The 71,744-nt window shown below is 47.7% G+C and overlaps 1 protein-coding gene across 1 annotated transcript; it reads left to right on the top strand.

Annotated features, from left to right (window-relative positions):
* Positions 1–12,106: 12,106 nt before the first annotated feature.
* KCNK5 (potassium two pore domain channel subfamily K member 5) lies at positions 12,107–68,580 on the top strand. Its single transcript, XM_038761310.1, has 5 exons — positions 12,107–12,492; positions 58,720–58,831; positions 59,261–59,427; positions 61,429–61,597; positions 64,875–68,580. Exons 1-5 carry the CDS (start codon positions 12,307–12,309, stop codon positions 65,669–65,671), a joined length of 1,431 nt encoding a protein of 476 aa, XP_038617238.1. The 5' UTR covers positions 12,107–12,306; the 3' UTR covers positions 65,672–68,580.
* The last annotated feature ends 3,164 nt before the right edge of the window (positions 68,581–71,744 follow it).

Genomic DNA, 71,744 nt, shown 5'->3' with positions numbered 1-71,744 from the left:
AAGTGACTTGCCCAGGACCAAACTGGAAACACGTGCAGAGTCAGTAATAGAACCCAGAACCTTCTGACTCCCAGAGCCATGGTCTATCAACTTGACCACGCGACTCCTCTAAGTATTTTTTGCTTGCCATTTGTTTGTTTGCCATTTTCCCTGTCCATCCTGGTTCCAATGACCAATGCTACCAGGATCATCAAGTTCTACGGCCTCTATTATTCTGGTATTTGTTAAGCACTTACTATGTGTCAAGCCCTGCTCTAAACACTGGGATAGTTAGGTGTGAATCTGGTTGGACCCAGTCCCACTGTCTAAGTAGGAGGAAGAACAGGCATTGAATCCCCTTTTTACAGTTGCGGAAACTAAGGCCAAGAGAAGCTAAGTGACTTGCTCAGGGTCGCTCAGCAGGGAAGTGGTGGAGCCGGAATTGGAACCCAAGTTAATCGGTTTCATGGTGGAGATGCTAATTGGTTTCCCAGACCCTGAAACACAACAGGTTGGAGTCCTTGTTTCTAGATATAATACTGAGGGTGAATTAGGTTGCCCTATGTGAGTGTGGCCAAAAAGTCCAATGGTCAGCAGACATTCCCTTCCTCACAGTGCTTGTGTAAAGGCTGTCTTTTGTTGGGATGTTCCATTTCTCTTTGAAACCACTCTCCTGACTGTCACATGGCAGGCTGGTAGGCACATTCGTTCCTTCTTTCAATCCTATTTATTGAGTGCTTACTGTGTACAGAGCACATACTAAGCGCTGGGGAGAGTACAAAATCACAACAGACACATTCCCTGCCCACAGTGAGCTTACAGTCTGGAGGACCCCAACAGAGCCTAGCTGCGCTTCGTCATTTGAGATCAAGTTCAGTACTTGCAAACAGTTATGACGTCTCCTCCCAAACTTTTCTTTGTCAGCATAATCGATTCAACTTCTCTGTGGCACAACTCCCCTCCAAAATGCTGCCAAACCTCCACTGAAGCTGGGAGACAGATTATCAGGGAGAAACTGGATGTGGATGATGGCTTTTTGAGAACACTCCCAATAGCATGGCAAATATCCCAGCTTCAAACTAAAGGGAAAGTCAAAAGATGGATGTTTCTGTCCATCTTGTATCAGGGGAGTGAAGCCTACCTGCCTCATCCTGAGCCTACTCCTTTGCAGTCGCCTCTTCCACTCCCTTCCAGACTCCTTTCCATCTTCAAAGATCTAATGACTCCCTCCTCTTCCCTAGACTTTTGTGAATGATTAAAGGGAAGTTACCACCAAGGATGTTTCCCCCGCTGAGCACTGTGGATGGAAATTCAGGCTCCAGGCCCACTTTCATTTATGCATTCACTCAACCATATTTTGTTGAGCACTTACTTCATGCAGAGCACTGTACTAAGCGCTTGGGAGAGTACAGTACAACAATAAGCAGACACATTCCTGCCCACAACAAGCTTACAGTCTAGAGGGAGAGACAGACAATATAAATAAATCACAGATATGGACACAAGTGCAGTGGGGCTGGGAGGGGGATTCGGAGATGGTTAGGCAACCACTGAAGTTTCTTGAAGAGCAGGGAAACATGTCCTGAACATTTTTATAGACAAATGATCCGGGCAGCAGAATGAAGTATGGACTGGAGTGGGGAGAGACAAGAGGCTGGGAGGTCAGCGAGGAGGCTAGTACAGTAAATCGAGGTGAGATAGAATAAGTGATTAATATGATAGCAGTTAATACACTTCAATTAATCAATCCATCAATGGCATTTATTAAGCACTTACTGTGTGCAGAGCACTGTACAAAGTACTTTGAGAGAGTACAATAGAATAGAGTTGGTAGACACAATCTTTGCCCATAAAGAGCTTACACTCATTTCAAAATCCTCAGGTGCTGTAACTCTGCTCTCTCTGCTGTTCAGCAACAATACATCCACTCCCTTGATGATTTTCCCCAACAATTATTCCAGACCTTTAACCGCCCCCCGGCTAAAACCCCACTGCTTCCACTTTTCTCCCTCTCCTGCCCCTGTTGACTGATGCCAGCAGCTTTCATGACAAAATGAAACCATTGGGGATGAGATCAATCGACCAATCAATCAAATTGACTGAGTATCTACTGTTACCAAGCACTGTACTGGACACTTGGGAGAAATCAGAACAGTAGAGTCAGTTGACTTGCTCTCTGCCCACAAGGAGAACTCAGTCTAGAGGGTAAGAACCTCCAGATCTCCTCCTTGCTCCCCTAGATCCCTCCCACTCTCTCATCCTCTGTCATCTCTCAAGAGATCTCTCTCTCGATTTCCAAATCCGCTCCACGTGTGTCTCTGACTCCATCCCATCTCATCTTCTTTAAAGTACTTGTTCCCACTTTTCTTCCCTTTCTGTTCACCATCTTCAACTCTCATTTTCAGATGGCCCCTTCCCGCACATCTCCCTTATCCTAAAAAAATGAACCCCAGTGCACCATTAATTCATTCATTCAATTGTATTTATTGAGCATTTACTGTGTGCAAAGCACGGTACTAAGAGCTTGGGGGAGTACAATATAACAATAAACAGACACATTCCCTGCCCACAATGGGCTTACAGTCTAATGAGGGAGACAGACATTAATATAAATAAATAAATTACAGATATATAGCATGGCCTAGTGGATAGAACAAGGGCCTGAGAGTCAGAAGGCCATGGGTCATAATCCCGGTTCCACCACTAGTCTGTTGTGTGGCCTTGGGCAAGTCACTTCCCTTCTCTGTGCCTCAGTTACCCCATCTGTAAAATGGGGATTAAGACTGTGAGCCCCATGTTGGGCAGGGGCTGGATCCAAAACAATTAGCTTGCATCTACCCCAGCACTTAGAAGAGTACTTGACACATAGTAAGTGTTTAACAAATACCGTAATTATTTTTTTATTATTATTAAATGACACATATAAATAAATTACAGATTATCACCTTATCTCCCACTTCCCATTTCTGTCCAAATTCCACAGATTGTATACATCTGCCGCCTCCACTTTCTCTCTCTCAACTTATATCTTGATCCTTTACAATCTCTTTTTTCACCCTTCACTCTACTGAGTCTGTTAACTCCAAGTCAGCCAATGATTTCCATCTTACCAAATCTAATGGATTCTTCTCTGCCCTAGTTGTCTGCAATTTCTCAGCCGCCTTTTGACACTGTAGACTGTTCCCGTCTCTTGGAATCAATCAGTCAATCAATCAATTATTTTTACTGAGCCCTTACACTGTCCCGAGGAGTGTACCAAAAGTGTTTGGGAGAGTATAACAGATTTGGTAGATACATTCCCTGCCCACAAGGAGAAACAGCGTGAACTAACGGATAGAGCACAGGCCTGGGGATCAGAAGGACCTAGGTTCTGATTCTGACTCTGCCACTTGTCTGATGTGTGACTTTGGGAAAGTCCTTCACTTCTCTGTACCTCAGTTACCTCATCTGTAAAATGGGGTTTAAGACTGTGAGCCCCATGTGTCCAACCTGACTAGCTTGCATCTAACCCAGTGCTTAGAACAGTGTGTGACACATATCCAGTCTGACGTCAAAGCCAGTCAGTCCTTCCTCCACAATGCAGTGTGGCTCAGTGGAAAGAGCATGGGCTTGGGAACCAGGGGTCATGGGTTCTAATCCCAGTTCTGCCGCTTGTCAGCTGTGTGACTTTGGGCAAGTCACTTAACTTCTCTGTGCCTCTTACCTCATCTGTAAAATGGGGATTAAGACTGTGAGCCCCACATGGGATAACCTGATCATCTTGTATCCTCCCCAGTGTTTAGAACAGTGCTTTGCACATAGTAAGCATTTAAGAATGCCATCATTATAATTATTATTCCCAGAATCCGCCTCTTCTTCTCCATCCAAGTGGCCGCCGCTTTGATTCAGGCACTTTTCATATCTCCGCTTGACCAGGACACCAGCCTCGTTTCTCTTCATCCCATCTTTCACTCCGCTGTCCCGATCATTTTCCAAAACATCATTCTGCAAACATCTCCCCACTCTTCAAAAACCTCCAAAGGTGGCCCACTCCCACATCAAGCAGAAATTCCTCACCTGACATAATAATAATAACAGTGATTGCGGTATTTGTTAAGCGCTTACTATGTGCCAGGCACTGTACTGTGGTAGATGCAAAGTAATTGGGTTGGACACAGTCCCTGTCCCACGTGGGGCTCCTAGTCTCAATCCCCATTTTACAGAAGAGGGGACTGAGGCATGGAGAAGTTAAGTGGCTTGCCCAAGGTCACCCAGCAGACAAGTGGCAGAGCTGGTATTAGAACCCAAGTCCCTCTGACTCCCAAGCTAGTGCTCTATCCACTTCATTCATTCAATCATATTTATTTAGCGCTTACTGTGTGCAGAGCACTGTACTAAGCGCTTGGGAAGTACAAGTTGGCAACATGTAGAGATGGTCCCTACCCAACAGCGGGCTTACAGTCTAGAAGACTCACAGACTGTGAGCCACTTACAATCAGCTCTCTCCCTCCTACTTCAACTCTCTTCTTCCACGACAACCAGCTGTATTATTTCTTCTCGCAAGCTTACCTACTCAGTGTGCTAGGCTGTTGTCTATGAAGACTCAGTCCTTTTATACACACCCTCTCTCCTTCCTGAAACCTCCTCCCACTTCACTTCTGGCAGACCACTGTATTCCCGTTCATCAAAGGATGGACCACGGGCCTGGAAGCCAGGAGGATCTGGGTTCTAATCCTGATTCTACCCCTTCTCTGCTGTGTGACCTCAGGCAAGTCATTTCACTTCTCTCTGCCCCAGTTACCTCATGTGTAAAATGGGGATTAAGGCTGTGAGCCCCGGGCGGGATGTGGACTTTGTCCAACCTGATTAACTTGTATCTATCCTAGTGCTTGGCACATAGTAAATGCTTAACAAATGCCATAAAAACAACAACAACAACAAGAAACCTCAGTGAATAAGAGCTCTGACAAACCATGTGATGTACTGGAGGCGGACAATAAGGGCACTGTTTATTCACTAGGCGTGGGTAGAGACTTGAAGTGGGGCTGTGGCCAAAATAGAAAGGATAATTTGGCGGGGGGGGGGGGGGGGGGGGGGTCGAGAGGCACTTTAAATCTGGAGACAGAGTTAGAGAGAAAGAGACACTGAAACACACACATTCTTTCACATAACACACAGTCTCAGAGAGGCAGAGATACCAGCAGCAACTTAAAAGAAAAGCCAAATTGTCCAAATCGGTTGAGGGAAACATTCTCAACACCTTCCGTTCAACTGCAGCGTGAAAAATCATTTGTGTAGTTTATTCTGCCGGGGATGAAAGAGAAACAGAAAGAAGAATTGAGGAGGAATTCCCAAACAAAAAGGAACTTGTAGACTCGCCTACTCCTGCTGGGATGAAATGCTATTCCCACCACGGCGTGTTCAGAATCTCTCCCAAACGAATGCCAGCTTTGTCCGTGTCCGAGTCAAAGGAGCTGAGGGGTTGGGAAGAGAGGAATTGCGGATCTGCCCCACTTCAACGCATTTCCTTGCTGACCAGGTTGCTAACAGCAGAGGGACTCAAGTGCTGTCCGTGGGCTGAGTTGAATCGGGCAAGAGAAAAATAAGTTCTCAAAAGGCAGTTGTAAAGCTTGAGAGGTTCGGTTAAACGTGGAGAATGATGATGATGGCATTTCCCCTCCTTCCTCTCCCCCTCGACCCCCTCTGCATCCCCCCCGTCTTACCTCCTTCCCTTCCCCACAGCACCTGTATATATGTTTGTACATATTTATTACTCTATTTTACTTGTACATATCTATTCTATTTATTTCATTTTGTTAATATGTTTGGTTTCGTTCTCTGTCTCCCCCTTCTAGCCCACTGTTGGGTAGGGACTGTCTCTATATGTTGCCAACTTGAGCTTCCCAAGAGCTTTGCACACAGCAAGCGCTCAATAAATACGATTGATTGATTGATTTGTTAAGCGCTTACTATGTGCAAAGCACTGTGCTAAGCGCTGGGAAGGATACAAGGTGATCAGGTTGTCCCACGTGGGACTCACAGTCTTCATCCCCATTTTACAGATGAGGTAACTGAGGCACAGATAATCAATCAATCAATCGTATTTATTGAGTGCTTACTGTGTGCAGAGCACTGTACTAAGCGCTTGGGAAGTACAAGTTGGCACCATATAGAGACAGTCCCTACCCAACAGTGGGCTCACAGTCTAAAAGGGGGAGACAGAGAACAAAACCAAACATACTAACAAAATAAAATAAATAGAATAGATATGTACAAGTAAAATAAATACATAGAGTAATAAATATGTACAAACATATATACAGAGAAGTAAGTGATTTGCCCAAAGTCACACAGCTGACAAGTGGCAGAGCAGGGATTAGAACCCGTGACCTCTGACTCCCAAGCCCGGGCTCTTTCCACTGAGCCATGCTGCTTGCCCTAGTGGATAGAGCACAGGTCTGGGAATCAGAAGGATCTGGGTTCTAATCCTGACTCCTCCACGTGTCTCTGTTTGATTCACTTCACTTCTCTGGGCCTCAGTTACCTCATCTGTAAAATGGGGATTAAGACTGGGAGCTCTACGTGGAACATGGATTGTATCCAACCTGATTAGCTTGTATCTACCCCGTTGCTTGGGCCCATAATAAGTGTTTAACAAATACCATTAAATGAAAGGTCAAGTGATAAGCAAACTATGTTTCTAGAGGGAGCAGGGGAGGTAGAAAGATACAAACCCAGGTATAGTGCCTGGAGACTAGAGCCAAGGGCCAAAATAAAGCCCTAAATTAATAAATACCTCTGATGGATTGATAAAGTTAAGTCCTCCTCTCTTCTGGTAGGAGAGTCTGTTATCTGAGGTGAGGAGGGCAGCTCTTAGAAGGAAATATAGCTCACCCCTTCACAGGTGAAGTCTGCTTTTATAAATTAAATATATATTAATCCCACTGCACAAACGTGCTTAAGTCAGCCTGCTTGGTCTATTGACTGGTTAGAAAACCTTGAATTCCCCCTTCTCCTTTTGCTCAGTTGTGGGCAGGGAATGTGTCTGTTAAATTATTTTATTGTACTCTCCCAAGTGCTTAGTACAGTTTTCTGCACACAGTAAGCACTCAACAAATACGATTGATTGACTCAGCTGCAGCTTTTTCCACCAGACACCTCTGTGTTGGCTTTATCCTCATCTTAACTAGCAGGCATACAGTCTAAAATCAATCAATCAATTAATGGTATTTACTGAGCACCTACTCAAGACCGAGCACAGTACTGAGTACTTGGGGGAGTGCAATGGAGTAAGCGATAATGTTATAATTAATCAGGGGGATGGGTTAATCCTCTGAGCTCATTCTCACTTCTTTTGACCCTACTCTGTGCTGGCCTTGAGGGAATGGGTTTGTCTCCTTCCTCCTCTCCCTCTTTGTTATTAATAATAATAATAATTGTGGCATTTATTGAGCCAGTACCTGGCACATAATAAGTGCTTAACAAGTCCAGCTCTTGGAAGAGTGCTTGGGATATAGTAAGCGCTTAACAAATATCATCATCATCATTATTATTATTTATCCCGGCATTTAGAACAGCACCTGGCATTCATTTATTCATTCAATTGTATTTATTGAGCACTTACTGTGTGCAGAACACTGTACTAAGCGCTTGGAAAGTACAATTTGGCAACAGATAGAGACAATCCCTACCCAACAATGGGCTCACATACTAGAAGGGGGGAGACAGACAACAAAACAAAACAAGTAGACTGGCATCAATAATGCTTCATAAGTCCAGCTCTTGGCACAGTGCTTGGCACATAGTAAGCACTCAACAAATACCATCATTATTACTTATCCCCGTGCTTAGGACAACACCTGGCACATAGTTAGCGCTTAACAGGTCCAGCTCTTCGAACAGTGCTTGGCATATAGTAAGTGCTTAACAAATATCATCTTTATTATTATTATCATTATTATTTACCCCAGCTCTTAGGACAGAGCCTAGCACATAGTAAGCAAGTCCAGCACTTGGAACAGTGCTTGGCACATAGTAAGCACTTAACAAATACCATCTTTATTATTATGATTATTTACCCCAGTGCTTAGGACAGCGCCTGGCACATAGTAAGCTCTGAAGTCCAGCACTTAGAATGGTGCTCAGCTCATAGTAAGCACTTAACCAATACCATCATTATTATGATGATGATTTACCCCAGCGCTTAGGACAGCGCCGGGCACGTAGTAAGCAAGTTCAGCATTTAGAACAGTACTTGGCACATAGCACTTAACAAATACCATCTTTATTATTATTATTATGATTTACCTAGCGCTTAGGACAGCGACGGGCACGTAGTAAGCAAGTCCAGCACTTGGAATGGTGTTTGGCAAATAGCACTTAACAAATACCATCTTTATTATTATTATTGTTGTTATGATTTACCCCAGCGTTTAGGACAGCGCCTGGCACGTAGTAAGCAAGTCCAGTGCTGGACATAGTAAGCGCTTAACAAATACCATCATTATTATAATTATTTTGATTTACCCCAGCGCTTAGGACAGTGCCTGGCATGTAGTAAGCAAGTCCAGCTCTGCACATAGTAAGCGTTTAACAAATACCATTATTATTATTATTATGATTTACACCAGCGTTTAGGACAGCGCCTGGCACGTAGTAAGCAAGTCCAGCGCTGCACATAGTAAGCGCTTAACAAATACCATCTTTATTATTATTATTTTGATTTACCCCAGCGCTTAGGACAGAGCCTGGCATGTAGTAAGCAAGTCCAGCGCTGCACATAGTAAGCGCTTAACAAATACTATCTTTTATTATTATTATTATTATCATTTTGATTTACCCCAGCGCTTAGGCCAGCGTCTGGCGCAGAGTAAGCCAGCCCAGCGCCTGGAGAGGTTCTTGGCACCTAGTTAGTGCTTAACAAATACCATCTTGATTATTATAATAATAATGGCATTTGTTAAGCGCTCGCTATGTGCAAGGCACTGTTCTAAGCGCTGGGGTAGCTAGGAGGTCATCAGGTTGTCCCACGTGGGGCTCACAGTCTTCATCCCCATTTTACAGATGAGGTAACTGAGGCCCAGAGAAGTGAAGTGACTTCCCCAAAGTCACACAGCTGACAAATGGCAGAGCTGGGATTAGAACCCATGACCTCTGACTCCCAAGCGCAGGCTCTTTCCACCGAGCCACGCTGTTGATGATTTACCCGAGCGCTTAGGACAGCACCTGGCACGTAGTAAGCCAGTCCAACACTGCACATAGTAAGCCCTTAACAAATACCTTCTTTATTATTATTATTTTGATTTGCCGCAGCGCTTAGGACAGCGCCTGGCACAGTGCTTGGCCCCGAGTTAGCGCTTAACAAATACCACTCCGAGAAGCAGCGTGGCTAAGTGGAAAGAGCCCGAGCTTTGGAGTGTCAGAGGATCCCGGCTCCGCCACTTGTCAGCTGTGTGACTTTAGGCAAGTCACTTCACTTCTCTGTGCCTCAGTTCCCTCATCTGTACAATGGGGATTAATAATAATAATAATGATGATGGCATTTGTTAAGCGCTATGTGCCAAGCACTGTTTTAGGCGCGGGGTGGTGTGGGGGGATATAAGGTAATCAGATTGTCCCACGTGGGGCTCACTGTCTTAATTTCCACAGCACCTGTATATATGTATATATGTTTGTACATATTTATTACTCTATTTATTTATTTATTTATTTTACTTGTACATATCTATTCTATTTATTTTATTTTGTTAGTATGTTTGGTTTTTTTTTTCTCTGTCTCCCCCTTTTAGACTGTGAGCCCAATGTTGGGTAGGGACTGTCTCTATATGTTGCCAATTTGTACTTCCCAAGCGCTTAGTACAGTGCTCTGCACATAGTAAGCGCTCAATAAATATGATTGATGGATTGATTAATCCCCATTTCACAGAAGAGGAAACTGAGGCCCAAAGAAGTGAAGAGACTTGCCCGAGGTCACACAGCCGACAAGTGGCGGAGTCGGAATTTGAACCCATGACCTCTGACTCCAAAGCCCGTGCTCTTTGCACTGAGCCACGCTGCTTAAGACTGAGCACCCCCGTGGGACAACCTGATCATCTTGTAACCTCCCCAGGGCTTAGAACAGTGCTTGGCACATAGTAAGCGCTTAATAAATGCTATCATTATTATTATTATTATTCATTCATTCAATCGTATTTATTGAGCGCTTACTGTGTGCAGAGCACTATACTAAGCGCTTGGGAAGTACAAGCTGGCAACATATAGAGAGCTCACCTCCTCCAGGAGGCCTTCCCAGACTGAGCCCCCTCCTTCCTCTCCCTCTCCTCCCCCTCTCCATCCCTCCCGCCTTACCTCCTTCCCCTCCCCACAGCACCTGTATACATGTATATATGTTTGTACGTATTAATTACTCTATTTATTTTACTTGTACATATTTATTCCATTTATTTTATTTTGTGAATATGTTTTGTTTCGTTGTCTGTCTCCCCCTTCTAATAATAATAATAATAATAATGATGGTATTTATTAAGCGCTTACTATGGGCAAAGCACTGTTCTAAGCGCTGGGAGGATACAAGGTGATGAGGTTGTCCCACATGGGGCTCACAGTCTTCATCCCCATTTTACAGATGAGGGAACTGAGGCCCAGAGAAGTTAAGTGACTTGCCCAAAGTCACACAGCTGACAAGTGGTGGAGCCGGGATTTGAACCCGTGACCTCTGACTTCTAGACTGTGAGCCCGCTGTTGGGTAGGGACCGTCTCTAGATGTTGCCAACTTGGCCTTCCCAAGCGCTTAGTACAGTGCTCTGCGCACAGTAAGCGCTCAATAAATACGATTGAATGAATGACTGTCTCTGTGATTCCTGTCTGTCTCTCTATGTCTCTTTCTCTTTTTCACTCTATGTCTCCACGATTCATTCAATTGAAAGAATGACTGTCTCCGATTCATGTCTATGTCTCTCTACGATTCAGTCAATCGTATTTATGAAGCGCTTACTGTGTGATTTTGTTTGTACATATTTATTCTATTTATTTTATTTTAATACGTTTTGTTTTGTTGTCTGTCTCCCCCTTCTAGACTGTGAGCCCGCAGTTGGGAAGGGCCTGTCTCTATATGTTGCCAACTTGCACTTCCCAAGCGCTTAGTACAGTGCTCTGCACACAGTAAGCGCTCAATAAATACGATTGATTGCAGAGCACTGTACCAAGCGCTTGGGAAGTCCAAGTTGGCAACAAATGGAGACGGTCCCTACCCACCAACGGGCTCACAGTCTCGGTTATTGGAATGGAGTGCCATCAGCCTGTATATATGTTTGTACATATTTATTGATTGATTTATTTTACTTGTACATATCTATTCTATTTATTTTATTTTGTTAGTATGTTTGGTTTCGTTCTCTGTCTCCCCCTTTTCGACTGTGAGCCCGCAGTTGGGTAGGGACCGTCTCTATATGTGGCCAACTTGAACTTCCCAAGCGCTTAGTGCAGTGCTCTGCAAACAGTAAGCGCTCAATAAATAAATGAATAAATAAATCGATCAATAAATAAATAAATTGATTGATTGCAGAGCACTGTACCAAGCGCTTGGCAAGTCCAAGTTGGCAACAAACGGAGACGGTCCCTCCCCACCAACGGGCTCACAGTCTCGGTTACTGGAATGGAGTGCCATCAGCCTGTATATACGTATGTACATATTTATTACTCATTGATTTATTTTACTTGTACAGATCCATTCTATTTTATTTTGTTAGTATGTTTGGTTTTGTTCTCTGTCTCCCCCTTTTCGACTGTGAGCCCTCTGTTGGGTAGGGCCTGTCTCTAGATGTGGCCAACTTGGGCCTCCCAAGCGCTTAGGGCAGTGTTCTGCACGCAGTAAGAGCTCAATAAATACGATTGAAATAATAATAATAATAATAATAATAAGGGCTTGAGTGGTAAGGGCTCAATCAATACGATTGAGGAGGAGGAGGATTAGAGTCCCTTTCTTCCTTCCCCGTCCCTCCTCCTTTTCCCCTGGCCCTCCCCCTGGGCTGTGGGTGTCCCCTCCCCCCGGTTTTTCCCCCCCTTTTTCCCCTCCCCCCCGCGGCCAAGCCCCTCCCCAGCGCCCAGGGTTGCGCTGCTCGGCTCGGCCAGTTAAAGAGGCGAAGGGCTTGGGGCGGTGGGGAGCCTGGCGTCCTGGTCTCCAGCCCTCCTGGACCACGTGGGCCTTCTCCTCCCCCCCAAAAGTTTCCCCCCCAAAAGGCCGGCCAAGGGGGCACTGCGCATGCGGAGCTCCAAATTCAAACAGCTGTCGCCAGAGGCGGGCCCGGGGTCGCCCCCCAGGCGGCTCCCCCGCTAGCCCCCCGGGTCGCCATGGTGGACCGCGGCCCCCTGCTGACCTCGGCCATCATCTTCTACCTGTCCATCGGGGCGGCGATCTTCGAAGTCCTGGAGGAGCCCTACTGGAAGGAGGCCAAGGACGACTACATCAGCAAGAAGAAAATGCTCCTCAAGGAGTTCCCCTGCCTGGGCACCGACGGTCTGGACAAGATCCTGCAGGTAAACTGAGGCCCCAAGCCCGCGGACCTGGGGCTGACCGCGTTGCTGATCGGTTACTGCTGTTATCGGGGTCACCAGAGCCGGGGGGCGACCTCCACCCAGGTCCGCAGAAGTCCCAGATCCGGGCTTGGGTCAGCAGAAGTCCTAGATTTGGACCTGGGTCTCCAGAATTCCCAGATCCGGGCCTGGCTCCCCAGAATTCCCAGATCCGGGCCTGGGTCCGCATTAGTCCTAGATTTGGACTTGGGTCTCCAGAATTGCCAGGTCCGGGCCTGGGTCCGCATTAGTCCTAGATCTGGACCTGGGTCCTCAGAAGTCCCAGATTCTGGCCTGGGTTCACAGAATTCCCAGATCCGGGCCTGGGTCCGCAGAAGCCCCGGACCTGCGTCCGCAGAATTCCCAGATCCGGGCCTGGGTCCCCAGAAGTCCTAGATCTGGACTTGGGTCCGCAGAATTCCCAGATCCGGGCCTGGGTCTGCAGAAGTCCCAGATCTGAACCTGGGTCCTCAGAAGTCCTAGATCTGGACCTGGCTCCGCAGAAATCCTAGACCTGGACCTGAGTCCGCAGAATTCCCAGATCTGGACCTGGGTCCGCAGAATTCCCAGACCCGGGCCGGGGTCCGCCGTCGTCCACCCCCTCCCCCAGGCCCGGATCTTAGTGCCCTGTCTCCCACCCTCCCCATCAAACGCCGCCTCCTTTTTGGGATTGTCAGATCTGATGTGTGTGCTCAGAGACGGGTCTGACCTAATAACTTCCCAGGCTGTTTGAGAAATGGGGACAAAACCTGAAGTCCAACCCGTCTCTGCGTGCGGCTCCTTTTTCTTTGTTTAGGGTGCGTGTTTGTGCGCGGGCGTCCGAATTTTCCAAAACCCCAGTGAGGTGGAAGGGGTGGCCTGCACACTCGCCCTGTCCCTTCTTTTGCAGGCTACCTCCCTGAGCCCTGGGGAGCTGCGCCCTCCCCCGCCCCCCAATCAATCGATGGTATTGATTGAGCTCTTATTGTGCGCACAGCACTGCATTAAGCGCTTGGGAGATGCAATACAATAGAGTTGGTTCCCTGCCTATAAGGAAATACCCACCCATTGGCTTCAGATAAAACTTCGAGGAGGGTTTGGCCGGCTGGAGAGTCTGCATTTCTATTCTCTGTGTGTGGGGTAGTCTGCATTTCTATTCTGACCCGGGATAGCCCTAATCTGCTTTTTCCTGTGCCTGAGGGGCAGCTCGTTCAACCTGTGGAGGAGGGCTTCTTATCACCCCCGGTGACCAGCCAATTCCTGGTGACCTCGTTTTGGCGGGGGAGGCCCACCCTGAACTGCCCTGATCTGCATATTGCTGACAAATTTGTTCCATTCCAGCCTCGCATACTTTCGACCTGTGGGTGCTGGTACGAAATCACACTTCCCCCCAAAAGCCTCTGTTTCATCAGTAAAATCAGTGGTATTTATTGAGTGCATAGCACTGTCATTAACACTTGGGAAAGTACAACAGAATTGGTATGCAGGTATCCTGCCCACAAGGAGTTACAATGTAGATTCTTCCTCCACCTTTTCCTCCACCACCACCACACCCTGCTGACCCCCTCATAAATGAATCATTTAGAGACTTCCAGGGTGTAATTTTGATGTCTACGTTTACGGCTTTTCATTGGTGAGGGAGGTTATTAATGGTAATCGAGTCTGCTCATTCTGTTGGAGTGTATTCTCCCAGACGTTTAGTACAACGCTCTACACATAGTAAGGGCACCATAAATGTCACTGATTGATCCACAGAATTAAAAAATTTCACTTGATCAACCTCTCAGAGGGCAGCAGGGATGTGTTCGGGGGTTTCCCTGAACCCAATTCAGGGAAAGGGATTACCGAGGGTATAAAAACGACTGCGAGCGGGAGAGAGTGGGGAGAAAAATGGATGTGTTTGGAAGTTTCGCAGAACCCAATTCAGGGAGAGGGGAAGGGATTACTGAGTGTATAAAAACGGAAAGAGTGAGGGGAACCAGTTTCCGGATATCTGGGGGTGTCTGATAATGTAGCAACCTTGTGCAGTAAGTGTAACAAGGAAAAGCCAGGATTCGGAATGGGAGCGAGAATTTTCACAGTTCAAGGGCTCCGCATGAGGCAATAAACAGGAACGAAGCAGAATGGCACGTGGGCATCCTTGGCTGTGGAGAGCAAAAATGTGTGCAACTGCCTGCTGAGCTGACCCTGAGAATGGTCGAGATCAGTCGATGGTATTTACTAAGTGCTTACTATGTGCAGAGCACTGTACTAAGCACTTGGGAGGATACTACAGAAATAGCAATAGAGGATGGCTGCTGGAGAGGGGTTGTGTGGATAGTCGGTGGTGACTCTTACATGTCTTAGAAGCTCGACTTTGTATTGTTCTTCCTGCCAAAGAGGCAGCGGAAGGAAAGTTGGGCCACATGGCCTAGTGAGGAGACGATCGGGCTGGGAGTTCAAAGGCTTGGGTTGGGGATCCAGTTCTGTTACTACCCGGCAATGGGATTCTGAGCAAGTCAGTGAACCTCAATTCCTTAGGAAAACGGGGCCGAATAATTTCCGCCCGCCTCAGCCTCAACAGGATGGTTGTCCTGGTGAAAATAAGCGCTTAGTACAGTGCTCTGCACACAGTAAGCGCTCAATAAATACGATTGAATGAATAAGACAAGGCCAAAAAAGTGTTTTGAAAGAAAGGGAATTACAGCCCCTTGTTTTTTGTTTTTGAATGGATCTCAAGGAACCTTAGAGTACAGTTGATTTGTAAGCTACTCGATAACAGAGATCATGTCTGCCACCTGTCTGCTATGTGACCTTAGGTAAGTCACCTAACTTCTCCCTGCCTCAGTTACTTCATCTGTAGAATGGAGATTAAGATTGTGAGCCCTATGTGGGACAAGGACTGTCCAATCTCACCAACTTGTATCTACCCCAGTGCTTAGTATAGTGCCTGGCATATAGTAAGCACTTAAACACCATAAAAACAATCTACTAACTCTACTCTCCTGAGCTCTTCGTGCCATGCTCTGCACACAGAAAGAGCCCAGTAAATACTGTCGGTTGATCTGAAGTTTTGACATCCTGGAACTGGGCTCAGTTTAAGAACTCACTGACCACCGCTTTCTCTAAAATGAAAAGCATTAATGTGGGTTTTTCTTTAATGAGCTTGAATGAATTGTATTTACACCCACCCCTTAAAACTCCACGAAAATGGGGCATCTTAAAAGTCAACCTGTGAAAAGGCTGCCTATGTTTTTTTTTATAAACATAAAAATGTTTATGATGGACAATGATGACCTGCCTAGACATGTTTTGGGAAGGGAAAGCAATCAATCAAATATATTTGAGTTCTTTTTTATGGTATTTGTTAAGCATTTACTCTGTGCCAGGCACTGCACCAAGTCCTGGGGTAGATCCAAGCTAATCAGGTTGGACACAGTCCCTGTCCCACATGGGGCTGTCTTAAACCCCATTTTGCAGGTGAAGTTACTGAGGCTCAGAACAGTGAAGCGACTTGCCCAAGGTCACACAGCAGATAAGTGACATAGCCGGGATTAGAACCCAGGTCCTTCTGACTCCCGGGCCCATGCTTTATCCACTAGGCCATGCTGCTCTTACTGTATGCAGAACACTGTACTGCGCTCAAGATAGTACAAGCCTAAAGATCTCTGGTTTTAGAGGTGAAGGTCTCAACAGGAACATGGCATAGTGGATAGAGCACGGGCCCGGGAGTCAGAAGGTCATGGATTCTAATTCTGACTCTGCCGCTTGTCTGCTGTGTGACCTTGGGCAAGTCACTTCACTTCTGTGCCTGTTACCTCATCTGTAAAATGGGGATTGAGACTGCGAGCCCCACTTGGGACAGGGACTGTGTCCAACCCGATTTCCTTGTATCCACCCCAGTGCTTAATACAGTACCTAGCATGTAGTAAACACTTAAATACCATAATTATTATTACTATTACTATTATTGCTACTTGAAACCTACAAGCCCTGTGGTGGCTTGGGTGGTGGGTTTGGGAGACTCTTACAATCATAGGTGCCCCTATGAATCCAGGGTGGTCAGGGTCCTGGACTGAGACCCCGTGATAGGGATCTGAGGTGGTTCAAAGACTCCAGGGTTCTGGTGGTAGTGGGACAGAGGTTGGACAAGACCAAGATTCAGTCAATCGTATTTACTGAGCGTTTACTGCATGCAAAGCACTGTACTGAGCCCTTGGGAGATTACAATATAACAACAAGCAGACACATTCTCTCCCATGACGAGCTCACAGTCGTTCTCAGTGCTTGGGCAAGTACAATACAACAGAGCTGGTAGGTGTGATCCCTGCCCACAAGATGCGGATGGGCATGAAAATAAATTGCAGATAGGGGAGAAGATTTCTGAAGGACTCGTGCTCAGCCGTGTGACCCTGGACAAGTCATTTAACCTCTGGGCTTCAGTTCTCTAGTCTGTCAAATGAGAATTCAATACCTGTTCTCCCTCCTTTTAGACTGTGAGCCCCATGTGAGGTGGGATCTCCCTGACCTGATTATCTGGTATCTATCTCAGAGCTTAGTACGGTGCTTGGCACGTAGTAAGTGCTTAATCAATGGTACTTATCGGGAGCTTACTGTATGTGGTGCACTGTTCTAATGCTTGGAAGGCTACAATATAACAGTTGGCAGATAGGTTCCCCGCACACAAGCTTACAGGAGACACACATTAGAGTAAATAATGATATGTACATAAGTGCTGTGGGACTGAGGTAGGGGTAAATATCAAGTGATTAAAGGGTACAGATCCAATTGCATAAGTGAGGCAGAAGGGAGAGACCTTCACGGAAGGCCTCTTGGAGGAGATGGGATTTTAATAAGGCTCTGAAAGTGGGAATAGTGGTGGTCTGTCGGATATGAGCGAGAGAGATTTCCAGTCCAGAAGGAGGATGTGGGCGAGAGGTCGGCAGTGAGATAGATAATAATAATAATAATGGTATTTGTTAAACACTTACTATGTGCCAAGCACTGTTCTAAGCACTGGGGAAGATACAAGGTAGCCAGGTAGTCCCATGTGGTGCTCACAGTCTTAATCCCCATTTTACAGATGAGCCAACTGAGGCCCAGAGAAGCTAAGTGACTTGCCCAAAGTCGCTCAGCTGACAAGTGGCGGAGCCGGGACTCCCAAGCCCGTGCTCTTTCCGCAGAGCCATGCTGCTTCCCTGATGAGATGAGACTGAGGTACAGTGAGTAGGATGGCATTAGAGCTGCAAGGTGTGCAGGCTGGGTTGTAGTAAGAAATCAATGAGGTGTTTATAATAATAATCCAGCTGTCCCACTCTGTGGACCAAGCCACCCTGGGGCCAGCAGACTGACCATTATATTTGCTGGGAAGTTTTACAAGTTCTAGGCAACTGTTCTGCAGTCTCCCTAAACTTCCGCTACAACTAATTTGGGTGGAAAAGGGACACTGTGGGCTAGAAATAGGGGTAGGAAGGGAGAGGGGTTTTCTCGTAAATGCCTAAGGTAATGGAGGAACTAGTTGCGAAAAACCAGAAAGTGGTGGAATCGGTGGGAGGCGGCCGGTGTTGGCTGATGGGGACGATAGGAGAATTTCTGTTGGAAAATGTGGTCTTTCTGAAGCTGACCAGATGCGTCACCTTATGATTTCCCTTGAGGAAACAATTCCCCCAGAGAAGGAGCTTTGCAACAAACAAAACAAAAGCTTTCTTCTGGAGGCAGAGGAGAGAGAGAGGAATTATAGAGTCCTAAGTTTCCTTTTCTCCAGCTTCTGCGTTTCAATAGGGGAAGGAAGGAAAGAATTCAAGGCTAAATGTCGGAAAATCATTTTCCAAACATGTAGAGAGAGGCAGTTGGGGCAGTTGTCGGTTTCCTTGAGGTGTATGAGCAAATAAAACGCCTTTTTATTCCGAGATCTTGTGGGATTGTAAACAGCACCAGATCTTTTTAAAGTAGCCAGGTGACTTTAAAGAATTTGGGCTGGCGTCCAATGCTTTCAACAAAACTGATTGAAGAACATTATGGACGTGGCCACACAAGGCTGGCCGTCCAACCCCTCCTTTCCCATTGTTGCCCTTTCCACTCCACGCTAAATAAAACCTTTTAAGAAAAAATCCTGCTATGAACTGGATTTGACGAGTGACCCGGCTCCAAACTCCCAGTCTTGATGTAGATGTGAGGTTTAAAAACTCCACCTTTAGCCCCAAGCCTCCTGGAGCTCTTCAATCAATCGATGGCATTTATCGAGCGCTTACTATGTGAAGAGCACTGTACTAAGCACTTGGGAGAGTTCAATAGAACAGTTGGTAGACAAGCTTACAGACCAGGGGGAGTGTTCCTCCCCTTTACCGGTGGTGGTGTTAGCATTGTGATCCCCTCCCTCTCATTCATAGATCCGAAACTAGAAATGCCCCCAAATAATTATGAGGCCCTCTATGTTCAAACAGAGACGGAGGCAGGGGTGGAAGGCCAGACCCTGCTAGACTGAAAAGGTGTTATTTTTGAAATACCATGAGAGGTTTCTATGAAGTTTTTGTCAATCAATGGTATTTACCGAGCGCGTCCTATTGCTGAGAAGCAGCCTGGCTCAGTGGAAAGAGCACACTGGCTTCGGAGTCAGAGGTCATGGGTTCAAATCCTGGCTCCACCAATTGTCAGCTGTGTGACTTTGGGCAAGTCACTTAACTTCTCTGGGCCTCAGTTCCTTCATCTGTAAAATGGGGATTAATGTGAGCCCCCCCGTGGGACAACCTGATCACCTTGTAACCTCCCCAGCATTTAGAACAGTGCTTGGCACATAGTAAGCGCTTAATAAATGCCATCATTATTATTATTATTCATTCAATCGTATTTATTGAGCACTTACTGTGTGCAGAGCACTGTACTAAGTGCTTGGGAAGTACAAGTTGGCAACATATAGAGACGGTCCCTACCCAACAGCGGGCTCACAGTCTAGAAGAACACTGTCCTAAGCACCTGGGAGAGTACTATACAAGAGAATTAACAGTTTCGTTCCCTGCTCATAATGGTTACCAGCCCATTTTTTTAAAAGGGAACATTAAAGCCTTGAAAAGAAATCACATAGTGTGCCTTTTCATTCATTCAATCATATTTATTGAGTGCTTACTGTGTGCACAGCACCGTACTAAGTGCTTGGAAAGTACAATTCAGCAATAAAGAGAGACAATTCCTGCCCACACTGGGCTTATGGTATGTCAAGCATAGTCAGAGTAGGGCAATGAGCAGGATTTCTTTTTCTTTCCCCACCGGATGACGTGACTTCTAAGCTTTACTCTCACGTCCTCTCGCTGAAAGTTGCTGCATACTAGAAGTTCCTTGAGGGAAAGTAACAGTGTCTATTCTTTAAAAGTGTACCCCAGCAAGGAGTTAGATAGGAGGACCAGGTTAGTTAGGGATAAAGTCAACTGACCATAAAAGCAACATAACCTAGTGGAAAGAGCATGGATCTGGGCTCTAATCCTGGCTCTGCCAATTGTTTGCTGGGTGACCTTGGACAAGTCACTCAACTTTGTGCCTCAACTTCCTCATCTGTAAAATGGGGTTTTAGTATGTGTTCTCCCTCCTCAGACTGTGAGCCCCTTGTGGGACAAGGACTGTCCACCCAGATAAACTGTGCATCTATCCCTGAGCTTAGTACAAATACCATTTTTTTTAAAGAGCCAGATATTGTGATCTCCAGGCAAAACAGAGGATGTGAGGTTCAGAGAAGGAAAGGTGAGGTTTTCCCTCATGTGTCTAGAAGAATCAGTCAATTAATCATATTTGAGTGCTTTCTGTGTCCAGGAAGCATGTCTATCAACTGCTGTATTGTACTCTCCCAAGAGCTTAGTACAGTGCCCTGCACACAGTAAGTGCTCAATAAATAAGTTGATTGCAGAGTGCTGAACTAAGCACTTGGGAGGGTACAGTGTAAGAGCTGGTAGACATGAATTGTGTTCTCAGAAACCCTTGGTCCTGTCAGGAGGCCCTCTCTTTGCTAAGCCCCTGGCCATGTCCAGATTTTAGGAGAATATTTCTAAACAAGTTCCCAGTGTGGTTAGGCGGCCTGGAAGAAATTAGCTAGTCACCGCAGACAAATTAAGATAAATTACATTTATGTTTCCCAGGCAAATTGAAATAGGTGTGAACCTATAACAATATTTATTCAAAACCTGCCACTTTGGTTAATAAAGTTGTCAGTTATGGTGGTGAAAAGAACCGTGAAAATGGAAAACAGGATTTTGGAGCATCCAGTCACTAAAGTTGGGAACTTAGTCTCTACCAACTTTATTGTGCTCTTCCAAGCCTTTAGTAATAATAATGATAATTACTATGGTATTTGTTAAGCACTTACTATGTGCCAGGCACTGTACTAAGCGCTCGGATGTATACAAGCAAATCAAGTTGGACACAGTCCCTGTCCCTCGTGGGGCTCACAGTCTCAATCCCCATTTTAGAGATGAGGTGACTGAGGCACAGAGAAGTGAAGTGGCTCTCCCATGGTCACACAGCAGACAAGCGGTGGAGCTGGGATTAGAACTCACGACCTTCTGACTCTCAGGTTCATGCTCTTTTCGTTAAGCACTCACTAAAGACCATTGGGTGGCATCAGGCAGTGGTGAGAGGCAGCCATCCTGGGATGTGTGGCCCTGGGGCCACTGCTGTTGAAAATTTGAGCGTGCCCAGCCTTTCTCCACTTCCACTCTGTCACTAGGCCTTGGCCTAATTCAGATGTGTTTCTGGTGAGCTGGATGGAAAGCACAGGCTCTTGAACGAGGCAGGTGATCAGGATTTAACTGTATTTAGGGAACACTTACTAGGGGCATGGCAAAGGGAAGAGTACAGTAGAATCAGTAGCCACAATGCTTGTCTTGAAAGAGTTTCCAATTTAGCAGATCTCCTCGTCACCCCCGGAGCAATGTTCTGTGTCTAGCAGAAATGACTGGACAAATACAAACTGTTTCATATGATATTATGGCATGCTCTGGGTCCAGTCTCATGTACCCAGTGTTCCTCCTCTGGTGTCTGTGACCTAGGGGGTGGGCAGCCATTTTTTCTCCCACCTCAGGGTGTCCAAATGTCTGAGAACACTTTTGGAATATTGCTTTGAATGCAAAGGGTAAAGCAAGCATTGATTTGTCTCATGGAACCAACGAGAGAGAGAAAGAGCGCGAATGAATGGACACAGCTCCCACAGGGTAGATTGCATTTGGTTCTTAGCTCTTTCAATGTTCTGTGTTTTATTTACAGTACAGTACTCGAATGAAACAAAAATCTTCCGCCTTTGAGTTTCCATGCTTCAGTGGCCCTGAGTGAATGCCAGGAGGTTTAATTTTGCGTGTAACATTTGTCAGATCATCTTCCCTTGAGGAGATTATTGATAAGAATGTGGGAAGCCCCCGCAGGGAGTCTGCCGGACGTCACTTGGGAGAAGGCCACGGCCCCCTTTCTCAGGCCATGACCGGCACAGGCGACATCTTCTTGGGCCAGAGCCAGCCCTTGGTCGGGGGAGGATGGGATGGGGAGGGAGAGGACAGGTTGGATGCCGGGACAAAGTGCACAAGGGAGGAGAGAGCTGCTGCCATACTGGTACTGGGGAAGGGGGAACACAGGAAAATGAGAAGTCAAATTGTAAAGCTGCTGTTCTTGCCCCTTCCTATTCGTGTTATGTGGGGGGGGAGGGGGGAGAGCTTGTGTGGTGCTTCTCCTCCCTGGGAGAGGGAAGGAAGAAGAGCGAGCAACAGAGTTGGCTACCATGTGGACTTGCATCCTTATAATCAGAACAGGCAACCTTAAAGTTCTGTGTTTATTAGTTTGTCTCCCTAGGTCCTTTGACAGGCAGTAATTTCATAAGCCTTTCCCACCTGGCCATTTTAGAGCTGGGGAAACTGAGTCATAGAGAGGGTAAGAGGCAAGCTGAGATCACACATCTGGCCATTGTAGAGTGGGGATGGATGCTGGGGGGATGTCTAGAACAACTTCCAGAGGCAGGGTCTTTCCATTATATGGTGCTTCAGCCTTCAACATTTTGCCCCCTGCTTCCTCGTCCACTCTACGGGACCACTTCCTGCTTAAGCAGAAATGAATTCGCATGCACACGTGTGTAGATGTATGTGTGTATGTGTTTTCCCACCCACTCTACGGGGCCACTTCCTGCTCGAAGCAGAAATGGATTTGTGTGCTTGTGTGTAGATGTATGTGTGTGTGTGTGTATGTATGTTGGTAGTGGTGCTGTTGGAGAGGGGGTGTGAAGAGGAAGGAGAACTTCTGGGAAAATCCCTGTGGGCTCCCCCTTCCTTGCAGGAGCAGAGACCAGAGCTGCCTAGTGATTCCTGGCCTCTCTGACTTCTTTCATACTCCAGATGAAACAGCTTTCAAGTCTGGTAACTGCAACCTTTGAATCTCTTGCTGTTTTTCTCTCAAAACGTCTTCCTCCGGGAGGTAGGGTCAGAAACATTTCCCCAGAAGGAAAGGTTTAGGATATTGGTTATCACTTTCCAATCTCATTTTTTTTTTTGTTTTTTCAAAGGCAGCAAAATAGCACCCCGACTCACTGGTGGTTGAAGGGCTGGGTTATCTCCTGCTGATTCAGACTGCAGTGTGTTGCAATTTTTTTTATTAAACCACAAACAACTAACCGATGGCCACTGCTGTTCACAGAAGTAGTAAAACCTTTTAAGAACCAGCAGTAAGGGGTTACAACTGGTGTTCATTCCTGTTAGCAAAAGAGGCCTCGCTGATAGAGAGGGACTTGGATTTCAGAAGACCTGGGCTCAAGGCCCAATCTTTGGAGTAACCCACTGCCCCGCCTTGCCCCCCTTCTCGTAAAAGGGAGGTTGTTTCCCTCTCCTCCGTCCTTTTCCCTGCCTTGGGAGGTTGCGGTGGTGATAATGAGATCTGTGGAGGTTGGTTCATTCCTGAGAAAGTAGCTGTAGAAATCCAACGGTGAAAGTTAGATGATTTGTCCCTGACAAATGGTCACTGGAATCTAACACCAAAGTCCAAAAAACTCTCATGCCAGGAGCCCAGTATATGTGATGAACTTTGTTGGTTCTTGGTTTGAAAACAGGATGTTGGGTTTTATTTGTTTACCAAAGAGGACTATTTTTCTAAATGAATATCTGATCACTCAAAATACTGTTGACAGATTAAATAAATGTAAATGTAATGTAAAGGGGCTGGGGAAGAGAGTTTGAAGGAAGCGAAGTCTTCAAAGTGGAACTTCAAAAAAATATTTTATTTCTGCTTTGAAGTCTGTGGACAGGCTTTCTCTCCTGCCCTTCCCCCTCCACACCCCAAACAGACAAAGTCAGCTGCTGCAACTGACTTCTAGGCCTCAGTTTCCTCATCTGTAAAATGGGGATTAGCTACTTGTACTCCCTCCTCTTTCCTTCTAAACTTCAAGCTCCTTGGCAGCAGGGAACATGTCTGTCAGAGAAGCAGCATGGCTCAGTGGAAAGAGCACAGGCTTTGGAGTCAGAGGTCATGGGTTCAAATCCCGGCTCCACCAATTGTCAGCTTTGTGACTTTGGGTAAGTCACTTAACTTCTCTGTGCCTCAGTTACCTCATCTGTAAAATGGGGATTAAGACTGTGAGCTCCACATGGGAGAACCTGATGACCTTGTATCCTCCCCAGCACTTAGAACAGCGCTTTGCACATAGTAAGTGCTTAACAAATGCCATCATCATTATTATTATTGTTATTATTATTATTACCAACTCTGTTACAGTGCCCTCTCCCAGTCACTTAGCACAGTGTTCTGCACTCAGTAAGCTCTCAAAAAATACCATCAAATGATTACAGAGATTAAAACAGGGATTGTCTGGTCTGGTTATCTTGTATCTGCTCCAGCACCTAGTAGAATGCTTGGCACTTAATAAGTGCTTAACTAATACAACTTAGTATTGGTAGTAGTATTAGTTGTCCTGCTGATGGAAAAGTCTTAAGACGGGACGGACTCTGATTTATTTAGCCTGCTGTTTTTCCTTTTTGTAACCTGTGGGTGGATGCTACTAGCTGTAAAGAGGCTTCTGTCTACTAACTATTGTGTTGTCCTCTCTCGAGTGCTTAGCACAGTGCTCTGTGCACAGTAAGCACTCAGTAAGTACCACTGATTGATTAGGAACTGCTGCTGTCCTGTGCAACGCTGCTGCCTCAGAGTCTTGCCATCCTGGAGCTTTACCTTGGAAGATGCCCAAGGGAGAATTTGCATGAAATTCCTTCCCGGAAAGAGCCCTTTGCCTTGCCTGTCTGAGGCCTTAATGTTAGTCTTGATGCGTGGGATAGGGGGTGTCTTCCACATCTCCAGCTGGCCAACTGGACATCCACTGGAAAATCAAGCTTCAGTGCAGCTTACTCAAACCCTCTGCACAATGTCTGGGTTGTAAAGTTTCCCGTTAACATTTCCCTCCCAAGGCACTTTCCCAGTGGTAGAAGTGTCCAGGAACCAAATTCGGCTGCAAACAGAGGCTTTACTGTGTCTTCCTCTCCCTGGGCCTCAGCTTGACTGATGTGTCTCATCCAGGCCTCACCCAGGGGCTGGCTTAACCCTTCCCTCTCCCGCCAGAGGGATCCTGTGACCTTCCTTCTCTTCCAACGTTGGCTGTAACTTGGCCCCAGCTCAGGTTCCTGTAGGAGGGACGGCTCCTCTCTGCCGAAGGTGTCGGGGAAACATCAGGAGCCCTATCCCTTTGTGAGAAGTCATGGGGTTTTTTCATGTTTCTGTCTACATACTCTGGTGTGTGCCTGATAGTTTGGTCTGGACGCCCTCCTCTGAGCACTAGGAAGCAATTGGATTGCCTAGGCCATTAAAATACGGTTGCTGGGAGCAGCGGGGCATTTTTTGCATTCTGTAGATGTAGAAATAGTAATTCCCTCCCTGCTTTTCTGTCTTCCCTTTTTTTTTCTTAATTTTATTTAAGTTCTTACTATGTGCCAGGTACCGTACTAAACACTGGTGTAGACAACACACATGTCTTACGGTCTTAATCCCCCTTTTACAGATAAAGTTAAGTGACTAGTCCAGCAGACAAGTGGTGGAGGCAGGATTTGAACCTGGGTCCTCTGGCTCCCAGGTGCATGCTTTTCACCTTTTTTTTTTTGCCCCACAGCAATTACATATACATCCGTAATTTCTTTCTCTCCCTGCAGACTAAGCTCCTTATGGGCAGGGAAAGTGTCTACCAATTCTGTTACATTGTACATTCCCAAATAATTAGTACAGTGCCCTACATGCAAACAAATATGATCAATTGATTTGATTTCAGCTAGACTATACCACTTCTCCTCCAGCTACATCCAAGTTCCGCCAGGTAGCTGGGTTGGTTTCTGGTTTAAGCATGGGCAGGTTTGGATGGAGCCCTTTGGGTGACCTGAAGCTCCAATCCCACATGCCACAGTGCCTCTGGCCCTCTGAGGCCTTACAGCATTCCATAAGGGAAAAGGGACTGGCATGTGATCTGGAGAGCCCACTTCTGCCTCCGTGAAGTGATCTGGAAGCCTCCAGAAACCAAGCCACCCCCTCCTACAGCCAGAAAATCTAGGCCTTTCACTGCCTGATAGAATTCCTGGCATCCCTTCTAGCCTGTGAGCCCACTGTTGGGTAGGGACCGTCTCCATATGTTGCCAACTTGTACTTCCCAAGTGCTTAGTACAGTACTCTGCACACAGTAAGCGCTCAATAAATACGACTGAATGAATGAATCCCTCCTAATTAGATTGCTTGGAAGTGTGGCTGATTAGCCTGCCTCCGCTCAGTGATCTTTGCGAGGGCTGAGCAGCAGTGTCAGTCGATCAGTGGCATTTCTTGAGCATGGACTTTGTGCAGAGCACTGTGCTAAACCCTTGAGAGAGTACAGTATAATAACTGATATATTTCCCTGCCCCCAGTGAACTTAGTCTAGAGTCTACCCTCCTGCAGTGTACAGTTTAGATTCTCCTAAGTCTCAGCTCACAACTTACTTCTGGGAGACTGGTCTCTTTTTTGTTGTCGCTGTTGTTTTTTCTGGTGTATTAGTGCTTACTATGTGTTGAACCCTGTTCTAAATGCTGGGGTAAACACGAGTTAATTAGATCTGACACTGTCCCTGTCCCACATGGATCTCAAAGTCTAAATAGGGAAAGCAGGAAAACTGGGACACAGAGAAGTTAAGCAACTTGCCCCGTCACCCAGCAAGCGATTTGGCGGAGCCGGGATTAGAACACAGGGTCTCTGGCTCGCTGGTCCATGCTCTTTCCACTAGGCCACAGTGCTTCTCGTGGTTTGGAGCAAACACACCTGCTTGCATTTGGGAATGCACAAGGAAATTGCTTTTTGTCTTTAGAAACCACCCTAGTGGTAAAGCTGGAGACCTGGTTTGCCCTCTGCCCTCCGAGCCCCAAGCCCAGAGGAGAAGACCAGAAATGGTGAGCTGCTTGTTGATGCTTTCCACGTTCCGTTATCCATTAACTGTTTGAAAATTCCAGAAAGCTGGATCCTGGTTCTCTCTGATTTCCTCCTAGATGAGATGACACCTGTCGATCTTGCCTTTCTCACCTCTGGCCTGGAATGCCCTCCCTCCTCAAATCCGACAGTTACTCTCCCCCCTTTCGAAGTCTTATTGAAGGCACATCTCCTCCAAGAGGCCTTCCCAGATTAAGCCCCACTTGTCCTTTTCTCCCACTCCCTTTCTGCATCACTCTGACTTGCTCCCTTTTCTCTTCCCCCCCACCTACAGCCTCATAGGACTTCAGTATATATCTGTACTTTTATTTGTACTGATGTCTGTCTCCCCCCGCCTAGACTGTGAGTTTGTTGAGGACAGGGGTTGTCACTGTTGTTGTATTGTTGTTTCCCAAGCTTAGTAAAGTGCTTTGCACACAGTAAGTGCTTAATAAATACAAATGAGTGAATGAATGAATTCCTCCTGTCGGCCGGAGAGCGCTGCTACTAGACCTCCGACCCCTCAGAAGGGATATTTGGGTCCCAGATGGAAGGTTAGGATCTCTCGCCGTGGCTCCTCTGCCTCTGGGATTAGGATGGACATGCCCTGGGGACCGTTAGTTCTGCAGTGGATGGGAGATGGCTCCTTAGTTCAGAGGGGAAGTAGAACTGAGTGATGGCTTCCCCTTTCTGAGAGTTTTATTTTGAGGAGGGTGAGTGGGCGGTCAGAACACACCGGAGGAAGAAGCAGAAGGGCTTCCAGCCACCAACTGGAGTGCGGGTGGGGGATAAGGCTCTTAGCGCTGAGGGTGTGGGCAGTCAGACCAGGGCTGGCTCTACCCACAGACCAGGCAGTTTACCAGGGTGCTATTTGGCTAGTGATACCACTTCTCTTTCCTACTTCCACTTCTCCCCTTGCGGTTCAGCCACTTCCCACAGCCATGAGGCCAGTGGGCGTCCGTTCTGACTGTGACCCCTCTTGGTTCTGCCTCTCACTGGCTTTCTTTCCCTTGCCTCAGCCCCCCCGGGACCCCTCTACCCTTCACACTCCCCCAGCCTGGAGTGCAGTCCGATGGAATACCGGTGAAGATAATTGGAGAAGCGAAGGCTTTTGTAATGAAACTTAAGTCACTCTTAGGTGACTGACTGAAGAAGCCAAATCCAATCACGTTCAATCTCCTAAATTCTCCACGTTATGTCTGACCAATCCTTCCAGTTCACCTGGGTGACTGGTTTAATTCACCCCCAGTTGTCCGTGTTTCTAAGCACTCCTTGGAGACCCTTCAACTCCACAGCCAAATCAAATCCTGGCCTGAAGCCTGGAGACCAGAGCCTCTTCATTCATTCATTTATTCAGTTGTATTTATTGAGTGCTTACTGTGGGCAGAGCACTGTACTAAGCACTTGGGAAGTACAAGTTGGCAACATATAGAGATGGTCCCTACCCAACAATGGGCTCACAGTCTAGAAGGGGGAGACGGACAACAAAACAAAACATGTAGACAGGTGTCAAAATCGTCAGAACAAATAGAATTAAAGCTATATGCACATCATTAACAAAATAAATAGAATAGTAAATAAGTACAAGTAAAATAGAGTAATAAATCTGTACAAATATATATACAAGTGCTGTGGGGAGGGGAAGGAGGTAGGGCGGGGGGATGGAGAGGAGGAAAGGAAAAAAGGGGCTCAGGCTGGGAAGGCCTCCTGGAGGAGGTGAGCTCTCAGTAGGGCTTTGAAGGGAGGAAGAGAGCTAGCTTGGCGGATGTGTGGAGGGAGGGCATTCCAGGCCAGGGGAAGGATGTGGGCCAGGGATCGACAGCGGGACAGGCGAGGACGAGGCCCAGTGAGGAGGTTAGCGGCAGAGGAGCGGTGGGTGCGGGCTGGGCTGGAGAAGGAGAGAAGGAAGGTGAGGTAGGAGAGGGTGAGGTGATGGCCAGCCTTGAAGCCCAGGGTGAGGAGTTTCTGCCTGATGCGCAGGTTGATTGGTAGCCACTGGAGATTTTTGCCATGGACATTGGCCACCAAAAAAGCCTGACTCCTGGAGCATGGGCCACAGAGTCAAAGGACAGGGTTCTAACCCCCACTCTGGCATTTGTCTGCTATATGACCTAGGGCAGTCACTAACTGGTCTTTGGCCTACAAATGGGGATTTAATATTTGTTCTCCCTCCTACTTAAACTGTGAGCCCCATGTGGGACCTGATTATCTTGTATCTACCTCAGCACTTGGTACAGTGCTTGACACAAGGCAAACGCTTAGCAAATACCATCATTATTATTATTATTATTATTATTATTATTATTTAACTGGTGAATGGGGCAGAGGTTAGCAAGGAAAAAAGAGCAAGGCCAGAAGATCAGCTCCCTGGCTCCAGGAACTGTCTGTTGCCTACTTCATTCAGTCAGTCATATTTACTGAGCTCTTATTAAGTGCAGAGCGCTGTTCTAAGCACTTAGGAGAGTAAAATAATGTGGCTTGGTGAATAGAGCACGGGCCTGGGAGTTAGAAGGTCCTGGATTCTAATCCCAGCTCTGCTACATGTCTACTGTGTAACCTTGGACCTCAGTTACCTCATCTTTAAAATGGGGGCTAAGAGTGTGAGCCCCCATGTGGGACAGGGACTGTGTCCAACCTGATTAACTTGTATCTACCCCAGCACTTAGAACAGAGCTTGGCACATAGTAAGTGCTTAATAAATACCATTGTTACTATTATTAGACATATTCCCTGCCCACAAGGAGAGAGGGGGAGACAGATATTAATAGAAATAAATGGTTTCTCCCTAAAAGCACATTGAGCCTGATGCTCAAGAAAGCGATGCAGTAATATTGAACTCCCCTCACTGACACTGCCTTATCTTGGAAGCAGCATGGCTCATCATCATCATCATCATCATCAATCATATTTATTGAGCACTTACTGTGTGCAGAGCACTGTACTAAGCGCTTGGGAAGTACAAGTTGGCAACATATAGAGACGGTCCCTACCCAACAGTGGGCTCACAGTCTAAAAGGGGGGCTTTTAGTGGAAAGAGCCCAGGCTTTGGAGTCAGAGGTCATGGGGTCATATCCCGGCTCCACCAATTGTCAGCTGTGTGACTTTGGGCAAGTCACTTAACTTCTCTGTGCCTCAGTGACCTCATCTGGAAAATGGGGATGAAGACTGAGCCCCCATGGGGCAAACTGATCACCATGTAACCTTCTCAGTGCTTAGAACAGTGCTTTGCACATAGTAAGTGTTTAATAAATGCTATTATTATTATTATTACTATTATTATTATCCTGGCAGGGGATTTCCAGTCGGAGCCCTGGTGAGCAGAACCCCTTGATATAAATTGGCGTCCTGAAGACTGAAGCTGTATCGCTTCTCCAAACCGCAGCCCCACTAGAAATAGATGTCAATTAACCCTTGGCGGGGGTGGCTTTTTCCACAATGTTCTGGGCCCCCAGGAGCCTCTGGAAATTGTTTAGGTTTTGGAAACTTGAGTTTTTTCAGTCTTGGGTGACGGAAGAAGGCACAGCTGTGGGGTAATGGGAATCGGAGCATGTTTTGTTTTGTTGTCTGTCTCCCCCTTCTAGACTGTGAGCCCGTTGTTGGGTAGGGACCGGCTCTATCTGTTACCGACTTGTAATTCCCAAGTGCTTAGTACAGTGTTCTGCACACAGTAAGCGCTCAATAAATGATTGAATGAATGAATTAATAAATATGATTGAATGAATGAATGGATTCTAATCCTGGCTCCGCCGGTACCCTGCTGTGTGACTTTGGGCGTGCTGCTTTTCTGAGCCTCAGTTTTCTCATCTGTAAAATGAGGATTTGATGCCTGTTCTCCCTCCCATATATGCTAGGAGTCCCATGTGGCACAGAGACTTTGTCCTACCTGATTTTGTGTCCACCCCAGTGGCTTAGTACAGCAGCGCTTGGCACACAGTAAGCCTTGAACGAATGCCACTATTATTTCTGATTAGAAATATCTGGAGGTCGGGCCCTGTGGGTGTGTACGGTTCCTAGCGAGAAAGAAGGCAAGGGAGTGGGGAGAACCTTTTGAACCAAGTGCAGTTCAACTTGCATCATCCAATAGACGAAATTTAGAAGCACTGCCGGTGTGCAGTGTTGCGGTTTGTGGGTTTTGCCGTAGTCGGACAGGGCCATCTGGCTGCCCCATGCAAATGTTCCCCCGCAGAAAAGGAGAAGCGGGGTGTTGTGAGTGTTGGGGATACAGTGCTTTGCAACTGGCATCGTCCGTACAGGTATTGCCCCGGCTAGAGTTGCAGCTGGTATCTGCCGGTTCCGGAATCCTCCCTCCAGAGCACAATTGGGTCAGTTTCTCCGTCACAAGCTGCCCTCCAGGGAAGGTGTTCTTGGGGTGAAGCAGGGCCTAGCAGAATAGACAAGAGTTCAGCCCCGCCTTCGTCCTACTGCGAAGTCTTGGGCACGTCATTTTTGCCCCAACTTTCGCCACCTCTTCAGGGGGGTGGGGTGGGGGTGATCCATTCATCAGTTCTGGCAAGGGGCAGAAGAGAGGGAGGATGAGAAAGTGAGATAGGGGATAAGATACCTAAGAGAGCAATTTTGATCTTTCCAGAGAACCTCCAGTGGAGGCTCTTGGGAGTTTTGTGGAGGGCACCGAAAAGTAAGAGCCTCATTCAGTGCTAAGTGCTTAGTACAGTGATAAGCGCTTAATACAGTGCTCTGCACACAGTAAGCACTCAATAAATACGATTGAATGAATTCAGTGCCCCACAGGAGGTCGGAAAAGCAGCTTAGAGTTCTAAACGTTGGGGTAGATACAAATTAAATGGGTTGGATGTAGTCCCTGTCCCACATGGGGCTCACAGTCTTAGGAGGAGGGAGAACAGCTATTGAATCCCCCTTTTACAGATGAGGAAACAGAGGTATGAAAAGGTGGCAGAGCCAACATTAGAACCCAGCTCCTCTGATTCCTAGGTCTGTGATCGCTCCACTAGACTCTGCTGTTTCTCATAACAGGTGACGTTTGGTACATTGTAAGCACTAAGAGTTCTGACTTACCCTTTCCTGGGCCACAAACTCACCTCTCTCATGGGACAGGAATTTCCAGATCTTGAAAGATTCCTCGTTTTTGGGGGGTGGGGTGGGGGGGCACCTATGCTCTCCAGGCACTGTACTAAGCTCTGGGATAGACACAAGCTAATCAGGTCGGACACAGTCCCTGTCCTACATGAGGCTTTGTCTTAATCCCCATTTTACAGAAAAGGTAACAGGCACAGAGAAGTGAAGTGACCTGCCCGAGGTCATACAGCAAAGTTAGGGATGAGGGATTAGAATCCAGGTCCTTTTGGCTCCCAGGGCCATGTTTTTTTTTTTTCCCCTAGACCACACTGTTTCTCAGATCTTTAGCAGGAACTCTGTTGCCTTTGAGAGTTCAATGGCAGCCTTCGGGCTTGGATCCGGTCCATCTCTGCCCCTTAATGATGATGACTGTGACGTTTGTTTAGTGCTTACTACGTACTACGTACCTGTTATGAGAAGCAGCATAGTCTAGTGGAGAGACCACAGCTCGGTCCTAATGCTGGCTCTGCCACTTGCCTGCTCTGTCACTTCTCTGTGCCTCAGTTTCCTCACCTCTAAAAAGGGGATTTACTACCTGTTCTCCCTCCTTCTAAGACTGGGAGCCCCACGTGGGACAGGGACTGTGTCCAACCCATTTAATTTGTATTAACTTTTAATACCCCAATGCTAGAACACATAGTAAGGTCTTAAATACCATTATCGTCATCAAGCACCGTATTAAGCACTGAAGTAGATACAAGATAAACTGTCCAAAGTCCCCATCCCACGGGGGATACCTAACCTTGGGTATATCACCCAAGCTCTCTATCTCAGTTTCCCCCTCTGCAAAAGTCACTCAGTTGTAAACTTTGGAATGGGGCACGTTACATCATAGGAGGCCGTGGGCACCCGGAGCTCTACGCGGGGCAAGGTTCTGTTTTCTGGCTGGAAGCTTAGTTACGGTTTCCCCACGACTCACTGGGCCAAGCTGGCAAGACCAGACTGCTTGCCCCAAACCGCATAGGTTAACTAATTTCCACCCCCTTGAGCACAGGAATGTCTGCCGAGAAACAGTTGCTAATTGCCGGTTGAGTGTTTCAGTGAAAACGCTTATGGGCCGAGCTCCTCAGTGCCGATGAACTCGATGGAAATTCCAAGCGGCCAAGCAACGCGGCTTTTGAGCACTTGTTTGCCTGAGATTGTCACCTGACGAGGCCTGTGGGTTCACTGACCCTGTGTTTCTCTCTGCCCAAGGTCAGCTTACGGCCATATCAAACTAACTTATTGTCGCTGATAAGTCTTACAGTACTTTCCTCTCATTTTTTTTTAAATGATACTTTTTAAGCACCGACTGTACTAAGCACCTGGGTGGATACAAGATAACCAGGTGGGTTACAGTCCCTGTCCCACGTGGGGCTCACACTCTAAATTGGAAGGAATAAGATTTTACAGATGAAGAAACAAAGGTACCGAGAAGTTAAGTGATTTGCCAAAGGTCACCCAGCAGATGAGGGTGGAAGGCTCTGCCTCTGGCGTCTTTATGGGGGGAACTCACTTTTGCCCCTGATTAATCTTGAAGAATGTTCTGTCTTTGATGTGGGCCTCTTTTCTTACATACCTGGATGATTTAAAAAGTTAAACAGCGATTTAATGCTGTGAGAGAATGTCCCAGGAGAGCAATGAAACTCTCTGCTGTTCTGTAGACTAGTGGAAAGAACACAGGCTTGTGAGTCAAGGGACCTGGGTTCTAATCTCAGTTCCTCCACCTGCTCGTTGTGTGGCCCTGGGCAAGTCACTTAACTTTCTCTAGGCCTAGGATTCCACATCTGTAAATAAGGGAATTCAGTGCCTGTCCTCCCTCTTAGAATGCGGGACAGGGGTTATGTGTGAGCCCACTGTTGGGTAGGGACTGTCTCTATATGTTGCCAATTTGTACTTCCCAAGGGCTTAGTACAGTGCTCTGCACATAGTAAGCGCTCAATAAATACGATTGATGATGATGATACCTACCCCAGTGCTTAGTGCAGTGTTTGGCTCATAGTAAGGGCTTAACAAATAATAATTATTAACAATTATCATACTTGTCAAGTGCTTACTATATACCGAGCATTGCCCTAATCACTGGGGCAGATACACGATAATCAGGTTGGACCCAATCCCTATCCCACATGGGGATCATAGTCTAAGTAGGAAGGAGTAGGATTTAATCCCCATTTTACAGATGAGAACTGAGGCCCTGGGTCACCTAGCAGACACGTGGCAGAGCCGGGATAATGTCACAGTTATGAATTATCGAGCCACTGGTCAACAGTGGGGAGAGCCAGGCTGTGTCTGCCAGTCTCCCAAAGGAAATTCCTTCTGCCGGCTCCACCCGGGTCTTTCTCAGCACTCCTGTTCAAATAAAACCCTCGCCTCCCTGCTCCGAGGACGCATCCTGCACATGTTATCTTTGGAAATCGGCCTCTTCCCCTCTTCTTGGGAGGCTGCCCCGACTCCACCGTGAGTACACGAGGCTGGCAGTCCAAGATTACTGTCGGGGCTTGGCCGGGCCTCGTCTCTGGTCTTTCCCGTTTCTGTCCCAGTCCCGCAGCCTCCATTGAGGATGGGGTACAGCACTTGCCGTCAGTGAATGTGGCTCAGTGGATAGAGTTGAAGTTGAAAAGAGTTGAAAAGACCTGGGTTCTAATCCCGGCTCTGACACTTGTCTGCTGCATGACCTTGGGCAAGTCACGGCTTCTGGGCTTCGGTTACCTCTTCTGTAAAATGGGGATTAAGACTGTGAGCCCCATGTGGGACAGGGACTGTGTCTGGCCTGATTACCACTCTTAGAGCAGTGCTTGGCACATAGTAAGCGCTCAACAAATACCACAAGTATTATTACTATTATTATTATTATTATTATTATCTTCCATCCTCAGAGGACAACACTGGGCAGACGACGAATTTTGGCTTTTGCCGTGGTCCCTCCCCCAGTGGCTCAGCTGGCCAGTTTGTGTAACTCTCCACCCTCAGTTCCTTAAGCCTGAGATAATAACAATAATTGTGGTATTATTTTAAGCACTTACTATGTATTAAGCTCTGGAATAGATTAATATAATCAGACAGGACACAGTCCCTGTCCCACAAGGGCCCTTATGGTCTAATGGGCTGGGAGAACGGATAACTAATCCCCATTTTACAAATGAGGAAATTGAGACCCAGTGAATCAGTTGTACTTATTGAGCACTTACTGTGTGCAGAGCACTGTACCTAAGAGTTCGGGAGAGTGCAATAGAAGAGAAGCAGCATGGCTTAGTGGCTAGAGTATGGGCCTGGGAGACAGAAGGGCTTGGGTTCTAATCCCAGTTCTGCCACCTGTCTGCTGTATGACCCACTTCACTTCTGGGCCTCAGTTACCTCATCTGTAAAATGGGGATTGAGACTGTGAGCCCCATGTGGGACAGGAACTATGTCTAATAACAATAATAATAATAATAATGACATTTATTAAGTGCTTACTACGTGCAAAGCACTGTTCTAAGCACTGGGAAGGTTACAAAGTAATCCGGTTTTCCCACGGCGGGCTCACAGTCTTAATCCCCATTTTACAGATGAGGGAACTGAGGCCCAGAAAAGTCAAGTGATTTGCCCAAAGTCACACAGCCGACAATTGGCAGAGCTGGGATTTGAACCCATGACCTCTGAGATTTGAACCCATGACCCATGTCCAATCTGATTAACTTGTATCTACCTCAGCACTTAGTGCTTGGAACATAGTAAGCGCTGAACAAGTACCTTAATTATTATTAATTAACAGACAGCATCCCTGCCCACAACGAGCTTACATGACTGGCAAGTGGAGCTTTTAATCAATCAGTCGAATTATTGAACACTTACTGGTGCAGAGCACTGTATTTAGTGCTTGGGAGAGTACAATATGACAGTTGGTAGACATGTTCCTGGCTCACAATTATCTTACAGTTGAGGAAATGAGACATGTGTACACTGATTTGGAATCTGATAAAGTCCTCAAGGAGGCAAGTGGATTGTTTGTCAGGTTCAAGGCCCCTGACGTCAGCTCTCTAACCAAGCTGGGTCTCTCACGTTCACACCAGTGAACGCTCCCCAGGTCGGGGAGAGGCAGCAGAATCAGAGGGACGTCCAGTGTTACCAAGAAAGTGTTGGCCTGGGGAAGGACTTGACCCGTTTTAAATTATTGCCCAAGTGGGAATGGTATCTGTGGTTGCTGCCTGTGTGGGGGGAAGGGGAGAAATGGACCCCAAAAAGCCTGGTGGAAAACAGTGGTTTCCTTTTCCACCTGCCACCTCAACACCACCCAGCCTGTGCAGTAACTGGTGTCCAAAGCCAAGACGTCTGTCGGTGGTTCTGGTCTCCCCGCAAGGGACAGGTGTTTTAGTACTAGCACTGAACCCGCGGTTGCTTCTTGGAAAGAGCACGGTCTTGGGAGTCGGAGGTCACGGGTTCTACTCCCGGCTCTGCCACTCATCAGCTGTGTGACTTTGGGCAAGTCACAACTTCTCTGAGCCTCAGCTACCTCATCTGTAAAATGGGGATTAAGACTGTGAGCCCCACGTGGGACAACCTGATCACCTTGTATCCCCCCCCCAGCGCTTAGAACAGTGCTTTGCACATAGTAAGAGCTTAACAAATGCCATCATTATTATTATTATATTATTAAAATGGGAGCTAAATGCCCAGCTCTCCTTTCCTCTGAAACTGAGAGCCCCATGCGGGGCAGGGCCTGAGTGTCATCTGAGTGTCACCTTAGTGTCATCTGACACTCAGGGCCTGAGTGTCATCTGAGAAGCAGCGTGGCTCAGTGGAAAGAGCACGGACTTTGGAGTCAGAGTTCATGGGTTCAAATCCCAGCTTCGCCAATTGTCAGCTGTGTGACTTTGAGCAAGTCACTAAACTTCTCTGTGCCTCAGTCACCTCATCTGTAAAATGGGGATGAAGACTGTGAGTCCCCCGTGGGACAACCCGATCACCTTGTAACCTTGCCAGCGCTTAGAACGGTGCTTTGCACATAGTAAGTGCCTAATAAATGCTATCATTATTAGATCGTATCATCCCCCAGCGCTTGATGCTAAGTAATGAACAAATTCCACCATTATTAGGGAAGAGAAGTTTGTGGGTGTGTGTGTGTGTGTGTGTGTACACACGGGTGCGGTGGTGGAGGGGGGTAACTGAACAGTGAACTTTAATCGTTATTAAAGTCACACTTCCAGGAGGCCTTCCTCAGAGGAGTGCTCCTTTCCCCAACTCCTCTCCCTTTTACAACACCCAAGCACTTGGGTCTGTACCCTTCTAATACTTGATAGTCTCCCCTCCTTCATCCCCACAACACTTAAGTACATATCCCTAATTTATTTATAGTAATGCGTGCCTTCCCCTAAATCAATCAATCGTATTTATTGAGCGCTTACTGTGTGCAGAGCACTGTACTAAGTGCTTGGGAAGTACAAATTGGCAGCATATACAGTCCCTACCCAACAGTGGGCTCACAGTCTAAAGCTTGAAGACTGTAAGCTCCTTTTGGGCAGGAAGTTCTGGGGTATTATACTTTCCCAAGCATTTAGTACAGAGCTCTGCACACAACAAACACTCAAGAATACCATTAATAGGTTATTGGACTTGCTATAAATTAGATTTAACAGAACCTCAGATTCTTTGAGGGTGGTAAAATCTGCAGGGTCATTCGGGCCTTGCAAACCATGCAGGTTCTGATTTTAAACAGGAAGACAGCTCCTGGGATTGTGTCTACTCTCTAACAGTGCTCTGAAGAAAGTAAGCGCTCTATATATACTACCTCTTGGCTGCAGGCTTCCTGTGGGCAGAACAATGTACTAAGTGCTTAGGAGATAGGAATAGACTTAGTAGATCTTCTAGACTGCGAGCCCGTTGTGGGCAGGGATTGCCCCTATTTGTTGCTGAATTGTACTTTTCAAGCACTTAGTACAGTGCTCTGCACACAGTAAGCGCTCAAAAAATAACGATTGAAAGGCCCAGGGAGTTGAATGAAGAGCCACAACTGGACATTTGATATTCACCCCACAACACTTACATACTATATCTTTAAATTATATATTGTAAACTTACTATGTGAATGTTTGTCTCCCCCTCTAGACTGTAAACTCATTTTCGGCAGGGGAAGTTTCTGCCAACTCTGATGTTTTGTCCTCTCCCAGGTGCTTAGTACAGTGCTCTGCACAAATTAAGCACTCAGTAAATACCACTGATTGATTGATTGGGTCTGGGTTTCCTGACTCTTCCTCTTTCACAAACTTAGGCCACTGAGTTTTTTTTTGGTGGCAACTAGACTCTAAGGTTTTCAAGGCTTTGAATAAAATTGACCTTGTTGCCCAGACCCTAATATTTCTCCATCTTACTGAAACAGAATAACTGTCCCTGGTTAGCCATACTGGAGAGATACTCTGAAAACCTTTTTTCCATGTAAGAAAAGAATATTGTACTATTAAAGCATATTTTTATATTCCTAAGCATTTATTTTCACCGATGTGGTCCCATTGTATCTTCCCCTTTGTCTTTGAAGGGAGGAGATTTTCTACCTCCCTCCCCTCCCCCAGCCACTTTACACTTAGGCAAATAATAATAATGGCATTTATTAAGCACTTACTAAGTGCAAAGCACTGTTCTAAGCGCTGGGGAGGTTACAAGGTGATCAGGTTGTCCCACAGGGGGCTCACAGTCTTAATCCCCATTTTACAGATGAGGGAACTGGGGCACAGGGAAGTGAAGTGACTTGCCCAAAGTCACACAGCTGACAATTGGTGGAGCCAGGATTTGAACCCATGACCTCTGACTCCAAAGCCCATGCTCTTTCCACTGAGCCACACTGCTTCTCTGAGGTCTGAGGTCACCCAACAGAGAAGTGATCTTGGAGTGACTCTTCTGAGAGCGTAGGCAGCAAAAAAAGGCCAATAAAATTCTGGACAACAAAAGAAAGGGTATTGAAAACAAACAGAAAGCCCAGTTTTACAGTTCTATAAATACATGCTACACCCACACCTGGAATCCCTTGGAATGCTGCTGGGACTTTTTTCTAACTTCATGGTATTCGTTACGTGCTTACTATGTCTCGGGCACTGTACTAAGTGCTGAGGTGGATACAAGATTAACAGGTTGGACAGAGTCCCTGTCCCACATGGGGCTCACAGTTTTATTCCCCATTTTGCGAAGGAACCGTGGTCCAGAAAAGTGATTCTAAGATCACACAGCTGACGAGTGATGGAGTCAGGATTAGAATCCAGGTCCTTCTGTCTCCCGGGCCCATGCTCTATCCACTGGCCATGCTACTCCTCCTAACAGGGTGGAAATAGGGAAGGACATTACTGAGCTGAAAAAGACACAGAGAACAGTGTCATTGTTTAGGAGAGTGGATTGACTTGAGAAGGTCACTTCTCTCCAGCTTCAAAGCCCTGCTTTTACACCTCCAGGAAGCCTTCCCTGACTAATCCCTCATCTCCTTGCCTTATTTCGTCCACATCTACTGCAACTATGCACTTACGGCTGCCCCACCTAGATACTTTGGCATTCAATCCCCCACCCGTCCAACACGTACAAACATATCTTTATACTCAATTGCCCTACCTGTAATTGATTTTAATCAATCAATTTTAATGCCTCTTCTCCCATCTCTTCCCCCCCACCTCACCGCCCCCCCCCCCCCCAGATTGTGAACTTCTTGGGCACACAATGTGTCCGCTTATTGTATTTTCCCAAGCACTTAGCACAGTCCCCTGCACAGAGTTAGCACTCAATAAATACTCCTGATTGACTGGGAAGACAGATTTGAGATCCTAGAAAATCCTGAATGGGGTGGACAGAGCAAAGCCCCAAACTTGTCCAGCATAGGACAGTGCTCTGTATATAATAAGCACTCAATAAATGCCATTGATTAATTTGGGAAGTTATTCTTGTTCCTGCTTACTGCTTTTAAACAAAAACAAAGCCCCAAACTTGTCCAGCATAGGACAGTGCTCTGCATATAATAAGCACTCAATAAATGCCATTGATTAATTTGGGGAGTTATTCTTGCTCCTGCTTACTGCTTTTAAATAAAAACACTCGGTAAATTTGTTCCCAAGAAGTTGCTCTTCCTTAGCCTTTAAAGCCCAGCTGTCTGGCTTTGATGTCTTCAATATGGGAGGAGAATTCTCCTAGCTTGGGGCCACTTTTCCCTGGAAAGCTGTCAGGGGGATTAACTCCAAGCTCCATGCTGGCTCAGCCTGCCCAAGGACACCATACTTGGGGTGGGTGGGTGTGATGAGGAGAGTGGGTATTGAGGAACTCCTGCTTTGGAAGGTTGAAGACACCTTACTTGTACTCTCCTGGTTTCCCCCCCTCTCCCCACCCCTCGCCCAAAGTTGAAGACTTTGTGGGGCGAGACTTTCCCTGTCCCCTTTGAGAACAAATCCCTGTGCAGTTTGGACTCCACCTAGGTCAGGTTCCTACAGATGTGATAAAATTATCAAGTGATAAGGAAGCATAAGAGAAAACAGTGACAAACCCTGTGAACTTCAAGTGTGACCACACCACAAGGGTCGCTCTCGTGGTGTGCACAATGAGGCTGGGACTGCGGTTCTATGTTGACTTTTTCTGCCACACTCAGAGGTGAATTTCACAATCAGTTGTGTCCCCTTGGCATATAAAGAACACTAAATTCACAGGCACCATGCCAACGGAGGACAAGGCAGCAGAGAGGCCTCGTGAATATATCTCGGGCCTGGGAGTTAGAAGGACCTGATTTGTAATCCCGGCTCCACAGCTTGTCTGCTGTGTGACCTTGGCCAAGTCACTTCAGTTCTCTGGACCTTAGGTACCTCCTGTAAACTAGGGATTAAGACTGAGCTTCATGAGGGACAGGGACTGTGTCCAACCTGATTTGTTTGTGTCCACCCCAGTGCTTGTGGTTCAGTGGAAAGAGGCCGGGCTTTGGAGTCAGAGGTCATGGGTTCAAATCCCGGCTCTGCCACTTGTCAGCTATGTGACTTTGGGCAAGGTACTTAACTTCTCTGGGCCTCAGTTACCTCATCTGGAAAATGGGGATTAAGACTGCGAGCCCTATGTGGGACAACCTGATCACCTTGTATCCCCCCAGCGCTTAGAACAGTGCTTTGCACATAGTAAGCGCTTACTAAATGCCATTATTATTATTATTCCTAGCACATAGTAAGCACTTAATACCATTATTATTATTTTATTATTATTTAAAATGAGCAAGAGCTACTTGGTAGCCTGATGATGTAGCTTGAACAGCCCTAATTACTGATGCATCTACTTGGAAATTATACATATATAATATATTCTATTTATCACAGAAATTATTTTTTCCCCTAAACATCCTAGCTATAGTAGGAAGTAAAATGAGTCTGTGTGTGAATCCTCTAGCTCATTCGCATTTCCTCTTCTTCCCACTTTCGTTTTTTGCCCTCTCTTCGTTCATTCCATAATATTTGCTACGGCTGAAGAGGATTGAATTAAGCATAACAGGGGATGTCCAAGGGTTATTCAGACACCATCCCTGACTTACAGGGACTTCACGATCTAAGAATAAAGGTGACAGACATAAGGCAAGTTGGAAATACTCAAACTGACTGCACTATAAGAAAAGAGACACTAGGAAATCAATCACTCAGTCAGTGGTATGTATTGAGTACTGTCTGCAGAACACTGTACTAAGCACTTGAGAGAGTACGATACATCTTCCCTGCCCAGAATGAGTTAACAGATGAGATCTTCGTTAGAGACTCCCATCTTGCCCGAGACCCTGGATGGTGGTTTTAAACCCTCTCAATCCCCTGGGTCTAGAGCCACATTCAGTTCCCAGAACAGAGAAAAACATCTGCTGACCCCTAGATTGCCAACCCTCGGTCTCTAGGTCTACAAAAGCAGTGTGGCTTAGTGGTTAGAGCGTGGCCCCAGGAGTCACAAGGACCTGCATTCTAATCCTGGCTCTGCCACATGCCTGCTAAGTGACCTTGGGCAAGTCTCTTCACTTCTCTGTGCCTCAGTTCCCTCATCTGTAAAATGGGGATTAAGACTGTGAGCCTCGTGTGGGACAGGGACAACTGTGTCAGACCTGATTAACTTGTACCTTCCCCATTGCTTAGAACAGTGTTTGGCAAATAGTAAGTGCTTAACAAATTCCATTATCATAATTGGCAGGAGCAGCTGCTATTTAGGTCTCTTCCCCACCTTGCCCTGCTCCAGTGAGCCCAGACGAAGGGATCCTCACTCAAGGTGCTTGTCGTGAGCAGGGAATGAGTCTGTTCTTTTGGCACATTGTATTCTCCCAGGCACTTAGTACACTGTTCTGCACATAGTAAGTGCTCAACAAATACGATTGGTGATGATCGGGGTAAAACCCATAGGCCCCCTGGTACTCTGGAGAAGTTGCTGAGGATGGGTGTTTCCATTCCTCCTCTTCATCCCCTCTCCTCTCCCCAGTGCTCATGTGTTTGCTGGCGTGTTTGCTCCTGCATGCTTGCCCTTGCCTGTTCTCTCTCCCTTTTTCCCATTAGCCGTGAGATTGGTTCCCCTGAGAAGGGAGATTCTCTCTCCATCAGAATATTTTCCCAGGACGTTTTCCATTTCCTGTAAGTCCCCCCATTCTTGCTCTCCCTGCCAGGGCACAGTAGTCACGGGGAGGGCAGGGGGTGAGAGAGAAAGAAAGCCCCGACCCCTCAGGAGTTCACCCAGCCCCTGGCAGTCACTCAGATTGGAATTTGACTGGCCAGAGTTTTCCATGTATTAGGCCTGAATCCGATAGCTTCCTCTCAGAAAGCAACTATCCTCCAATCCTAACCCTCTTCCTCCCTTTATTCCTTTGAGGAGGGGAGCGAGGACTGAAATTTCCTGTAGGAGGGGCTCACCCCAGTAGGAAAGTTTTCCTCCTCTCCTGCCCCTGTGTTTCAAACTCTCTCCCCTTCCTATCCCAGCAGGATGTCTCCACTGTGGACTCTGATGAAGTACTTTGTGGGGAGAGAGAGCCCCTTATGTCTCCCTTGGAAACTGAGGGACTGTCCTCTCCTGAGGGAACACCACCCCAAGGCCTTTGAGTCCTGCTCTGCTCCTTGTATTTGTCTGGGAGATGCAGGGGAAGCCTCTTACTCTCAGTGGCTTCATAATAAGAATGATAATAATACTTGTGATATGTGTTGGACGTTTACTAGGTGTCAGATGCTGCATTAACCCCTAGGGTAGGTTCGTCATAGTCAGGTCAGACCTAGTTCCTGCCTCACATGAGGTTCACAGTCTAAGTAGGAGGGAAAACAGATTGAATCACCAATTTTCAGAGGGAGAAATCAAGGCCCAGAGGAGGTTAAGTGACTACTCAAAGTCGCACAGCAGCTGAATAGCAAACCCAGATCCAGTACTCCCAAGCCTGGGCTCTTTCCATTAGTCAGTCAGTCGTATTTATTAAGCACTTACTGTGTGCACAGCACTGAACTAAGTGCTTGGGAGAGTGCAATATAACAATAAACAGACATATTCCCTGCCCACAACGAGGTTACAGTCTAGAGGGGTGAGACAAACATTAATATAAATAGGGCCATGCTGCTTCAGCTCTGCTGCAACACACCTTGCCTGGCTCTGTTCTAAATGTTAAATGTCTCTGCCACCTGTGATTTTGGATTGCTTACTTGTGTTTGTGCTTGAATCTCACTTCTGTTTCTCAATATTTGTCTTAAGCTCCTCATGAACGTAGGCTTGTTAAGATGATCTGTTCCTTGAGCAGTCGTGGTGGTCTTGTTCCATCCTCTCTTTCTCCGAACTCCCTCCGTCACTGGATGCTCTGTAACTGCTAGGTTGAAAATCCACTAGATCAAAAACTCTCCGTGAGCAATCCCATCTCTAATGCATTGTACTCTCCCAGGCACTTAGTACAGTCCTCTGCACAGTGTAGGCACTAGTGGGTAGCGCCTGGGCCTGGGAGTAAGAAGGACCCGGGTTCTAGTCCCTGCTCTGCCCTTCTCTGCTGTGTGACCTCGGGCAAGTCGCACTGCAGGCAGAGCACTGTGACTGGAAGTGAGAGGAAAATTGTTCCACTGTCCTCCCGCCCTACTGAGAACAAGTAGGAGGAACCAGATCGGAATTGCCCTTTGGATTTGAGTTAGATGCAAAAATGGGCCTCTTGATCGTGGGTATTGTTGGATGGAGTATTTGTGGAATCTCCCTGGAGATCTTTAAAAAGAAAAGAGTCCTCTCCTCTGCCCCTAACTTAAATGTGAAAAAGCTTTTGAGTGGTAGCACTGGGATTTTTATAAACAAAAACACTGTAGTTACCCCTAAATCTCCAAGAGACTAAAAACTTTAAAGAAAAGAAAAAAAATCCAGTTGCCCCGCCCCCTAATGTTTAATCTGTGTTTATCAGTGGAGGGGTTTACAGTTTAACCTGCTCTGATGATTAAAAAACAATTGATAAGTTCTTAAGTCCCCAAGTTGCAACTTTCAAGGATGAATTGTTACCGCTGACCTAAAAATACCTCCTTTTATTGGTCTAAGGGGAAGTAAAAACAAACTTCTCAAAAACATGAATCATCCTGTAGGCCTGAAACTTTCCCCCCAAAGGGGTGGTCTTGAGGGGTAGAATGGAGACACTTGTCCTTGTTTGAGAGATTCTGTTGTGTCACATTGGGCCCAAGTTCATTCCAGATTATGTTGGGGTTTCAGTGGCCTGACTGGTCTGAACTTCTTGGGAGCCCTCCTTTCCTCTTCTCCCATTCCCTTCTGTGTCACTCTGACTTGCTCCCTTCATTTATTCCCCTATTCCCTGCCTCACAGCATTAATGTATATAATAATTTAATTTTAAATTATTTTAATTTAATTTAATATTAATGTAAACAATTTATTTCTATTAATGTCTACATTCCCCTGCAGGGAATGTGTCTGTTATATTGTTATACTGTGCTCTCCCAAGTGCTTAGTGCAGTGCTCTGCACACAGTAAGAGCTCAGTAAATACAATTGACAGACTGACTGACCAATAGAGAAATTTCTAGCACTTTAGCACAATGCTCTTGTAAATTATTTTATTTATGGTATTTCTTAAGTGCTTACTATGTGCCAGGCACTATACTAAGCACTGGGGTGGATATAAGCTAATCAGGTTGGGCACGGGCCATGTCCCATGTTGGACTCACAGCCTTAATCCCCTCTTAACAGATGAGGGAAATGAAGTACAGAGAAATTGTGACTTGCCTGAGGTCACACAGCAGAGAAGTAAGCAGCAGCATGGCCTAGTGGATAGAGCATTGGCCTGGGAATCAGAAGGACCTGGGTTCTGATCCTGGCTCCGCCACTTGTTGCTGTGTGATTTTGGACGTCACTTCGCTTCTGGGCCTCAGTTCCCCCATCTGTAAAATGGGGATTTCTACTATGAGCCCTATAGGGGACATGGACTGTGTCCAACCCGATTAGCTCGTATCTACCGCAGTGCTTAGAACAATGCCTAGCACAAAGTAAGCACTTAAAAAATACCATTAAAAAAAGTGGCAGAGGCAGGATCAGAACTTGGGTCTCGATTCCCAGACCCTTGCTCTTTCCTCCATAGTGTGAGAAGTGAGAGAAGGAAATCACCTGCCCCTGTCTCTTCTGGGTATTGTGTGGGCTGTGCTTCCCTTCCCAGCAGGCAGAAGGGATTTGGGGTCAAGGTGCTGTGGTTTGGGGAAGATTTAAACCCCAGGAGTGTGATGACTTAAGGTTCCAGAACATACATGCTGTGGGGCTGAGGATGGGGTGAATTTCAAGTGCCTAAAGGGCACAGATCCAAGCGCATAAGTGATGGAGAGGGTGTAGGGGAAAAGAATGGCTTAATTGGGAAAGTCTTCTTGGGGGAAGATGTGATTTTAAAAAGACACCAGCTCCGGAAGACACCAGCTCCGGGAGACAGGCTCACCGGGCTGCTCTGTCAAAACATGTGATAGTTTCCAGTTTGCTCAGCCCCTGACGCCGCAGCCCCCGAGCAGGTGGATGGGAACCCCGCTGACTTCACATCCTGAACCCTGGGTTCCCAAGTGCCTCCGACTTATTTATTTATTTGCCGAGAGCCCAGCCAACGTCCCCGTGTGGGTCAGTCCCCGGCTGCGCCTCTCACGGGCTGCTGGGGCGGTGGGGATGAGGGGCAGGGTTACCTCCCTGGCAGGGAACAATAGCAGGGGGGTCACCTGCCTTGTTTTTCTTTGCCGGATCGAAGGTCAGATGGTGGTTCGCAGGCGTGTGAAGGAGGAAATCCAGGGGTTTCTGCTGAAAAGTTTTGGGATCTGGCACTGTGCTTATCCCGGTGAACCTGACACATCCATCTTCCCAGCACCTGACATTGCTGCTGAGCGAGCAGGGCTGGGAGGGAGAGAGGACCTACCGGAGGATGACAACAGGGCTCTGAATCCTGGACAGATGACTCCCGGGGGTCTTGCAAAGCCTCATAGACCTGGCAATTGGCCAGAACACTGCTCATCGTGGGCAGGGAATGTGTCTGTCTATTGTTATGGCGTACTCTCCCAAGAGCTTAGTACAGTGCTCCGGACACTTCATTCATTGTCGTATTTATTGAGTGCTTACTGTGTGCAGAGCACTGTACTAAGCACTTGAGAAGTACAAGTCGGCAACATATAGAGACGTTCCCTACCCAACAGCGGGCTCACAGTCTAGAAGGGGGAGACAGACAACAAAACAAAACATGTAGACAGGTGTCAAAATCGTCAGAACAAATGGAATTATAGCTATAGGATAGGGAGGTAAGTGCCATGTCGTGCAGCCGGGGAGAATATCGAAGTGCCTAAGGGGGACATGGCCGAGAGCGTAGTTGAGGCAGAAGGGTAATAAAGGGCTTGATCAGGCAGTAAGTAAGTAAGCACTTAAGCACAGTAAGCACTCAATAAATGCAACTGAATGAATGCTCCCTCTCAGGCCTGGATCAAGGAGCTGAGAACCCATTGTTGAGTAGGGACTGTCTCTACATGTTGCCAACTAGTACTTCCCAAGCGCGTAGTACAGTGCTCTGCACACAGTAAGCGCTCAATAAATAGCGAGAAGCAGCATGGCTCAGTGGAAAGAGCCCGGGCTTTGGAGTCAGAGGTCATGAGTTCGAATCCCAGCTCCACCACTTGTCAGCTGTGTGACTCTGGGCAAGTCACGACTTCTCTGGGCCTCAGTTCCCTCATCTGTAAAATGGGGATTAAGTCTGTGCGCCTCACATGGGACAACTTGATTGCCTTGTATCTACCCCAGTGCTTAGAACAGTGCTTTGCACATAGTAAGCGCTTAATAAATGTCATTATTATTAAATATGATTGAATGAATGAGAACGGGGCAGGCCAGGGAAGCAAGGGAGAAGCACAGGATCAGGACACACAACCAGAATGGGAAAGCGGGAGAGGAGAGAGTCTGAGCACTTCCCTTCCCTGACATTCCATTACTAGGGAAAGGCAGTGTGGCTAGTGGGCAGAGCAGGGGCCTGGGAATCAGAAGGACCTGGGTTCTAATCCTGGCTCCGCCGCTTGCCTGCTGTGTGACCTTGGGCAAGTCACTCCTGGGCCTCAGTTACTTCATCTGGAAAATGGGGATTAAGACTGTGAGCCCTGTGTGGGGCAGGGAATTCATTCATTCATTCAATCGTATTTATTGAGCGCTGCGTGCAGAGTACTGTACTAAGCACTTAGGTGCCCAACTCAATTACTTTGCATCGCCTCCAGCACTTAGTACAGTGCCTGGCACGTAGTAAGCATTTAACAGACACCACAATCATTATTATTATTATTATTATTAGGGAAATAGGAGGAGGAGGGGAGAGTCAGGGAGGAAAGAGGAGATCTTTTCTGGGAACTTCATTTGGGCCTCCCCAGTTGTGGGGAGAGGAAGGGAAGAGAAGGAAACCTGAATCTCTTGCCTGCAAATTCACATTTTGGTGGCTCTGGTTTCAGAGTATTATGATGTTTCCTTTTTTGATGCTTTAAAAAAAATTAACCATGCACAAAAATGATACTGAGGGCATTAAAAAATAACGGAGACGTAACGAAGGCTGTTGATCGGGGTCTCTTGGCCCTGGGTCGTATCACTTGTCCCATTCAGCTTCCTTTTTGGCCAGCGGCTCAGCTCACCGAACCATTCCAAGGGTCAGCCCTGGGGACCAGAGCCAGGGCACAGTGGCTATTTTAAGGCATGAGAGAAGCACAATAAAACACTTGGCCCTAAGGACCCAGGTTAACACAAAAGAAGAAAAGGGCCCGCTGGTTCTCATGGAACCAGAGAGCAGACGCAGGCGATGGCGAGCGTCATGATGGCGGACTTCAGAATGCTATAGGAAAATCTTTCCAGATCCAGGTTCTTCCCGGGAAGGCTCAGCATTACTTCTTCCATAATCCCGGGGATCAACAGGAAGAAGGATGAGGAAAGGAATGGTGTCCCTTTTATGACAGGACCAGCGTGGAGAGAGGTTGTGGCCCAACTTTCTGTCAATCAGTTTTTATTTACTGTATGCCTCCTGTGTGCGAAGCACTGTACAAAGCGCTTGGGAGAGTACATTACAAAGAAGTTGATGGATGAGACCATGCTCACGAAGAGTTTGTGGTATACAAGAAGTTTACTGCGTGCAGAAGAGAGTGGGGGAAGATGTGGTGACCAAGGGCAGGTTAGTGTGACTTAATAATAATTATGGTGCTTGTTAAGTGCTTACTATGTACCAAGCACTGGGGTAGATGCAAGGTAATCAGGTTGGACACGGTCCCTGTCCCACATAGGGCTCACAGTCTTAATTCCCATTTTACAGATGAGGCAACTGAGGCCCAGGGAAGTTGTGACTTGGCCAAGGTCGTACAGCAGAAATGTGGTGGAGCTGGGATTAGAATCCGAGTCCTTCTGATTCCCAGGTCCGTGCTCTATCCACTAAGCCATGCTGCTCAACTGAGACTGTCTGTCACTTAACAGATGCAGATGATAATAATAATAATAATGGTATTTGTTAAGCGCTTGCTATGTGCCGGGCTCTATACTAAGTGCTGGGGTGGATACAAGCAAATCCCGCTGGACACTGTCCCTGTCATCATCATCATCATCAATCGTATTTATTGAGTGCTTACTGTGTGCAGAGCACTGTACTAAGCGCTTGGGAAGTACAAGTTGGCAACATATAGAGACAGTCCCTACCCAATAGTGGGCTCACAGTCAGTCTCAATCCCCATTTTATAGATGAGGTAACTGAGGCTCAGAGAAGTGAAGTGACTTGCCCACCGTCGCATAGCAGATGAGTGGCGGAGGCAGAATTATAACCCATGACCTTCTGACTCCCATGACCTTCTGACTCTATCCACTAAAGAGAAGCAGCGTGGCTTAGTGGAAAGAGCACAGGCTTGGGAGTCAGATTTTGTGGGTTCTAATCCCAGCCCCGCCACTTAATAATAATAATATTAAGTGCTTACTATGTGCCAAGCATTGTTCTAAACTCTGGGGTAAATACAAGGTAATCAGGTTATCCCACGTGGGACATTCTTAATCCCCATGAAGTAACTGAGGCACAGAGAAGTTGTGACTTGCCCCAAGTCACACAGCTGACAAGTGGCTGAGCCGGGAGCAGAAGCCGTGATTTCTGACTTACAAGCCACGCTGCTTCACACACTTGTCTACCATCTTTATTATCACGCCGTTCTGCTTCAGACCACCGTCCAGGGCACACCCGGAGGGGAGGTCAAGTTGGGGCAACGAGTCAGCATTTAGTGAAAACAATTGCCGGGTCCACCTCTGCTCTCCGACTTCTCTCCTGCTTCCTTGACCTGTGTGAGTTGGCCAGGGAGGCCGTGGCCGGGACAGTCGTGCTCGGGAGTGGTTAGAAGCAGCCACAGGGACGGTGTGGAGGAGGGATGCGGGAAGGTGAGGGCAATAACGTGGCAGAAAGAAAGAAGGAGAGTGAGCCAGCTTTGCTGGTCAGGTATCATCTGTGTGGCCTGGTGGAAAAAGCACCGGCCTGGGAATCAGAGGACCCGGTTTCTAATCCCGGCTCCGCCGCTTGTCTGCTATGTGACCGTGGGTAAATCACGTCACTTCTGGGCCTCGCTTATCTGTAAAATGAAGATTCAAAACCTGTTCCCACTTTTCAACCGTGAACCCTCTGAAGGAAAGGGCCCATGTCCAACCTTATTATCTTCCATCTAACCAGTGCTTGGTACATAATCAGCACTTAAACAAAACCTGTGATTATTATTATCTGATTACTAAAGCCAGATTTCTTTCCAAGTGCTTAGTACAATGCTGTGCACACAGTAAGTGCTTAATAAATATGACAAAACCTGTGATTATTATTATCATGATTACTAAAGACAGATTTCTTTCCAAGTGCTTAGTACAATGCTGTGCACACAGTAAGTGCTTAATAAATACGACAAAACCTGTGATTATTATTATCATGATTACTAAAGACAGATTTCTTTCCAAGTGCTTAGTACAATGCTGTGCACACAGTAAGTGCTTAATAAATATGACAAAACCTGTGATTATTATTATCATGATTACTAAAGACAGATTACTTTCCAAGTGCTTAGTACAATGCTATGCACACAGTAAGTGCTTAATAAATATGACAAAACCTGTGATTATTAGTATCATTACTAAAGACAGATTTCTTTCCAAGTGCTTAGTACAATGCTGTGCACACAGTAAGTGCTTGATAAATATGACAAAACCTGTGATTATTATTATCATGATTACTAAAGACAGATTACTTTCCAAGTGCTTAGTACAATGCTGTGCACACAGTAAGTGCTTAATAAATATGACAAAACCTGTGATTATTATTATCATGATTACTAAAGACAGATTACTTTCCAAGTGCTTAGTACAATGCTGTGCACACAGTAAGTGCTTGATAAATATGACAAAACCTGTGATTATTATTATCATCATTACTAAAGACAGATTACTTTCCAAGTGCTTAGTACAATGCTGTGCACACAGTAAGTGCTTAATAAATACGATGAATGAATGAATGACTAAAGTCTAGTACTGAGAGCTTTTGTTTAAAAGGAAGGTAAAGCGGGAATGGGAAGGGGATGAGCACTGGAGTTTGTTCATTAAGTGGTTTTCAGCTCCGTACAGGACTCTCCATTTTCCCTCCATTCTGAAGATGTGAAGGTGTTGGCTTATCCCTCATGCAGAGTACTAGGATGTAGGGTGATGCTCTGTGTAATTCAGGACAGGAGAACCCTCCAGAGTCGGACTTCTTATTTTGGACACACTTTCCACCACATGTGTGTGTTGGGGAGGTGGGGCGGGATTGTCATCACTGGGAATTCCCCCAGGAGAGGCAGGGGGCTTCAGACGAGGCGGATGGCCATTTTCCTGAGTGTCCTCATTAGATGCAGGCCACCATTCTAGACTCTACCCTCCCACCCCTCCTTCATCATGGGTGGAGCCCATTCTGTCCAGAGAGTCTTGATGCTGTTAGCTTTGGCAAGCCTCCTGGATCTAGCCATGCCAACGAAATGATAGGAATTGTTGATTTGATCTCCTTTCCCCTGCTGGAATAGTTTGTGGTGAAATCAAAGACACTAGGCCCCGAAGATTGCCCAGATCTCGGCTGGGACTCACTGTCTCCCTCTCTTCGCTCTGTTGCTGCTGGATTCGGTTAAAACACAAACTGCTGGAAGATGGATGGAGCAGATAAATCTTCGGTTTCCTCAATAGGGGCACGAGGCCACGCCTCCGTGTACCAAAGTGAAGGGGCTTGGGACTGAGAGAACCCCCGCATTGCTGTTTTGGGGGGGCGTCCTTTTATACAGAGTACATACTGAGAGGTTGATGGAGTGGAAGGATGGGCGATAAGGAACTGGGTAAATAGCAGAGGGGAAAATCTATTTTTTTTTTAAATAAAAAAACTGGAGAGGGGTACCCCGCCCAAATCTGGCTGAGGTGTGTAAATTCCATGCAAGCACTGGGCTTCACCAATGAAGAGAGGCCCTTGAGGGGCCGTTCAAACGTTAAAGGGTTTTAGAGGGAGAAAACAAGTCATCTGGAGATGAAGGGAACTCTTCCCTCCAGGGCCTGGACTGTGGACCAGATTACATTCGTGGGCAGGGAATGTATCTACCAACTCTGTTATATTGTGCTCTCCCAAGTGCTTGAGAAGCAGCGTGACCTAGGGGATAGAGCTTCGGCCTGGGAGTTAGAAGAACCTGGATTCTAATACTGGTTCCACCACTTTTTTTTTTTTACTGGTATTTATTAGATGTTTACTGTGTGTCAAACAGTATTCTAAGCTCTGGGGAAAATTCGTGTGAATGAGGTTGGATACAGGCTCTGACCCGCATGGGGCTCACAGTTTAAGAAGGAGAGAGAACAAGAGTACTGAAGCCCAGAAAGTTTAAGTGACTTGCCTAAGGTCACACGGCAAGCCTTTGGCAGAACCGATATTAGAACCCAAATTCTGTTCACAATATAATCGTCCCTGGGCACACTCCCTGTCCCACAGGGCGTGGCTCCATGGAAAGAGCACTGTCTTTGAGTTAGAGGTCATGGGTTCAAATGCCAGCTCTGCCAATTGTCAGCTGTGAGACTATGGGCAAGTCACTTAACTTCTCTGTGCCACAGTTACCTCATCTGTAAAATGGGGATAAAGACTGTGAGCCCCCCGTGGGACAACCTGATCACCTTGTAACCTCCCCAGTGCTTAGAACAGTGCTTTGCACATAGTAAGCACTTAATAAATGCCAACATTATTATTATTGTAGTCTAAGTATTGTAGTCTAACAGGGGAGAAAAAAGGGTTTCAAAACCTGTTCTCCCTCCCTCCTAGACTATAAGCCCCAAATGGGAAAGGGAGTGTACTTAACATGAATATCATATATCTTCCAAGTGCTTAGCAAGTGCTAACAAATACTACAATTGTTATTATTATTTTAATTGTAAACACCAGGAAGTTCTCCGGAGAAGAGCCTAAGGGCCCCTCTGCTACTGGCTCTGCCACTTGTCTGCTAGATGACCATGGGCAAGTCACATCACTTGCCTCAGTTACCTCATCTGTAAAATGGGGATCAAGACTGTGAGCCCCACATGAGAGAGGGACTGTGTCCAACTGGATTTGCTTGTATCCACCCCAGCACTTAGTACAGTGCCCCTGGCATGTAGTAAATGCTTAACAAATACCATTATTATTATTACTGAAGATAAATACAGAAACCGAGAGGGACTTCCTAGGCTGATAGGTAGATTTAGCCTGTCCTGACCATGAGCATCCAGTCTGTGGCAGTTAGATCAGGGTTTTATGGGCTGGGTTAGCATTCCGACTGCATCCCCGTGTTCCGAGTGAACTGTCTGGTTTTTGATTTCTGGGCAAAGGGGCCTCTGTCCTTTCCCTCTCCTCCAGCAACAAGAGGCCCCAGCTGTGTCCACTTGCCCATCTGGTCATCTTGCACTTAGCTCTGTCGACCCCGCTGAGGATTTTTTGTTTGTTTTTATGGTATTTCATTCATTCATTCAATCGTATTTTTTGAGTGCTTACTGTGTGCAGAGCACTGTACTAAGCGCTTGGGAAGTCCAAGTTGGCAACATATAGAGACGGTCCCTACCCAACAACGGGCTCACAGTCTAGAAGGGAGAGACAGACAACAAAACAAAACATGTGGACAGGGGTCTAGTCATCAGAATAAATAGAAGTAAAGCTAGGTGCACATCATTAACAAAATAAATAGAATAGTAAATATGTACAAGTAAAATAAATAGAGTAATAAATCCATACAAACATATATACAGTTGCTGTGGGGAGGGGAAGGAGGTAGGGCAGGGGGGATGGGGAGGGGGAGAGGAAAAGGGGGGCTCAGTCTGGGAAGGCCTCCTGGAGGAGGTGAGCTCTCAGTAGGACTTTGAAGGGAGGAAGAGAGCTAGCTTGGCGGATGTGTGGAGGGAGGGCATTCCAGGCCAGGGGAAGGATGTGGGCCAGGGATCGACAGCGGGACAGGCGAGAACGAGGCCCAGTGAGGAGGTTAGCAGCAGAGGAGCGGAGGATGTGGGCTGGGCTGGAGAAGGAGAGAAGGAAGGTGAGGTAGGAGGGGGTGAGGTGATGGAAAGCCTTGAAGCCCAGGGTGAGGAGTTTTTGCTTGATGCGTAGGTTGACTGGTAGCCACTGGAGATTTTTGAGGAGGAGAGTAACATGCCCAGAGCGTTTCTGCATAAAGATGATCCGGGCAGCAACATGAAGTATAGACTGACGTGGGGAGAGACAGGAGGATGCGAGGTCAGAGAAGAGGCTGATGCAGTATTTATTAAGTGTTTACTATGTGCCAGGCTCTGTACAAAACTCTGGGTAGATAAAAGCAAGTCAGGTCAGACGCAGTCCGTGTCTTTTGTTCATTCAATTATATTTGTTGAGCACTTATTGTGTGCAGAGCACTGTACTAAATACTTGGGAGAGTACAAAATAATAATAAAAAAGACACATTCCCTACCCACATCAAACATGCAGTCCATAAGGGGCTCACGGTCTTAAATTCCACTTTCAGATGAAGTGACTGAGGCACAGAGAAGCGAAGCGACTTGCCCGACATCATGTAGAAGACTCACGGCAGCATCAGAATTAGAACCCAGGTCCTTTTGACTCCCATGGCCATGCTCTATCTACTAGGCCACACTGCTTCTTGGGAAGACTGAAATGGAGCTGTGTTTGAAGGACCCCCTGTCCCAGCCAGCCGAGAGCAGGAAAATATTGACTGTTGGCCCAGAAGCCAAGTTAAAGATCGTTGCCGGCAGGAGAGACGTGGCTCCCCTCTGAATGGTTGTTTCCCTAACCTAGAAGATCAGGTCAGGAATGAGCCCTGCTGATGTATGGAGAGGGTGTGAACTGTAGACTGTCTGTCTCAGCTCTAACTTTCCATCCCTCTCGTCCAACCCCAGCGGGTCTGGTTATCCTACACAGCATGGTGGTGGCGATGACGGGCTTCTAACTCCAGAGCAGACTGGAGAATCACTGGAGCCCTCAACTTTCCTGTGATCTCAATAATTGAAGCTTTAAGAGCAGGGCCGATACAAGTTAATCGGGTCGGACACGGTCCCTACCCTGCACGGGGCTTATGGTCCCTAAGTAGGAGGAAGATCGGGCTTTGAATCCTCATTTTTCACACGAGGAAACGAGGCATGGTGAAGTTAAGCCACTTGCCTGAGGTCTCACAGCAGGCAAGTGATGGAAATGGGAAGCAGCATAGCCTAGTGGAAAGCGCACGTGTCTGGGCATCAGAGGACCTGGGTTTGAATCCCGGTTCCCCGACTTGCCTGCTCCACACATAGAGCACAATAAATTCCATTGATTGATTCAGTTATTTCATTCTGGCAGACTTTCGGCTACTATCAGTTTTACCCTTGGTCTCCCAGCTGGTCCCAGAGTTTATAAATCATTCAAGCCCGCCTGTTTTCCCCCAGCTTGATTACAAGCCCCTAGAGGGTAGGAATGTCATCCGTCTTCTGGTGAACTTTCTCATCTGCTCAGTAGGTGCTCAATAAATACCACTGCTTTGTTGGACTGAAGAAATGCAAGGCAACTACGGTAGCATCCGGGCAGAGGCCCAAAGCAGAGAAGCCTAGGTCCCATTCATTCATTGTCATATTTATTGAGCGCTTACTGTGTGCAAGAGCTGCACTAAGCTCTTGGGAGAGTGTAATATAACAATAAGCAGACACAGAACTTACAGTCTAGAGGGGGAGACAGACATTAATATACATAAATAAATAAAGGTCCCACATAGTAAGTGCCTTGACTTCTGTGCCTCAGTTACCTCATCTGCAAAACGGCGGTTAATGCTGTAAGCCCCATGTAGGACATGGTCTGTGTCCAATCTGATGAGCTTGTATCTACCCCAGCTCTTAGTACAGTGCCTGGCATATAGTAAGTGTCTAACAAATGCCATTAAAAAAATAAATAAATTCCACCCTGCAGCCGCTGTGACCGCAGCCTGGGTGCAGAAAACATCTCATCTGAGAGGAGCCCCTGCTTCCAAAGGCCCCTCTTATCTCCTGGGCCTCCCACCATGGCCAAGCCTGCCCCTTGGGCCTGGCTTTGAGGAAGAGTCCTGTGAAGCCGCGCGCCAAGCGAACAGATAACCAGGATAATAGGGAGTGTGACTTGAACAGATAACTGCACGCCGGAGTCGGGGAGAAGGCAGTTTTGGGAGGGAGATGCTTTATCAACCAGAACCACGTGCATGGGCTGGGAATAAGCCACTGGTCACAGGCCCGAAGTTACCACCCATTCCACCACCTCTTAATAATAATAATGATAATAATCATAATATTTGTTAAGCGCTTCCTATGTGCCGAGCACTGTTCTAAGCACTGGGATAGACGCAAGGGAATCAGGTTGGACGCAATCTCTGTTCCATATGGGATTCACAGTCCCCATTTTACAGATGAGGGAAGTGAGGCCCAGAGAAGTGAAGTGACTTACCCAAGGCCACACACCAGACAAATGGGGGAGCCAGGATTAGAACCCAGGTCCTCTGACTCCCGAACCCTTGCTCTTGACATTAGGCCATGCTGTCCTGTCTACCAACCCAGGAGCTGCGGCCTATGTCTTGTTGTGGGCAGGGAATGTGTCTGTTTATTTTTATATTGTATTCTCCCAAGTGCTTAGTACAGTTCTCTGCACACGGGAAGCACTCGATAAAGGTGATTGAATGAATGAATGAATCAAGGCCATCTGCAGAGTGACCATGAAGAAGAGGTCAGTGTACGAGGCATTGCCAGGCCGTTTTTTCTCTGCCAGCCCTTGTATTTCTCTGCAATGCCTCTGGAACTCAAAATGGTTAAAGGAAACAGGAGATGTTTAACTGAGAGGGTAATCCACATCCCTGGAAGACTTCTGTCAGGACACTACTGATAATAATAGCATTTGTTAAAGCACTTAGTGTGTGCCAAAAACTACAAAGCTCTGGGGTAGATACAAGATCTTCAAGGCAGGCATACTTCCTATCCCAACATGGGGTTCACAGTCTAAGTAGGAGGAAGAACAGGGATTGACTCCACACTGTACAGATGAGGAAAGGGGGCCGCTGAGAAGGTGAAAGTGTCAACAGTGAAGTGTCATTGCTGAGAAGGAGTGTGCCACTGGTGAATAAACCAGAGTATGAGGTGGAAGGCACCATAGGACAAGCCTGCTGCTGGCGAGTGGGGTGTTTCTGTGCTTCTATTGGGAAGCAGTGTGGCCTACTGGAAAGAGCCCAGGCCTAGGAGCCAGAGGACCTGAGTTCTCATCCCGACTCCACCATTTACCTGCTGTGTGAACTTGGACAAGTCACTTAACTTCTCTGTACCTCAGTTCCCCCTTCTGTAAAAGGGGGATTCAATACCTGTTCTCCCTCCTACTTAGACTGCGAGCCCCATGTAGGACCTAATTATCTTGTATCTACCCCAGTGCTTGGTACAGTGTAAGTGCTTCATTATTCTTTTTATTATTACTATTATAATACACCAGGACCCTTGCTGTGGCCCTGGGCAGATATGAGGAGGTTAGGTGCAGTAAGCTCTCTGACAGACACTTACACATGAAGACTTTTGGCAGCTGTGTAGGATACGGGCCTGCTGTTATCAATACCACACCAGAGAACAGCTAGAGCTCTGGGCCCCAGATCGGTGGGTAGGGGATAATCCAGGCAGACAGGACCCCTGGAGACAAGTAGCCGAGTGGAGACCCTAGATGGTATCTGAAAGCTCATCAGGTCAGACTCTGACAAGAGTTCCGGATTGGAGTGGGGAGGGGAGGTCTAGGGACCAGGACTGTAGGAGGATTTTAAAGGTACTAAGATGATTCAGCCTGGAAAGAAAACTGAAAGGATGCAATAGTTACAGTGGTACGATGGTTAGGAGAAGCAATGTGGCTTAGTGGAAAGAGCACAAACCTAGGAGTCAGAAGGTCATGGGTTCTAATCCTGGCTCCACCGCATGTCTGCTGAGTGTCCTTGGGCAACTCATTTCACTTCTCTGGGGCTCAGTTACCTCATCTGTAAAATGGGGATTAAGAATGGGAGCCCTATGTGGGACAGGGACTGTGTCCAACCTGAATAACTTGAATCTACCCCAGTGCTTAGAACAGTGCTTGGCAATAGTAAGTGCTTAACGTGTACCATAATTATTATTACATCTCTGCTTTAAACATCAAAAGGGGTGAAGCAGCAGAAAAATTGAGCTCACCTAACTGTATTGAGAACTTCCTCCAATACAGTTAGGTGAATGAGTGATGAGTGATGAATGATGGCAGTGGGGGAGGAGGGGGAAGCGGGGGGTGTCTGCTGCCCTGGAGATCTTTAAGACCATGCCCTCCCCACCCCCAGAAGAGATCCTTCCCCTCCCTGCATCATTCTGGGCTGACCTATCACCACACCTGCAAGAAGTTAGGCAGAGATTGTCTCTTTGTTGCTCAATTGTACTTTCCAAGCTCTTAGTGCAGTGCACTGCACACAGTAAGCACTCAATGAATATGATTGAATGAATGAATGAGACAGGGGATTAGGATTCCATGATCTCACTGTTATTGGTGTCAATTTGGGAGAGGCCACAATTAATCTGAAGTGGGACAGGTGTGGAACAGCTGAAGCAGATTACCAAAATCCATTGCCACAGGACGTGTGGCAAGATGACCCCTGAGGGCAGCGGCTCATTGGCTGGGGGATATTTTGGAGACTTCCCGTCAAGCGTGCAGGGCTCTGATCTCCGTGGAGCTGATGGCCGTAGTGGCTCTCCCCGGCCAGTTGCCCATGACTCATCACCGGTCTGGTCTCTCTCCCCGCACAGGTGGTGTCCGATGCAGATGGACAAGGTGTCGCCATCACGGGGAACCAAACTTTCAACAACTGGAACTGGCCCAATGCCGTCATCTTTGCCGCCACGGTCATCACTACCATAGGTGGGTGTGCTGCGCCTGAGACCCTCTGTCCTGCCCTACTGGCCTCCCTCCATTGTACCCGATAAACACTCAATACACACCACTGATGGATAGGGAAGGCTCAGAATAGCGGCCAGTCCCAGAATCCCTTGCTCCCTCCATCTCTCCCCACCACCCCTCCCACGTCCAGACAATGCTTTTCTTCTGGCCGGTTTGATTCTGGATGAGTCGAGGGGTGTTGGCTTCAGTGAAAAGGCAGCAGGGATGGAGGCCAAGGACGACTCATGAAGCCAAGCCCCAGCTCTCCCACACACTCGGGCGGTGACCTCACCGCTCCCCCCATCCCTCCTCCCTTCCACCTCTCCTCACGCCCCTCTTTCTTTTTAATGGAAGACCAGCACTGCGACTGTCTCTCCCACCTGATCGATTCTTTCTCCTCTCCTTCCTCAGGCTACGGGAATGTCGCTCCCAAAACCCCTGCCGGGCGGCTCTTCTGCATCTTCTATGGACTTTTTGGGGTTCCGCTCTGCCTAACGTGGATCAGCGCCCTGGGGAAGTTCTTCGGGGGCCGGGCCAAGAGACTGGGCCAGTTTCTGACCAAGAGAGGCGTGAGCTTGGTAGGAGCCAAAGCTAACTGGGGAAAGGGGTATGAGGGGGAGGGGAGATAGTGGAGGGGGTCTTCAAGCAGAAGCAGCATGCCATAGGGGATGGAGCCAGAAGGCCCATTAGAAGAATTCTAATCCCGGCTCCACCACTTGACTGCTGCATGACCTCGGGTAGGTCCCTTCACTTCTCTGGGCCTCGGTTTCCTCATCTGAAAAATGGGGATGGAGACTGTGAGCCCCAGGTGGGACAGGGACGTTTTCCAATCCCGTTCATTTGTTCAATCATTTATTGAACTTATTTATTGAGGGCTTATTGTGTGCAGAGCACTCTACTAAGCAGTTGGGAAGAATCTAACAATAAACAGGCACATTCCCTGCCCACAGTGAGCTTACAGTCCAGAGGGGGAAATCCCACACCTCCCCACCATTCATTCATTCATTCAATCATGTTTACTGAGCACTTACTGTGTGCAGCGCACTGTAATAAGCGCTTGGAAAGTACAAGTTGGCAACATATAGAGACGGTCCCTATCCAACAACGGGCTCACAGTCCATCACGGAATCAAACCTCTGTCTCCCACATGAGAGATGGAGATAATCACTACTATCCTAATGAGGACAGTTAGCTTATTTCCAGTGCTTAGAACAGTGCTTGGCACACAGTAAGCACCTAACAAATACCATCATTATTATCTACTCCGGTGCTTAGGACAGTGCCTGGCTCATAGTAAACACTTAACAAATACCACCGTTATTATCATTATTAAAGCCGGCTTTGTTTCCTTTTCACATTTTGTTACTGTCTTCCAAAAATCAGGACAGAGCCTCCCAGTTGTAGATGCCTGTTCACAGTGCTCTTTTGTACACTCCCAGTTTTTTGCCGGGTGTTCCTTGTTGAACTTTTTTGGTCAGTGTCTTGCCAGGAATAAGCGAGTCCTGCTCAGGGCCTTTTGACAGGGCACAATCCACATGCAGCTACTTGGTTTAGTTTGAGACCACTGGGATGAACCTGGCAGGATGCTGACGGAAGACTGAGCCCTTACTGCAGTGCTTGGTGCTCAATAAGTACCCCTGATTGGTATTGGGGCTTTGAAGGGAGAGGAGAGGGAGAGGAATTGTGGTATTTGTTAAATGCTTACTATGTGTCAGGCACTGTACGAAGCCCTGGGGTAGATACGAGCTAATCAGGTTGGACACAGTCCCTTTCCCTCAGTGGGCTCACAGTCTTCATCCCCATTTTACAGATGAGGTAACGGAGGCCCAGAGAAGTGAAGTGACTTGCCCAAGGTCATCCAAAGACAAGTGGCGGAACAAGGATTAGAACCCAGGTCCTTCCGAATCCCAGGCCTGTGCTCTATCCATTAGGGAGTGGGGAAGGGAGAGGGAGAAGGGCATGGCAAAGACAGTCCCAGCACCCAGCAGGACCGAGGCGGAGGACCAGGAGCGGCTGCTGGTCATGTGGAAACTGGGGTGCCATGAATTCCCCCCTGCCTCGTCCCCGAGGCTGCCTGGGGGAGACCAGGATGGGTGAGGCCATCCAGTCTGGCTTCAAGATGAGAGGATGCGAAAAGCGACAGCAACCCTGTCCTCAGGTCAGCCTACGGCTGCCAGGCCAGTCCAAAAAGCAACATAATGGACCACCTCAGAGGCCGAGGAACCAGGCCCATCCACCCCACTTCCCAAGGCCCCAGGGCAGGAGGATCTGGCCTCTCTGCAGTGTCCTCTTCCTCAGGTGGACCCGAACAGAGTCCTCGTAGGGGGCAGAGGAAAGTTGTCAGTCAGGGAAACGCAGAGCCGAGGTGACCAGAAATAATTCCTCACTTCCCCGGAGGGAGGGACCCACCCTGAGCCAGTCAACTGGGGGATTTGGTGACAAACCTCTCCCTCCCCGGTAGGCCGCATCCCGCTCTGTTCAAGCCACCGCTCTTCCTGAGGGAAGACGGGAAACCCTCCCGGTCCCTGGAGGAAGCTGCTCATTCCTAACCACGTCGCCTGTCCGTGTCCCCTGTACAGAGAAAGGCCCAGATCACGTGCACGGCCATCTTCATCATCTGGGGGGTCCTGGTCCACTTGGTCATCCCACCCTTCGTGTTCATGGTGACCGAGGGCTGGGACTACATCGAGGGCCTCTACTACTCCTTCATCACCATCTCCACCATCGGCTTTGGGGATTTCGTGGCTGGTGAGTGATCCCAAGCCCCCCTCCTTCCCGCGCGGCAAGAGAGACCCTCTGGGGCTCCGGACTTCCCAGCGGGCAGGCCCAACCCTGGGGCCATAGCTCCGCGGAGTAGCCGGGAAAGGTGGGAGGCCCCCCCCTCGCAACAAAGGGCCCACCTGACGGAAATACAGATGAAGCCAGGGGGAGGATGGTGGAGGCATTGCGTGACTGGATCCAGGTGGGGTTAGCTCCGATCCCCCGTGACCTCTGAGTCGCTCCAACTCACGAAACTCCCGTGCCGTTTCCCAATCCCAGGGCCCGGGCCCCGGCTTCCAGGAAGCGGGAGGGGCTCCGGGGTCGAGTCGGGTTCCGATTCCATCCCTGCCGCTGACTCACCCCCGGCAGAGCCGGAGCCATTAACCCCGGGCCCTAACCCACCCCTTGGACGGTGGAGGCTGAGGTCGGAGTCGCGTCCCCGGGGAGAACAGCTGATAAACGGGGCCTCGCTCAACCGCTCGGCTGCCTGCGGAATTTCCTCCATACCCCTGTGCCAGCCCCATCCCAACATCGCGGCCTCGTCGATATGAGATTCCAGACACACCTCTTGGCCCCGGGCTCTACTCCTGACCCCTGCTTAAGTGCCTTGGATTCTGGAATCTAGCAAGGTTTACTCACTCTCTCTCCGTCTCTCCCTTTCACCCTTCCTCTACTTGCTCAATCAGGAGGGTGGGGAGGGGAACTTTGCTTCCTTGGGAGTGTGTTTGTTTTCTTCTTTGGTTTCGTCTTTTTTTGGTACACGTGTGTGCTGCCACTGTTGGGTAGGGACTGTCTCTATATGTTGCCAACTTGTACTTCCCAAGCGCTTAGTACAGTGCTCTGCACACAGTAAGTGCTTAATAAATATGATTGATTGATTGATTGATTGATATTTAAGTGCTTACTATGTGCCAACCACTGAGGTAGACACGAGCTAATCAGGTTAGGTACAGCCTGTGTCCCACCTGGGCTCACAGTCTGAATCCTCATTTTAAAGATGAGGGAACTGAGGCACAGAGAGGTGAAGTGTCTTGCCGATGGTCACACAGCAGACAAGTGGTGGCGGCGGGATTAGAACGCAGGTTCTTCTGATTTCCAGGCCTTTGTTCTGTCCCCTAGGCCACACTGCTTCTCAGAATGGCTTTGATGACCCAGCTCCCCGGGTAACCACCACTCAGCAGCACTGATGAAGTCCCTGGCCTGAGTTAAGTTCCAGGAGGAAGGGGAATGTATAAAACACTTGAAAGCACTCAGTCACATTGCCCTCTTCCTACCTCACCTCATTCATTCATTCATTCAATCGTATTTACTGAGCGCTTACTGTGTGCAGAGCACTGTACTAAGCGCTTGGGAAGTACAAGTTGGCAACATATAGAGACGGTCCCTACCCAACAGCGGGCACACAGTCTAAAAGGGGGAGACATACAGAAAAAACAAAACATTAACAAAATAAAATAATATGTACAAGTAAAATAGAGTAATAATAAAGTAATAATTTACACTACTGTCCTACCATAACCGAGCCCACATGCTTGGCTCCTCTAATTCATTCATTCAGTCGTATTTATTGAGCGCTTACTGTGTGCAGAGCACTGTACTAAGCACTTGGGAAGTACAAGTTGGCAACATATAGAGGCGGTCCCTACCCAACAGCGGGCCCACAGTCTAGAAGGGGGAGACAGACAACAAGACAAAACATATTAACAAAATAAAATAAATAGAATAGTAAATATGTACAAGTAAAATAGGATAATAATAAAGTAATAATTTATACTACTCTCCTATAACCGAGCCCACACGCTTGGATCCTCTAATGACAACCTACTCACTGTACCTCAATCTCATCTATCTCGCCGCCTAGCCTCTTTATAACTGACAATGAGACTCTCCCCCGCTTCAAAGCTTTATTGAAGGCACATCTCCTCCAAGAGGCCTTCCCTGACTAAGCCTTTCTTTCCTTTTCTTCCATTCCTTTCTCCGTCACCCTGACTTGCTCCCTTTATTCATCTCCCCTCTCAACCCCATAGCACTTATGTCCATATCCATAATTTATTTATATCAACGTCTATCTCCTAGAGTGTAAGTTCGTGTCTGTTATTGCTATATTGTACTCCACCAAATGCTTAGTACAGTGTTCTGCACAGAATAAGTGCTTAATAAACGTGATTGATTGATTAAAATGACCCATAAGTGTGCCACCAGCAAAAATATAAGCCCCTCCCTTGAGGCGCTGTCAGTCTCCATGGAGGGAGCAAAGGGGTGGTCAGAATGACCACCTATATACATGGATTGAATAAAGTAGACAGAACCCAGATGTCAAACGTAAAAGCCATTTTGTAGTGATTTGGCTTTAGAGGCCTCAGTGACCAGAGATGGACTCTCTGGGAGTCTGGGAGATAAGGTTTGAGACTCACGTAATCTGCTTTAAAAAGGTTCTGGTTTCTTGGCATCATGATGAGCAGAAGGTCCCAACAGTTGAGCACTGTGGGGAAGGGAGCCAGAGATTGGGGAAAGCTGGAGAAATGCGGACTGGGAGGGAATTGGCTCTGAAGAACGAGCAGGTCAAAAAGCCACAAATCTTGTCGGAGACCGGGGATGAGAGAGTATGCGAGTCTGATTATCAAAGCTGGGGGACGTCACCACTGTAGCCTGGACACGTAGCTAGTTTTAAAAACATTTAAAAACTAATAATAATAATAATTGCATTTGTTAAGCACTTACTATGTGTTAGGTGCTGTTTCAAGCGCTGGGGTGGATACAGAAAAATTGGACACAGTCCCTGACCCACATGGGGTGCACAGTCTTGATCCCCACTTTATAGATGAGGAAACTGACGCACAGAGACGTGACGTGACCTATCCAAAGTCACACAGCAGACAAGGGGCAGAGCCCAGATTAGAACTGCCTTACCAGGCAAAGAGGAAGAGACCTGGGAAGAAGAATGAGGGAGGAAAAAAAAATCAATGATCCCCCTGTCTTTTCCACATCTGTCCTGATCTCTGCCTCTTCAACGTCACTATACTAAGCGCCAGGGTAGACACATGATAATAGGGTTGGACATAGTCCCTGTCCTACATAGGGCTTCCTGTCTCCATCCCCATTTTACAGATGAGGAAACTGAGGCCAGAGAAGTGAAGTGACTTGCCCAAGGTCACAGCAGACGGGTGGCGGAGCCAGGATTAGAACCCAGGTCCTTCTGACTCCCAGGCTTGGGTTCGATCCACTAGGCCACACTGGCTAATCTCTGCCTCCGTGTCTCTTCCAGGGGTGAATCCTGATGCCAACTATCACGCCCTGTACCGGTACTTTGTGGAGCTGTGGATCTATTTGGGGTTGGCCTGGCTGAGCCTGTTCGTGAACTGGAAAGTGAGCATGTTCGTGGAAGTGCACAAAGCCATCAAGAAACGGCGGCGGAGGAGGAAAGAGTCCTTCGAGAGCTCGCCCCACTCCAAGAAGGCCCTCCAGATGGGCAACCCCAAGGACGTCAACATCCTCGGCTTCCTCTCCAAGAAGGAGGAGACCTACAATGACCTCATCAAGCAGATCGGCAAGAAGGCCCTGAAGACCGGAGGGGAGAAGGAGGCCGGGACGGGGCCAGAGACGGCCAGGACGGGCCTCCCGGGCCCGGAACGGATCCCGCTGGTGCTCTACTCCAAGAGCCGGATGAACTCCGAAGAGGTCACGCAGGCCCTCAGGAGCAAAGGGCACGTGAGCCGACCCCAGTCCCCTGGCCGGACCGGGGACGGGGAGGAAAGCGTGGTCATCAATCAGTTGGACCGGATCAGCGAGGAGGAGGGGGAGGCCTGGGACGCCCGCGACTCGCGGCCCCTGATCGAGAACGCCAACATCACCTTCGTCAACGAGGACGGGCTCTCCGACGAGGAGACGTCCAAGTCCTCCCTGGATGACAACCTGGCCGAGGAGCCCGCGACGCCTCAGAACCTGGTCGAGGCCCCTTCGTCCGACGAGTCGACTTTCACCAGCAACGAGTCAGAGGTCTCCGTGCCTTATGAGCAGCTTTTGAACGATTACAACAAAGCCAACATCCCCAAGGGCACGTGAGGCTTCCCTGCCCCTCCCTCCCGGCTCTGGGGCATCCTGGGAAAGCTGCCAGCTCCAGGAAGGGCAGTCTGGGGACTGGGAGAAACCGGGAGAGAGAAGGCCGAAACCCGACCCCCACTCCACTCCATTCCGAGCACATCTCCGCCGCTCCCCGGGGAAAGACCATCAAATGACCCGATGGAACTGATGCTTCGAACCTGAAGATTAGATTCCTTTCGACCAATTCTTTTCACCTTTAATGTGGGAGGGGGTGACAGATGGGGAAGAAGAGGGACAGCTCTAAGCAATACACTGGACCTATGGCTTGATGTCGGATGAGGGCTAGAAAATCTTCCCCTCTCTCGCCCCTTCTCCCGGTTCCGGGGAGGGAGCTCCCCGTTTCTGGGGGTGAGGCCACACGTCGAGACTCCCATGGAGGGGCAAGTTGGGGAAGGGCCAACCATTGGCTCCAGGCCCCCTTCTCCCCTCACCCATTCTAAGAAATGGTTCCTCCCCTGGGAAGGTCTCCAATCTACCCACCCAGGCTGTGGTTGAACAACCACTGAGGCACTCTGCGATTTCAGGGATGTTTCCTGGTTTGGGGATGGGAGGGGGAAGTAGAAGCCAGCCAAGGGTAGGATGGCCATTGCCATCACAGGAGTTGGCCCTACCCCAACTTCACTAGGGGAGAATTCTGACCTGTCATTCTCTAGCCTGGTGACACCCTACGGGCATTTCCTGGGTGCTGAATTATAATCCCAAACCCCCAACTGCCCAGCCCTTTTCTTCTCGAAAGTGATTGTGGCTGGGTGAGCAGGGGATGGCGTCCCTTCCCCCAAGGCGGGGAATGACTGGGAAGGCGGAAGAGGAGATGTGTCCCACAGGATGAGGAAAGGGATCAGGAGTAGCTACCTTCCCAGAGTCTCCTGGGCAGCCAAACCTGCTCCACATGGCTTCTGTGTCCTTTCTGATAGGATGTGGCCAGCTCTTATTGGTTTTAAAAGCACAGATCCAAGACCTCCCCTCTGGCAGGAGCCCAATGGGAAATCTTTCTGCCTACAGGCCAGCCCCCAAGACCAGTATGGTTCTGGAAACTCCTTGTAGGCAGGGAACCTGTCTATAAACTCTTGATATAGTGCATTCACCCAAGTGCTTAGTACGGTAAGCGCTCAGTAAATACTGTTGACTTGTTGTAAAAGCCCAAGGGGGAAAACTGAGGGAACCAAAGATGGGGAGGGATGCAGACAGACCCTGAAAGGCTGAGGGAGATTGCCCCCTGCTCCAGGCCCTTGGAGGCCTCATTGGCCAGAGCCAGTTGAATCAGCTTCAGGCGGAGTGTGGACAGACACGTTCACCATGCTATTGCTGCTTTTACCTCGTGATGTAGGCAGAGCACCCCAGTACTTGGGGTCGGGGGTGGAAGGACCGGGCACCCCAGGAGGGTATCCTGGTTCAGAGATAAGTATCTTACCCCCAGTTCTGCTTCTCGGGGAAGGCTCTTGTGTTTTTCACTGTCTCTTGAGTGTCCGAAGTGACCAGGATCCCACTTCTGGGCAGGAGCTGGAAGAGGACTGCCCGATCCAACACTTTAATAAGGAAAAACACTTTGGCCACCTGCTGTGGACCACAAGCCCAACTGTGCTCTTAGTGAGCACCTGACAGAATCCAGACCCCTCAACCATGGCCAGAGCTGACTGGGGCACTCACCCGAGCAGTGCTGAGTTGGGAAATTTGCTCCCTCTTCCTGAGTCCTGGCCGTCTGTTTATCCCAGTTTGATTCCCAGGCCTTCAAGTGGAGGGGCCTGTAGTGGACAGTAGAGAATGTGTGCCCTCCTGATACCAGTCCGCCGGACCTCGGTGACAAAAAGAGGCCACTGCTGGGGGCTGGGCTGGAAGCTGAGGTCAGCCTTCACTCCCGATTTCTGAGACCGTGGCCGCAGACAAGCGGGAAGGCGGCCGAGTGAACAAGAGGTAGTGGAGATTGCATCCCAAGCTGCTGTTTTGGGGGAGATGACTGCAATGGTAAACTGTTTATGTTAGGAGACTGGGGGAGGAGGGATAGGATTTCACGGGAGCGATTCAGCTCCTCTTCGGGGTTTACTATTTTTTGAGTTTCTAGCTTGGAAGGGATTTGCAGGTTTATGAACGGACTGTGGCTGGCTGCTGGTAAGGGGGTTGAAAGGTAAAACAGATTCTGCTTCCTGCCTGCTGCTGCTGTTCAAGGTCCCTTCCCTGAGGGTTCCCTGGATCAAGGCAGTCCAGCTCAATGGGGGCACCTGACTCCAGGCCACAAACCCACATGCACATCTATCTACACACATGTGTATGTGTGTGCACACTTGCAGAATCTGGGTTCGCTCTATGTGAAGAGCAATCCCGAACCTTCAACAGAATGGGAAGATTCACCCCCATGCCGCTGTTATCTGTTCCAACTCTCCTGTTTTTCTCTCTCTGTCTGTATTTTTTTATTGTATATTTTTTTAACTCCACTCGATCCTGCCTGGAATGAATCTGTGGGCACTGGTACGAAGCTGCTTGACTGGGGAATGGAGTCCATGGCGGGGCCACTGGATGTTTTCTGGGGAGAGGAAGTGATCACGTCCAAAGTTTGGTTTCAAAACCTGGAGAAACTGGAGGGAAGAGGTTGAGTAGAGGGGGCTGTGGGGCCTGCATCTCTGACGTGGTGGGGCTGGGGGAGTTTCTGGAACCACAGGAAAGGGGTCCACACTCAGCCCACCTCTTCCCCTTGTTCTGAGCCAAGGAGGGGAATCCGAGTCCTCACATTTCCACGATTTGTACTGGCGAGTTGGCCTTTATCCTGTGAATGCAACATTCCTCTCGTCGCTGATTGTCACTGGAATCACTGTATGTAAATATCGGAAAGCTTCCTGTAAAGTGTAATTTATTTTGATGTTTTACAATAAAAAATAAAATGCACGAGCTGGTCTGGTGTTGCCCGGGTCTGTGGATGGGTTTTCTCTAGGTTTTTTCGTTGTAGAATGACTCTTAGCCTCAGTCTGATCAGCTGTTACTGTCGGGTACTTCCATGACGGGTGTGTGTGTGTGTGTGTGTGTGTGTGTGTGTGTGTGTGTGTGTGTGTGTGTGTGTGTGTGTGTGTGTGTGATGGCATGAAGGGGATGGTCCCCAGGATTTTTAGGGTTGCTGCTGCCTTTTTAATAATTGTGATATTTGTTAAGCGCTTACTATGTGCCAGGCACTGTTCTAAGTGCTGGGGTAGATACAAGCAAATCAGGTTGGACACCGTCCCTGTCCCACATGGAGCTCACAATCTTCATCCCCATTTTACAGATGAGGTAACTGAGGCACAGGGAAATGACTTGCCCAAGATCACCCAGCAGACAAGTGGCAGAGTTGGGATTAGAACTCCCAGGCTCATGTTTTACCCAGTAGGTCATGCTGCTTCCTCCACCCCCGGCGGACAGCCCGCAAGCTAGAAGGATCTTAACCTTAAATAATGTAACTTCTGAGCCTCAGTTTCCTGATCTGTAAAATGGGGATTCAGTGCCTGTTCCCCCTTCTAGTTAGACTGTGAACCCCGTGCAGGACAGAGACTGGGTCCAACCTGATGATCTTGCATTCATTCATTCAATCGTATTTATTGAGCGCTCACTGTGTGCAGAGCACTGTACTAAGCACTTGAAAAGTACAAGTCGGCAACATATAATAATAATATAATAATGATGGTATTTGTTAAGCACTTGCTATGTGCAAAGCACTGTTCTAAGCACTGTGGGGATACAAGGTGATCAGGTTGTCCCACGTGGGGCTCACAGTCTCCATCCCCATTTTCCAGATGAAAACAAGGAAACAAGAGGCATTAATCAAACATGTGCAGCTTCCAACAGGCCAAGCTTTGGCTGCAACTTGGTCAGAAGATAATGATAACAATAACAATTATAATAATCTTGGTAACCTCGGCACATAGTAAGCGCTTAACAAATACCACAACCTTGGCACATGGTGCTTGACACGGTATCAAGCACTGGGGTAAATTCTAGACTTTGAGGCCATTGTTGAGTAGGGACAGCGTGGCTCAGTGGAAAGAGCATGGGCTTGGGAGTCAGAGGTCATGGGTTCAAATCCCGGCTCTGCCAATTGTCAGCTATGTGACTTTGGGCAAGTCACTTAACTTCTCTGCGCCTCAGTTCCCTCATCTGGAAAATGTGGATTAAGACTGTGAGCCCCCCGTGGGACAACCTGATCACCTTGTATCCTCCCCAGCGCTTAGAACAGTGCTTTGCACATAGTAAGCGCTTAATAAATGCCATTATTATTATTATTATTCTCTGGACCTCAGTTACCTCATCTGTAAAATGGGGATTGACTGTGAGCCCTCTGATCACCTTGTAACCTCCCCATTGCTTAGAACAGTGCTCTGAACATAGTAAGCACTTAATAAATGCCATTATTATTATTATTAAACATGGCCCCTTCTGTCCACTGGTGACAGGCCCTGGGCCTGGGAAGGAGAAGGAAGGGAAGATTTGGGGCTGGAGGTAAGAATGGGAGAGCTGGCATTGCAGAATGAATCGACATAAACTATCAATTGCATTTACTGAGCGCTTACTAGATGTGGAGAGCATTGTACTAAGCACTTGGAGGAGTACAATACATTTAATGGACGCAGTCCCTGTCCACAAAGAGCTTACAGTTTAGAGGAATAAATGCCCCTAGAAAGGCGAGGCTGGCATTTATAGATGGTTTTTGACTCGAGCATTCGGGTTAGCATGGATAGGGCTGCGTGGTATTTGAGTGCCAAATGTGTGCCAAGCACTGTATTAAGCACTTGGGAGAAGATAATACAGCAGATTTGGGAGACATATTCCTTGCCCAAAAGGAGCTTACAGTTGATGAGCATGTGTAAGTTTATATCTTGTTTCAGCTATTCAATTCAGAGCTCCCTAGGAGAAGGGCAGTGTGGTCAAGTGGATAGAACAAAGGCCTGGGAGTGAGAAGGTCATGGGTTCTGATCCCGATTCCACCACTTGTCTGCTGGGTGACCTTGGGCAAAGTAACTTCAGCGATTATCTCTCTTTATTGCTTTATTGTGCTTCCCAAGTGCTTACTCCAGTGTTCTGCACACAGTAAATGCTCATTCCCATCGTTGGGTAGGGTTCATCTCTATATGTTGCCAGCTTGTACTTCCCAAGCGCTTAGTACAGTGATCTGCACACAGTAAGCGCTCAATAAATATGAATGAATGAATAAAATACGATTGAATGAAATTTATGTCTCTGTGCCTCAGCTCATCTGTAAAATGGGCATTGAGACTGTGGGGCCCATGTGGGACAGCATCCACCCTGATTTGCTTGTATCCACCCTACTGCTTAGAACAGTGCCTCACACATAGAAAGCAGTTAACAAATAGCAAAATTATCATTATTAGTAGTTCTTTGGGCGCGTCGCTTTAAAAAGCCATGATGTGGGACAAAGGGGAAGGAAGATTGAGCTCACTGAAGCCCGTTGTTGCATAGGGACCATCTCTATATGTTGCCAACTTGTACCTCCCCAGTGCTTAGTACAGTGCTCTGCACACAGTAAACGCTCAATAAATACGACTGAATGAATGAATGAAGCAAAGCTGGAGGAGCCAGAGGTGAGGGAGGGGTTACCTCGTCCACTTGCCTGTTTTATTTTCAATGAGGTAAATTCAACCACTTTGGCTTGGAACCTCTGACTCAGTATAATGAATAATACATTATGAAGCTATATTTCTCTCTAATTGTTTTTGAGGGTGCAATTCTGGGTATTTTGGTTAAAAAAAATAGAGTGAGTGCATAAGTGTGGCTGGCACGGAGGTGCTGAGAGAGGGATACGTCCCAAGGGGTTGAAATATTAATCAAGGAAAGCCTCCTGAAGGAGTTGAGATTTCAGAAGGGCTTCGAGGGTGGGGAGAGCTGAGAGGTGGCAGATTTAAGCTGAAGGGAAGGTGTGAACAACAGGTCCAAGTCGGAGAGAAAAGTCTTATTAAAAGTACATGAGAAGCAGTGTGGCTTATTGGAAAGAGCCCGGGCTTTGGAGTCAGAGGTCATGTGTTCAAATCCCTGCTCCGCCAACTGTCAGCTGCGTGAC

This window comes from Tachyglossus aculeatus, chromosome 19 (assembly GCF_015852505.1).
Source record: "Tachyglossus aculeatus isolate mTacAcu1 chromosome 19, mTacAcu1.pri, whole genome shotgun sequence".
In the NCBI taxonomy this organism is placed as follows: domain Eukaryota; kingdom Metazoa; phylum Chordata; class Mammalia; order Monotremata; family Tachyglossidae; genus Tachyglossus; species Tachyglossus aculeatus.
This window is presented reverse-complemented; position numbering and strand designations above follow the sequence as displayed.

What these genes read in the sequence shown, in the direction of transcription:
- KCNK5 (XM_038761310.1), top strand. Translation starts at nt 12,307, where the DNA reads ATGGTGGACCGCGGCCCCCTGCTGACCTCGGCCATCATCTTCTACCTG. An exon ending in CCAAGAGAGGCGTGAGCTTG is followed by an intron (nt 59,428 to 61,428) that starts GTAGGAGCCAAA and finishes TCCCCTGTACAG; the next exon opens with AGAAAGGCCCAGATCACGTG. An exon ending in CTTTGGGGATTTCGTGGCTG is followed by an intron (nt 61,598 to 64,874) that starts GTGAGTGATCCC and finishes TGTCTCTTCCAG; the next exon opens with GGGTGAATCCTGATGCCAAC.